General features: G+C 32.3%; 7 protein-coding genes and 1 long non-coding RNA gene across 17 annotated transcripts in view; 4 read left to right on the forward strand and 4 right to left on the reverse strand.

Annotated features, from left to right (window-relative positions):
• The first annotated feature begins 7,671 nt into the window (after positions 1 to 7,671).
• Positions 7,672 to 11,110, forward strand: LOC105137869 (AP2-like ethylene-responsive transcription factor PLT1). Its single transcript, XM_011043773.1, has 10 exons — positions 7,672 to 7,928; positions 8,048 to 8,260; positions 8,357 to 8,735; positions 8,850 to 8,932; positions 9,065 to 9,073; positions 9,168 to 9,256; positions 9,333 to 9,406; positions 9,586 to 9,636; positions 9,726 to 9,802; positions 9,970 to 11,110. Exons 2-10 carry the CDS (start codon positions 8,122 to 8,124, stop codon positions 10,710 to 10,712), a joined length of 1,644 nt encoding a protein of 547 aa, XP_011042075.1. The 5' UTR covers positions 7,672 to 7,928; positions 8,048 to 8,121; the 3' UTR covers positions 10,713 to 11,110.
• Positions 11,111 to 17,732: 6,622 nt separating this feature from the next.
• On the reverse strand, positions 17,733 to 21,324 carry LOC105137870 (zinc finger A20 and AN1 domain-containing stress-associated protein 8-like). 3 transcript variants are annotated; one of them, XM_011043775.1, is made up of 4 exons: positions 21,285 to 21,304; positions 21,207 to 21,245; positions 21,056 to 21,117; positions 17,733 to 18,644 (listed from the first exon to the last, which is right to left on the reverse strand). In XM_011043775.1, exon 4 carries the CDS (start codon positions 18,630 to 18,632, stop codon positions 18,114 to 18,116), a length of 519 nt encoding a protein of 172 aa, XP_011042077.1. In that variant the 5' UTR covers positions 18,633 to 18,644; positions 21,056 to 21,117; positions 21,207 to 21,245; positions 21,285 to 21,304; the 3' UTR covers positions 17,733 to 18,113. The 3 variants fall into 3 exon arrangements, with proteins under 3 accessions (XP_011042077.1, XP_011042078.1, XP_011042076.1); XM_011043776.1 differs by having other exon boundaries at positions 21,056 to 21,102; positions 21,207 to 21,324; XM_011043774.1 differs by having other exon boundaries at positions 21,207 to 21,324.
• A 4,501-nt stretch (positions 21,325 to 25,825) lies between these two features.
• On the forward strand, positions 25,826 to 30,697 carry LOC105137873 (serine/threonine-protein kinase Nek6-like). Its single transcript, XM_011043783.1, has 13 exons — positions 25,826 to 26,462; positions 27,614 to 27,680; positions 27,792 to 27,857; positions 27,997 to 28,043; positions 28,356 to 28,401; positions 28,509 to 28,589; positions 28,669 to 28,711; positions 28,797 to 28,846; positions 29,000 to 29,081; positions 29,168 to 29,217; positions 29,306 to 29,379; positions 29,464 to 29,515; positions 29,597 to 30,697. Exons 1-13 carry the CDS (start codon positions 26,335 to 26,337, stop codon positions 30,497 to 30,499), a joined length of 1,689 nt encoding a protein of 562 aa, XP_011042085.1. The 5' UTR covers positions 25,826 to 26,334; the 3' UTR covers positions 30,500 to 30,697.
• G1 (transmembrane protein G1P-related 1) lies at positions 29,607 to 34,320 on the reverse strand. 5 transcript variants are annotated; one of them, XM_011043777.1, is made up of 2 exons: positions 33,430 to 34,320; positions 29,607 to 29,695 (listed from the first exon to the last, which is right to left on the reverse strand). In XM_011043777.1, exon 1 carries the CDS (start codon positions 34,212 to 34,214, stop codon positions 33,438 to 33,440), a length of 777 nt encoding a protein of 258 aa, XP_011042079.1. In that variant the 5' UTR covers positions 34,215 to 34,320; the 3' UTR covers positions 29,607 to 29,695; positions 33,430 to 33,437. The 5 variants fall into 5 exon arrangements, with proteins under 5 accessions (XP_011042079.1, XP_011042081.1, XP_011042080.1 ...); XM_011043779.1 differs by lacking the exon at positions 29,607 to 29,695 and adding an exon at positions 30,819 to 30,836; XM_011043778.1 differs by lacking the exon at positions 29,607 to 29,695 and adding an exon at positions 32,133 to 32,477.
• Positions 34,321 to 36,720: 2,400 nt separating this feature from the next.
• Positions 36,721 to 42,254, forward strand: LOC105137875 (zinc transporter ZTP29-like). Of its 2 annotated transcripts, XM_011043784.1 has the most exons (12): positions 36,721 to 36,969; positions 38,029 to 38,087; positions 38,367 to 38,459; positions 38,557 to 38,646; positions 38,767 to 38,848; positions 39,061 to 39,116; positions 39,927 to 39,983; positions 40,561 to 40,601; positions 41,371 to 41,438; positions 41,530 to 41,586; positions 41,682 to 41,799; positions 41,905 to 42,254. In XM_011043784.1, the coding sequence occupies exons 1-12, from the start codon at positions 36,906 to 36,908 to the stop codon at positions 41,948 to 41,950; spliced, it is 831 nt and encodes a 276-aa protein (XP_011042086.1). In that variant the 5' UTR covers positions 36,721 to 36,905; the 3' UTR covers positions 41,951 to 42,254. The 2 variants fall into 2 exon arrangements, with proteins under 2 accessions (XP_011042086.1, XP_011042087.1); XM_011043785.1 differs by lacking the exon at positions 38,029 to 38,087 and having other exon boundaries at positions 36,886 to 36,969.
• On the forward strand, positions 40,609 to 41,221 carry LOC105137874 (uncharacterized). The gene is made up of 2 exons (XR_844660.1): positions 40,609 to 40,909; positions 41,074 to 41,221. It is a non-coding gene; the product is annotated as an uncharacterized LOC105137874 (long non-coding RNA).
• Positions 42,255 to 51,921: 9,667 nt separating the features above from the next.
• On the reverse strand, positions 51,922 to 54,724 carry LOC105137876 (zinc finger protein WIP2-like). The gene is made up of 2 exons (XM_011043786.1): positions 53,979 to 54,724; positions 51,922 to 52,741 (listed from the first exon to the last, which is right to left on the reverse strand). Exons 1-2 carry the CDS (start codon positions 54,543 to 54,545, stop codon positions 52,298 to 52,300), a joined length of 1,011 nt encoding a protein of 336 aa, XP_011042088.1. The 5' UTR covers positions 54,546 to 54,724; the 3' UTR covers positions 51,922 to 52,297.
• A 14,341-nt stretch (positions 54,725 to 69,065) lies between these two features.
• The window catches only part of OEP80 (outer envelope protein of 80 kDa), a 6,499-nt gene continuing 4,444 nt past the window's right edge, over positions 69,066 to 71,120 (reverse strand). For all 3 annotated transcript variants that reach the window (XM_011043787.1, XM_011043788.1, XM_011043789.1), the window contains exons 11-16: positions 71,030 to 71,100; positions 70,824 to 70,902; positions 70,556 to 70,671; positions 70,003 to 70,150; positions 69,763 to 69,832; positions 69,066 to 69,322 (exon numbers count right to left, since the gene is read on the reverse strand). In XM_011043787.1, coding sequence (XP_011042089.1) covers positions 69,168 to 69,322; positions 69,763 to 69,832; positions 70,003 to 70,150; positions 70,556 to 70,671; positions 70,824 to 70,902; positions 71,030 to 71,100 — 639 coding nt within the window. In that variant the 3' untranslated portion in view covers positions 69,066 to 69,167. The remainder of the gene's footprint in view (positions 69,323 to 69,762; positions 69,833 to 70,002; positions 70,151 to 70,555; positions 70,672 to 70,823; positions 70,903 to 71,029; positions 71,101 to 71,120) is intronic.

The raw sequence follows: 71,120 nt of genomic DNA on the forward strand, positions 1-71,120 counted from the left end.
GTGTGTGTGTGTTATACATGATGAGGTTGGCTATGTACGTACTTATTTCTTCATTTTAATCAACATTAAACATTGTCATTATAACATTTTAACAAATATTATTAATTGTGTTTTTTGTTTTTTTATTTTTCTTTTAAAAAAATCAATTAATACCAAGTTACAAGTAGAGAGTGACCGGGTTTTAAAAAATATCTCTAATAAAATAAAATAAAACCTGAATATTTATTAAATCATTCCTCATGCATGCCAATAAAAGAAGTTTGTGATCAAAGTAATATATAATTTATTTCGTAATATCTATTTTTTATGAAAATGTTGTCAGCAATATATTTCTAATAAAACATCTTTTATAGGCCCTCAAAGCAATCTAGGAAACAGTTTAATTTTTTCATGCTTGATCAGTCTTGATTTTGACCTTAATCTTCGTTTGAATATGGTTCCAGATGATGAATAATAAGCAAGAAGCTCGAATAATCAAGCATGAGTAATTAAGAGCATAATCAAGCAATATTATAACCCAAATAAAAGAGAACGAAATTTAATAAAAACATATTAAAAGAATATGGAAAACATACTCTTTAAGCCAGTCTTCAACGCAGATTTCTCCTCTTCAATCTGCTGAGTAATAACCCTTGATGATGGCAGTTTTCTCCTCTTCAATCTATTGATTATCTTTCAATTCTGGGTTAATACTTAATAATACGACACAATTTACCCTAATTAATACGCTAATTAACTAAAGGCCTGCATCTTCATAAGCCCCGAACCAGTCTTCCCAAATGTAGCCCAGCAAAGTCCTCTCCGCTGGGCCTATTTAACAAGGAAACTAGAAATGACAATCCCAATAAATTCTGGGCTAATGTCTGAACATCAGGAATTAACTGTAAATGGGTTTCACTAAAATCCCCAAGTTCAAGTACTAAACTTGATTTGGCCCGGTCCAGTTTAATAAGTTAACTAAAAACTTGATCTGGTTAACCTTCAAAAAATAATATTATCCATTCAACATAGTAGATCAACATTTAAATGGATTAAAATATACTTTGATTTTATTTAAAAATAATTTTTTTAAAAAATATTATTTTAATTTTAAACTGAGTGAAATAATGTTATTTTAATTTACCAGGATGAATTCAAATTAACCCACCCATGACCGGCCTAGGACAAGTTTATTAACTTTAGTTCAAATGGGCCCACTAATGGATCCATGTAGGTCCACTGATGATGCAGGACCTTCGGCATACCCATCACATACCCAGGAAGATTTTCTCTCCTCGAGTTAAGAGGCAGAGCCATGTACCAAATAACTAAGTAGAGGCTGATACAATAACCTTTAATCCGTTTAGTCTCCATGCTCGCACATATTTATATGCATAATTTATTTTATTTACATTTAGTGTCTTGCCATTTTTATTTTTTCATGAGTATATATTTGGTTTAATGAACATGGAATATAGATTTATTTTTTACACTACTTTGTAATCAATTCCATGCACCTAAAATTTTGTAATATTTGTTTTAAGCTATAACTTATGGGTGTTTCTTAAACAAAAAAAAAAGGTTAAATGTACCTCCATATATTGCCGTCTTTAAATATTTTGGTTTTCTTCTTTTGGTTTTATTAAGAAGAAAAGGAATTAAAAAAATTAGTGATATGCATTGATATAAATATAGTTAAACTTTTCCAGAAGGTGTAAATTATAAATAATATTATTACAGGTCTTATCAGGTATGGTGGCACCATAATTAAAGGTTGTTATATATCAACTATTTTTTAATTATATTTATCTATATGTTATAGTACTTTCTTTATGTTATGTTTTTAGGCTTAAGTTTAGCTAGATATTTGTTTGACTTAGAATAAGTCTATGTAGTTACACAATCCATTAGATAAAGAAAATTATGGTTGTTATGATTCCCTTTGTTTATGATAAAGATCTTGTAATCTTTGATTTTGGCCATAAATAAATTTAAGGGATGGTAGTAACCTTTAATTTCTTTCTCTTTTTCTACTTTTTTTTTTAAATTAAGTCAGGTTCTCTAAATATCATTTAACAATATTTGGTATCAGAACCCACCTTAATCTTTAAAGGGTTGTGAGTGAAACATGAAAAATTAATAAGGTTTGAAAATAAAATTTTTAAATTTTCTAGCAAAAATACTAATATTTACAAGGCAGAATTATTGTGGGAGATAATAGAGAGTGATAAGCAAACAACTCTACTAGGCATGAGACTAGTTAAAAGTTGAGTTTCATGGTGATGAGAAGTCTAGAAATATGCAAATTTTGAATCTTAAAAGACAATTTAAAGGTCTTAAGATTAAAGAAAATGAGACTTTTATTCTTAATAATAAAACTCAATTTTTAATCAACTTAATATTGAAAGATACAATTGAAAATAAAAATAAAAATAAAAACAAATGACCTGAGTCTATACGATTATCTCGAGCTAAAGTTAAAAGGGGCTTTGCTTTTCACTTTTTATTGCTACGGTGAATTATTTTCGTATTTCAAATTGTTTTTGCATTTCAAATTGTATTTAGTTATGTTTGAAAAAACATCAAATTGATTTTTTTTAGTGTTTTTGGATGATTTTGATTTTGATGATGTCAAAAAAAATTTTAAAATTATTTTTATATATTTTCAAATGAACAATATTTTAAAAAAACATCATATACCACAATATCAAATATACGATAACTAATGTTAATATTATGTAGTTTAATGGTACTTCCAATTGACACTAAATTTTTTGTATATCACGATGTGTTATATATACTTTACACATATATTTTCTTAATATTATATTTTTGTACCAATAAAAATATTAGTTTCTTCGAAACATATCAAATTGTGCATGTTCAAAGATTTAAATGACTTATTTCAAATTTTAAGGACAATATAGAAAGAGAAGGAATAATATAAAGTGGATAATTCAAACTATTAAAAAAAAACCCGTTTCTGACTTACCTTTTTTATTTTGTAAAATCATGGGCGAAATCACTTTAATTTTAATAACATTGTAACCTCTTGTACAAGGGAATAGCAAATGGAATTTAAATCAATCCAGTCAATGCTGGAGTAAATAATAATACACATAGAATATGTTTCTCTTCAGATATTGTTTCTGCGCAGATATCGTTCCTTAACTTGCGTCGCTGTTGATCTCTTTTTGGATCAAAATGAGAATGTCCAGAGAGTAAATATATGCACAAGTTATTGGGTAATGCTACCTACATTGGCCACTGAAATAGTTCTAACTTTTATGGAACGTAAATGATGCTGACATTACAACTTATAATTAGGGCTTAGTTTAGATTGCTTTCAAAAACATTAGAAGCCTAGATAATTGCAAAACATGCAACTATCCCCAAACTGTAATATTCTTATTGCATTGTGCTTTGATCACTCTGATGTATAGCTTGGAGTAACCTAGTGATTGATCTTGGTATACCAAATTCGGCAAACAAAAAGAGCTACCTAGCTAGACAATATGAGAGTACATTTAGGTTCAAATTTATAGAAATACTTTAAAACTCGTGTTTAGTTAGTGTTTTATGATAAAAAAGATAAAATATAAAAATAATATTTAATTGAAAAGATAAAGATACAAATAAATTTATCTTTGAGTTATTTTATCAGTGAATTTACACGTTTTCATAACAAGAAGTGTAGAAAAACATGTATTATTTATCTTTATTGTCTTTATTTTTTTTTCTTGTGCCAAAATAGTAACTAGACACTTTCTAAAATAAAATTCAATCAACTTTTTTTTTTTTTGAAAAGGAGAAAACTTTTAATTTTAACTTCTTATGATAAATTAACAGCAACACTCCTTATGGCAAGATCTATATGTGAATTAAGGTACACATCTATATATGGAAAAAGGTGAAGAACCATTAAATTTGGATGATATCTGGCCCCAAATTACTGATGAACTTTCCTTAATTCATTCCAGCATGTTTCCCCTAATTAATTACCATGCGTCCACCATTTACAGTTCATGTTTGGTTGTAAACTGCTATGTGTTAAAGCTTATATATGAATTTCATTTCTTCTTTGTCTTTTGCACTAATATTATAAGGCTGGCACTAGTTGTTACAAAACAGCCCTAACACTAGTCTAAACCCTAAACCCCATTAGGGTTTGTATGTAGGAAGAAAACAAGGGTTCCTAGAAATTCATTTGCCTTTCTAAGTTCGTCATTTCGAGGCGACACGAGCACTTTCCCGGCGTTTCCTCTCACGTCTTGGAAATTCTCAAAACTTTTCTCTTGATTCTCGTGAGCATCTTTGCCCCGAATTGCCCCTATTCCACCATTACATTTACATTGCATGCCCATTTAGGCCTCACCTTCGTCTCCTCCTCCTCCTCCTCCTCCTCCTCCTAGGCTAGTACATGTTCTTGTAACATCATTTATATGTCTACACGAATCAATGATGTAAGTATTGCTTGCACACCAATTGAAGCATAGATCTTATCACATCCATCAAACATGAGGAATTAGCTCTGCAAAATAAAATTTTAAAAGACATGTTGAATCACCCCTAAGACTTTCGGTCGACAAATCATGTACATCATGCATATAATTTAGAACCAGGACATTACATCCCACAAAAAAATCGTACATTGTAAAGGAAAAAATAAATGGGGATGAGTCACACAAGATTCCCTTTCTCCTCTTGTTTTTCTTTTATTTTATTTTTTTACTAATACTTTATCTAACAAATCACACCAATTCATGTTTGATACGAACTTTAACAAAATAATAATAAAAATAATCTTTAGCCAATGAGATATAGTTTAATTGACATTAACACATCTTTCCTTCTAAATATTTTTTAGCTCAAACATCTTCTTTGTGAAAAAAATATTTTTAAAATTCCATATTCTAACTCATCGATGATCAAATACAATATGCAATCAAGTTCTTATACTTATCTTTAAATTCATCCAATCAAAAACAACTTTTTTTCTTTTATTATAGAACTCAATCAAGAGCAATTAATTTAATGAACTCTTTGGTTTCCTATTTGAAACTTAGACAAGAGGCAGATTGAAGGGTAATATAGTAACAAACTTAAGTTATCCGGTCATAGAATGGTCAAAGTAGTGCTTCTATTTTGTGTTTTTTTGTGCAAAGCATGCAAACCGGATAATTGGCCCTCCTCCCTCCTCCTCCTATCTCTGCCAACTTTCAAAAGTCCAAGAAAACAACAACTAGCACGTGTCAGTCACATTCCTCTGCATTTGGCCGCAATATCTGAAACGACGTGAGCCCTCTCTTTGATTTAATGGCCGGTGCCTTCTCTCTTCACATTTTCCAAAACATAGAGAGATAGAGAAGAGAGAGAGAGATGAAGAGATTCTTGTTTGATTACAGGCTTTGAATGTAAGTAAATGTTTTTTCTTCTTTCTTTTTTTATTAAATTACCATTTGTGTGTGTGTATATATAATAAATAAATAAAATTTATTTATTTATTTTTGTGTATTTTAAAATGGTTGTTGGATGTATTTGGAGAGAAGGCTCCAAGGGTTAATTTTTTGTGTGTTTTTCTACAAGATTTGGGTGAAGGGTGCATGCAATCTGGTTCATATATTTTGTAGGGCTTTAGGGTTGAGAAAACTTGAAGAGATAAGAGAAGAAGAAAGAGAGAAAGCGAGAGACGTGGGTTCTGCTCCCTTATTGTGGTGCAATTCAGTCAACGTAGTCTTATATATTTATGCTCAAGAATTTGAGGGGAACTGTGTCATCAACAACGGCAGGTGATTTTGTTTTCTTTTTTGATGATCTCTGATCTTTACAGCTTGATGTTGTAGAACGTTGTCTTATTTATTATTACTTGGATGATAGGTTAATTTAGTTCATAGAAAGTAGTACTACAGTCTACTAGAATATTTTCATGATCCGAACCCTGAAACCATGAAAAGTTATAGTTTGTAAATGATGTATAAGGAATTTTCACACTTTTCTGGCCAAGAGTAAGCCTAACTTCATGTGCATATCTTGAAGCTTCAAAAAATAAAATAGAATTAGTTCTTACATTTTTTATTTTTTTTATAATAGTTCTTACATTTCTCAGTTTTAAATATTTTACAATACACACGTGATAGATGTAATTATAAAATATGCATGAATGATCTTTTGTATGTATTTATAAATGCATGTGAAAATAGATGAATGAAACCAAAGTTATTAAATCTAACCCTACTAGGCCCATGACCCAACTTCAAATCCGGATTATGAGTTGAACCGTTAAGTTGAATTTAAATGATTTAATTTTTATTTTTTTAAAAATCATCTTGAACTAGATTATTAGAAGTCAGGCATATCAGGTTTAATAACAATATATGAAACTCATGTAAATATGCTTGTTCATACATGCTAATCTTGCAACATGAACTTTACTTTTCTCTTATTCTTGCTTATAATTTTAAGTTTGAAACTACGATATGAATATATTTGTGATGGAGTCAACTATTGAATTTGTAGCTCAATTTATGTATTTTTTTCTAAAAACAAAAAAAATAAAAAGTTGGTTGTGATAGTGTAAAAATTGAAGTACCCATATATGAAAAACAAATTAATTGTAATCCAATTGTTTTTGTATAACTCCACATACAGGCCTTGAATTTTCATCCGCATAACGTATATATTGCCTAACTGACCATCAATAGTTCGATGGATATCATCATCAGTCATGGCTTCGGTAGATGCTAAACAAGGCACATAGACGAACAACTTTTGAGCACATACCATATAATACAAATTTTCTTAATGTGTAAAGGACATGAACAGGAACTTAATTTAACCTTTAAATTCTATCTTTTGACGGGGCACGAAGATCAATTCGGTGGTCAACAGATTTCTACTCGGGGAAACCAAAACGAAATCCTTCAAAAAAAGAAAAAAAGAATTCTTAATTTCATTTGAACCAAATTATTTTTTTAGTGGTCCAAATTTTGAACTAAGGGCAACCCTTACCCCTTTCTCAAGTACTTTTAATATTTAATATGTCGGATTTTAAACCTAAAATATTACATGTCCGTACACATACATCTTTAACACATGCAGGGACTCGGGGATCCACAAATTTGGTTTTTGGTGATACCCAATTGTGAGAGAGATGTAAGATCTTATATGGTTAATGGGTTTGATCATCCCATATATATAATCGTAGTTTCTTGAAGATGAGAGAGAGGGAAGTAACTTTGCGTAGAGTGGTCGATATTTAGAGTGAGAGATGATTTGCATAGTGTGGGAATGCTGGGCTATGGGGAGTCATACATTGCATTGAACGAGGAAGAGAGTTCCAATAAATTAACCAAGTGGGTGAGAGAGAGAATTTTTATAAAGAGCTGAGGGTGGTATTGATTGGATTTTTCCAGTTGGATTTGTGGGTTTGTCTCAATACAAAGACTGATCAAAGAAGCTCTAGCTACCTCAAATTTATATTTTAATATTTAGAACCAAGAAAATTAAAATAAAGAACTTATAGTGATAGTTTAATTTGGCACTCGTGTCCTATGTAGATTTTGTATTATTATAGTGTGATAATGACTTGGTTTTGAAGTGTTGGAAAATGGTGCTGAGAGTCTGACCGCTTAAAATGACCATTGCAAAAGGGGTGAGAAAGGAACTACTTGGTTGGTTTGTGCGTGTCTGAGATAGAGGGAGAGGGAGAGAGAGAGAGAGAGAGAGAGAGAGAGAGGGAAGGTGAGAAAGACTCTCGCACTTTAAGTACTTTGTATCATTCTCAAAATTCTTTCTTTTCAGCCTCTCCTCCTCCCTTCTCTTCTCTCATGTTCCCTAAAATACTTTCTTCTTTTAGGTCAAAAGCTTAAAAGAGAGAGAGAGAGCGAGAGAGAGAGAGAGTGAGTGAGTGTGAGAGAGAGCACAATTGCAAACCCTAGCTACTTATATAGGTAAACATAGATAGAGCTACATAGATTTAATGTCTTCTCTCACGCTGTCTTTATTTTGTTTTCTTCTCAAAAGTTTTGTTTTTGAAGCTTCTTTATGTTACATCATGTCTTACATGCAGGAGGTTTAACCTTTGATCTTTGAAGTGCAAGCAAGTTTAACCTTCGAGATTATTTTCAAAGAATTACGGGATCCATGAATTCTAACAACTGGCTTTCATTTCCTCTTTCTCCCACTCATCCTTCCTTGCCTGCTCATCTACATGCATCCCACCCTCATCAATTCTCTCTAGGGTTAGTCAATGATAATATGGAAAACCCATTTCAAACTCAAGGTACATCTCTTATAATTTCCTCCTTTTTTTTTTCTTCTGGGATAATTATAAATATAGAATTCCCTATTCACTTTTTTTCTGTTTGCTTCCTTTTAGAGTGGAGTCTTCTTAACGCTCATCAAGGCAACAATGAAGTGCCAAAGGTTGCAGACTTTCTTGGTGTGAGCAAATCTGAGAATCAATCAGATCTTGTAGCCTTCAATGAAATTCAAGCTAATGAATCTGACTATCTCTTTTCAAACAATAGTCTAGTACCAGTCCAAAATGCTGTTGTAGGCGCCAATAATACCTTTGAGTTTCAAGAAAATGCTAGCAATTTGCAGTCATTAACATTGTCTATGGGCAGCGCTAGTGGTAAAGGTTCTACATGTGAACCCAGTGGTGATAGTAGCACTAATACTGTTGAAGCTGCTGCACCAAGAAGAACTTTGGATACATTTGGGCAAAGAACATCCATATATCGTGGTGTAACAAGGTGGACATAATCATAGTCCTACAATGATTTTTCCTTCTTTGTTACTCTTTTCTTTCAATCCTGTGCTCATAGTTTTGGATTTTGAATTGGGTTGTTCTGCTCATATATATTTAGGCATCGATGGACAGGAAGGTATGAAGCTCATTTATGGGATAATAGTTGCAGAAGAGAAGGTCAATCTAGGAAAGGAAGACAGGGTACACAACATTCAATATCGACCTTCTAGCTAGGGTTTATAAATTTTTACTTGTATCCTAATTCCAAGGTTACTAACTTTCTTTCTTTCTTTATTTTCATGATGGCTGTCTTTGGTTCCATTCTTATTGCAGTCTATTTAGGTGAGTAAAGTTCACTTCTCTTTGATTATTTTTTGTTGAGAACTCTTACATATGTTCGTTAAGCCTATCTTCTGTTAATTATTGTCAATGGCAGGTGGCTATGACAAAGAAGAAAAGGCAGCTAGGGCTTATGATCTTGCTGCACTTAAGTACTGGGGAACATCCACCACTACCAATTTTCCAGTAAGTTTTTGATAGTTTGAAACCATGACAAGTTCATGAATGCATGCTAACTTGTTCCTTGATTTTCTTCTTGCAGATCAGCAACTACGAGAAAGAAATAGAGGAAATGAAGCACATGACCAGGCAAGAATTTGTGGCCTCCATTAGAAGGTAATTAGGATATAAATTAATAGTTATAATTTAGCTAATAGCCAAGGTACTAGCCACTGCAAATTTGCCCAGAATGATTACATTTACACCAAAAAATTGTTCTTATGCGTATGATTAAAAGTTTGGAACATCATTACTATACATAATTAATTGTTTACTTACTGATAAATTAATCACAGGAAGAGTAGTGGCTTCTCTAGGGGTGCATCCATGTATCGTGGAGTTACAAGGTACCGCATTTAACATCTCTCTCTCCCTTTCAGTACCCCCCTTCCCTCTTTCCGATCCTGATCTCTTTCATATGAATATCATTGATTAGGCATCACCAGCATGGTAGATGGCAAGCAAGGATCGGCAGAGTTGCAGGAAACAAAGATCTCTACTTGGGAACTTTTAGTAAGTTATTTTGCTCTCCATGCACAACATTCTATTACTTTCGACTTCTTAATTATGGTAAATTTACTATATTTTTTTAGTAACTTTTGAAATAAGAATTTTGTTGCATACATTTTTTTTACTAAATAAAGAAGCGAAACAAATCATGATTTTAATGTGATATGCAGGCACTGAGGAGGAGGCTGCAGAAGCTTATGACATAGCAGCAATAAAGTTTAGGGGGCTTAATGCAGTGACTAACTTTGACATGAATCGATATGATGTGAAGAGCATTCTTGAAAGCAATACTTTGCCAATTGGAGGAGGGGCAGCCAAACGGCTGAAGGAGGCTCAAGCAATTGAATCATCACGAAAAAGAGAAGAAATGATTGCTCTTGGCTCAAGTTTTCCATATGGATCAACTTCAAGCTCTAGCAGGCTACAAGCTTACCCGCTAATGCAGACACCATTTGAGCAACCTCAACCTTTACTTACTCTACAAAATCAAGACATTTCTCAGTACACTCAGGATTCCTCATTCCACCAAAATTTCCTTCAAACACAACTTCATTTGCACCAGCAATCTACAGCGTCTAATTTCCTGCATAACCAATCAAGCCAAAACCCTCAGTATTACAACAGTTATATCCAAAACAATCCAGCTTTACTTCATGGATTGTGGAACATGGGTTCTTCATCATCTGTAATGGAGAATAATGGCAATTCTAGTGGGAGCTATAGTGCTGGAGGTTATCTGGGAAATGGGCTGGGAATGGCTTCCAATTCAACAGGGTCTAATGCAGTAGGATCAGCTGAGGAACTTGCACTTGTCAAAGTTGATTATGATATGCCTTCTAGTGGCTATGGTAGCTGGTCTGGGGACTCAGTCCAGGGATCCAATCCAGGTGTTTTCACAATGTGGAATGAGTGATCAGATCTTGGAAATGGAACCAAAAATGTCTATGATCAAGAGATACATGGAGGTAAAAGGACCATGCATGCATGCATGATGGGGACTTCATATTTACTATGCTTTCTTTATGTTTCATAAAGCCCTAGGAGTTGATTTTTAAAGAAAAACCCTAAAGAGGCACGTAGCTAGCTAGCTAGGGCCTTCTTTGATAAGTTGAAAGCCTTCTTTTAATTTTGTTAATGGTATAACTGCTCTTTTTTAGGAAATGTAGCTACGGTTTTAACCGGAGATGATGAACTGACTTGACCCTAAATAAGATTTATAGGGTTTATACTTTCCATGTCAGTTGTTTATGGGTCTAATACATGTGACCCAAATTTTGTACTGTGCTAAATATCCACCTTAAATTCTTACCATATCTATGAGTCTTCCGGTTCAATGGTTGCTGTAGTTTGTTTATATATATCTTTAATTACCAACATTGTGGGATATTACTCCTTAGGTAACACAAAAATTCTTGTTTTTCCTTTTTCCTGTCTCAAAATCCATATATTTTCATTTTCAAAGTACAAGCCCAATGATGTTAGTTTCGCATTATTAGTGTGTGTGTGTGTTTGTGTAAATGTCTGAAATTTGACCTGTTTTTCTAACAAAAAATAAAATCTGTTAATGCGTTTGAATAGCCCAATATTCCTCCTTTTGTGAGACGCAAAAATTATATAACTCAAAGCATTTAGTGATTATTTATTAAAAGAAAAGACGATGATAATTAGAACAAAGAAGACATGTCAAGATATAAATTCGTTCTAAATAGATTTATTTTTATGTTTTTATATTTTTTTAATTAAACATTTTTTTCCTTATGTATATATCTCCTCCTTTTTTTTAATCTTCAAACGCTAACAAAACAGAAGATAGGTATTTGTGACTGCATTCTCTCTTCTAAGAGATAAATCGTAAGCCAACTTAAGAAGTCATTGCAATTCAAATATTCTTAAAAAAAAATTCTCGATTGAGATTTAAGATTTGATTCATTCATACTTCTATTACCAATTCTTATCAAGAATAAACAAAGAAAAAAAGTGGTGAGCGATATGTGCATTCGTACGTCAACTAGGATATGAAATGGGCATCATACATATCCACTGAGGTGGGAAAGATATATTTATATCATAGCAATATTGCTGTTTAATTTGCAGTTTTATTATAAAATCATATAATTTTATAAGTCAATATATATTAAATATATAAAATTAAAGTAAAAACTTAAAAATTAGTAAAATTATACTTGACTCATGTAAAATTAGTATATATCAAATATATAAAATCAAATTAAAAACTTGAAAATTAGTAAAATTATAACTGACCCGTGTAAAATCAGTTAAATCAGTAAACTCGGTCTGATTTTATGAGTTTACTAAATTTATAATATCGGTTTAAGATAATTTTTTGATATGGTATTAAGGATGACTAAACGGTCACGAATTTAAATCTTACTATTTACAGTTATTTGATAAAAATTAAATATAAGGTAATGTGAACCTGTATAAGTTTTAAGATCAAAAAGCTTTCATTAGAAGAAATATATTAAAAAATAATATAAATTATATTTTAAAACCTTAACTAATAATTTAAACTTTTAGATTGAATAATTATTTTTAACTTGGATTTCTTCTGACACATTAGACATTGTTTAAAGATTTATTTTATTAATGGATTTATATTAGTTAATTATTAATTTAAGTTTATTACCTTGCAACCCAAAGCAAATCCATTACAACTTGTTATGATTGAACAATCAAGTTTTTACCATGTTCTTATGTATTTATTGCCATTCGGTGATTCCCTTGTATATTGGAAAGTTTTGTTCAAAGACATGTTATTTATCAATGTCATTAATTTCTTAATTCATATTATTTATCTCTTTCATTTTATTTAGATCACTCATTAATTATAATGATATATGCTTTCTTTATCAATTTTTAAAATAATATAATTTCTTAACTAGAATTTTCAATATATAATTAACTAAAAAAATTACTTATAATTTTATGATTTTATAATTCAAGTTTATATTGTATTTTTCATATCATATCTGAAAAGTATTTTTAATAACCTTAATCATAGCTACAAAGTATCTAAATGAAGAAAGAGTTGATATAGATAGGGTGACATTTTTCAAGAAAAAAATCACATTTCTAGGTTGCATAAGTTAATTTTCCAATTAACTTTTTCTTCATTTAAACTATTTTTTTATCATTTTACTGTTAAATTTAATCAACTCATTGATACTTCTTTTTTTCATTTTTTTTCTATCATCATCAATATTATCTACAATATAATGGATGTTATGTTAACAAGAATATTTTATTCTCAAAATCTCAAAATAAAATAAAAAATCACTACAAGAATATTAAACATCATCAATATGATATTTATGGTTTTGTTTCATTTCATATAGTAATTGAAATGATTAGTTCTTGGATTTTCTTTGAGATGGATGCGATTTGAGGGGATAAAAGAAATAGCTTATTTTCCCTTTTTGTTTTGATGATTTGTTGTTATTTACATCCATGGCATGGTAGTACCCAGTAATCGTTTCAATCCCATAAGCTACTGCAAGTGCTTCGGACGAATTAATTATTGCGCTGGAAAGAACCATCACTGTTGCTTTCGTGGATTTCTTGTTTGTGTAAGCCAATATGATTAAACATCGTAAGCAGTGATTCACGTTTGTAAGCAATTCTTGTTGAAGAGATGTTCATCGTTCTACGATCTCCTTCATGGCGTTCTTTGATCTTTTGGTTAATCGTTATCCTGGTAAACAAGCTATATCTTAATTATGCTTTGTTCTTGATAAGCAAAGAGAAGTTAGGATTAAATTTTGCATTGATCTTGGAAATTTAGAACTCGAAGTCTAAGGTTGATTTTTAATTGAATTAAATAAGATATTAATTTAATAAAACATAATTGATTTAGATGAGTTTTTAATGATTTAGTTGACTAGATAAAAAATAAAAAATAAAGAAACAAAAATATAGCTTTTTAATAAAAATTATTGATTTGGGTTGGCCGGAAACAGGGTAGAAGAGCTGCTGGGAACAGGGCATTCAGAAGGTGCTGGTAAACAGGGCAACCAGAGGGCGTTTCCGGCTGAAATTGAACTGGAAGAAAGAAGAACAATCATACAAGTAGGAGGAGAAGAGAAACCCAGAAGTAAGAGGCATCCTAAGCGGAAGAAACAACCCTAAAATCTGCCACCCAGCCAGCCAGGCTTTAATTCCTGAGTTAGTCTACATGAAATAGTCAAAGGGGTATGAACACTAATTCTAAGTATCAAGTAAAGGAAAAAAAAAGAGAGAGCAAGAAATAAAATATTAAACATCTTTCAGAAACTTTTCTAAACCCATCTTTCTCGTGCTTTCATTGATAGAACCAAGCGTGGCATCCCATAAGAAGCGAATTCAAGCTCACATATAAACTCAGTTTGGATTTGCAAGTAGGTTTTCAAGAGAACAAAGAATGAATCGCATGAAGAAGATGCTTATGAAGCTTCTAAATCAGGATAACAAAAAGCTCTGATCCACTTCTTTAGTCAGCAGCGATTCTGTCTCAAAATCAGGATCGGTGGAAGAAGACAGACCCGAAAAGTGGTAAGAAAGATTATTCCACTATAATTTTGGAGCAAAAGAAGTCTCCCAATCATCTTGTTGTTGACAAGCCATCAAAGATGATAACTTTGTGGTAGCTATGCATCCTACTACCATGGAAAAGCTTTAGTTTTTTGGTGATGGCCCTGCGCTAATTAAGACAGACAAGAAGCCAGCCTGAAAAAAGCCAGCTAGTTCTATTCGAAATAGGGAGTGTTTGTTTTTATGATTGAACCGTTTTTTTTTAATTATTTTTTTTCCAGAAAATGCATCAATTAATGTCAAAAACTAAAAAAAATTATTTTCAATTGAAAACATCTTCCATCTCATTACCAAACACACAAACGACAAGGTCTTTCTTGGAAGACGAGACAGGTGGATTGCCTAGCGGTAATCATCTACAGATGAAAAGTGTGAGCATGTCTTTATGAATAGAGAGTTCACCCGCAAGAAACGTGTAGTGAAAGATACAGAATCCAAAAAGGCTGCTGAAAATTTTGTGCCCATGAAGTCTGATTCTACAAGCAAGAAAAAGCGTATTCCCATGCAAGAGGTAGTCCAGTCTGATCCGTTGCGTTTTTTTCAGAGGAGCCATCACGTCTTCCAGGCTTCTTAGTGCTATCAAAGAAGTGAACCCTTTAATTCCCGGGATGTTTAGGGGCAGTACTGCTACAGTTTTTGCTTATGGGGCTCATGGCAGTGAAAAGACCTACACTATGCTGGGGACCAACTGGCTGCCAAGGCTAATGCCACTGGCCTTGTCCACTATCCTATCTAAATGTCAGAGAACAGGAAGGAAGACATCAAAGCTAAAGATGGGTTGTTGTGTAATACTCATACAAAAAAGCAAAACCATGTCAGATCCTATCAAGGTGGATGGTTCAGCAATAGTCGTTGGCTGCCGGAAGGGTAGATCCAATTTGAGTATGATGGTCGCAACAGATGATTGCCAAGAATTGCTAGAAAGGCTTTCAGTTCGCATGGAAACCAAAAGAAAAACCTCTTCAGTTCAAGAAAAAAGTTCAACGTTGATGAATCTATACTTCTCAGAAGTCGACCATGGGGGCAAGGATCGTCTTGAAGGAGTAGGGTTTGATGATAACTAGGGATTTCCAGCTGACAGCAAGTCCAATTTAAAGTTAGAAACAGAAGTTGACAGGATCAGAATTCCTGACTTGAGTTCTGAGTTCTAATTTGTTACAATTTTTATTATTTATTTTTTAGCAAGTAGAAGAGGATATAAGACTACATAAATATTCAATCAAGAATTAAACAAGAAAATATCAAGCACTTTCCAGAATTTCTTAAACCTTTCTCTTTCTGAGTTTTCATCAGACCCAGAGAACAAGTATACTTAATCCCATATCCTTGATGTTGATACTTTAACAATTGCTTGTTGCAAAAAATAGCTGTTCCTCTTCATGTGTTCAACAACAAGATCTGTTTTTTCTTCATGTTGTGATTTGCATATTCTCTCCATATGTCCAATCTGACAACATTTTCAGCATTTGACATTTAGTCTCCACCAGCACTTTCTTTGCTGGTGATTTGTTTTTTAATAGTATGTACATGGTGGATATGAATCCACCTTGTTTTTGTTATTTTTAGTCTTTTTTTTCTTGTTGTTGAATCTCGTCTTTGTCTCCTCTTGAGTTTTGTGCCCTTGCTAGAAAAACCCCCAGAACAGATTCCTCTTGCTTCATCAATATTCTCTGCTCTTGCGCCTGTAATGCATTTACCAATTCTTCAGTGATATACTGGATAAATCTTTTGACTCTTCTGATGAAGAAATCTTAGACTTATATTTTTCAGGCACGGTTACCATTATTTTTTGCACAATTCGTTCATCAGGAAAATCCTTTCCAAGTAACATAACAGTCTTTGATGCATTTTATCTCCTTCATTTTCTGCATTTCACATTATCTGATTAAGTTGAGTACCTGTTTATTTTTTGTTCTATCATTTCCCTGGTATTCCTTCTTAAGATAGTCTCAAATACCCTTCGCAGACTTCAGATTCATGATTTGATTCTTGTAAATATTTTGCTTGATACAGCAGCATACAAGAAGGCTTTAGCTTTGGACTTCCTTGTCTTCTTTCCCTTGTGTGTTTTTAGTTGAGCTATCATTGGATTTGCAGGTGGTTCCGGGATGACATAGTTTTCTTCTACACCATCCCAAAGATCTAATGCTTCTTCAAGATGGACTGTCATTCTAATAGCCCAGGCTTCATAGTTATCACCATAAAAAATTGGTGGTGAAACATGTGAAATGATTGGTTCAGTTTCCATTGTTTTAATGTTTTTGGTTTTGTATTTGTGGGGTTTGTTTTGTGTCTTTAGACACTCTCAGCTCACAAGTCCCTCAAGAAAAGTTCGCTCTGATACCCAATTTGTTGATGACTATGAACAGATAGAGCTGAACAAACGGAAGGAAAAGAAAGACAAGTTGTGTGAAAGATAATTTTATTCATTGCGTAACTCTCTTAAATAGAGTTTGTCAACAATCAAATCTGCTGATGACATAGCAGACTTGTAATACAAAACCAAGAGAATAAAAATAGAATTTTATTCATAAAGAATTGGTCTTCAGGTAGAAATGTCCCAGCTGATCTTCTCCTGGCAACACTCCTGATCTTCTGCAGCTTTTAAGATCAATATCAATTAGGTTGGATTTAATAGAATATAGATTCTCTCTTCCACTGTGGAGTTGATTTAGCTAAATTATATCCAAAAGCTTCAAGTTCTTGTTCACTTCTGCAATCACGCTTTTGGTGGAAAAACAAAATGGCCTTGGCATGTCTTTGAGTTCATTTCCGTGCAAACCAGAGCATGCTATTCTTACTAAAGTATTAAACTCAATGCTTGAGCAACCTGCATCCTGCTGCTATAGAATCTTTCACCTCCATTCCTGGGACCTATGCAGAAGATGGTCCGCTTGATAACGAAGTAACATACAAATCTAGTAGGATAATGTTAATCTTTTCCAAATATTCTTCGTAAAAAAATGGGATCCACTCATTCAAAAATCCACCCCTCATTTTCTAAGTGGTTAAACTTGATGTCCAGAAGGTTAGCTCAAGAAATTTAGAACACAGATTTTGATCTAATTCGAGTTTCTAATTAAATTAAATAAAATACTGACCTATAAAACATAGTTAATCTAAACTAGTTTTATTTTCAACAAGTTCCAATTACTAGCAAGACCTGTCGAGTATTGAAGGAAACACAGCCCCCAATAAGAAATGCCGTTTTCATGGCTTGATAACCTTTCTCATATTGGCATATCATTGCCCATGAAGATAACCAGCCTCCAAAGAAGATGTAATAAAATTTAGGTACAGCATCTGCAAATCTGAAATTAGATACCAGTAGCAGCCACACCATAAATGGGATTCAGGAACGCTAGTAATGCCACGAAAGCCATAATTAAAATTTACAAAGGTACACACGAGCGTCCATGGATGTTTTATGATACTGCTAGAGAGAAATGCCATATGAAACAGGATGACACATTACAAACTTGACCATGACAAAGTCCTTCAAACCAGAGCATAGATTAAGACTTAAAACATTGGGGCCAACATACAAACTCTCGGCAATCATAAGATATGGAGTTTTCATACTGCAGAGATGTCCTAAACTGCCTTGCTTCTCCCCATAGACGACAATTAAAAAAGGGCACCTCATATGACACTCGGCCAACTCAGAAGCCCCAAAGATAAAATGTGCATCATATTTCAGAACATGAAACTTCATCCCATCAGATCTTCAGATTTTATCAAGCTTCTCTGCCTTGACAACAGGGTTGGCTTTTGCTATTGCTTCACGGGCAGCAGTACGGTAATCAAATGGGCAGTCATGTTTGTCTGAGTAGCGATGAGATGCACAAAAGAGGTCACCACATCGACACTTAAACCCTGTTAAACCAACTCTTTTCTTGCAAGAGGTGCACCGGCTTGGCCCCTCCTTCGGCTTTGCCTCAACTCTCTCCCCTGAAACTGAAGCACAGGATGGCTGCACAGTGATGGTCTTAGTCTCCACTGCATTGATTTGGACATTAATGGTGTCAGCAATAACAGGTTCATTCACATTGCTGCTTGACGATCCATTCACAATACTTCCAATTGATGATGCAGCAAGCTTAGTCTGCTCCTGTTTTAACAGCATATACTTGTGGCAATTTGAACACATATTCATAGTAGCTGCACTTCCAAAGAAGCCACAATTGTTAATGCACAAAATAGGACGTTCTGGAGGAGCTTGGCATCCTGTCTCATCACGGTCCATTTTTTGCTTCTCCTGAATCGCACCAGAATATCAATACAAGCAAGAGAAGGTGAATATTAGAAAGGATTTCAATTTATCATAACAGTGGTTAAGAATGCATATTCAAGCACCAGGTAAATGCAAAAGAAAAGTTATCCATACAACAATGTGCCCAGTCAAACGTATTATAACCTCACCAGAACAAAAGCTCTGACAGTAATTTCAAAAAAACAAAAAAGTTGTTTACCCAAAACAAAATTTCAAAAGAGTTCCAAAAAAAGAGTCAGCCAACTGGAAAGAGCACAAAATTTCAAAGATAGCCTTTGCTTTCACAATGGAACATACCAAAAACAAATCCTTCTTTAAAACTAGTTTTCAAACTAAGGATGGTCCCACATGCCTAAAGACCAATGGCCAAAGCCAAGTATGACAGTCTACTTCTATAATGCAAGACCATTCTCCAACTAAAACAACTATGATTCAAAACTAAAGATATTTAACCATCAAAATAAAATGAAAGTGAACAATTCAAAGTCAATATAAGATCCACCCTCATAAAAACTTCTCGACATACTGTAAAAAATATCAAAAAGTACTAAATGATAATTCATAATCTAATATTTTATTACCTTTAAGCTTTTGATGGATATTAAGCAGCATCAGCTAAGCAATACCAAATAGCATGCACATAGACAGGGGCAAATTTGACATTTCATAATTTGAATCATTCCTTCTCAGTATGCCTTTAGATTCCTTGAAAACAAGAGTTTCATGTATAACCACCCACCCACCTCAAAAAACCAGGATTCTTGAGAGCAAAATACAAGGAACCACGTGCCTTCTGTGAACCTTAGGCAGGTTTTAACTTGCACAGTTGTATATTAAGCTGCTTTGATGAAGTAATGAGGAAACACGCAAGATTTATATGATGAGGCTTGGAAGACAATAGGAGAGGAGAAAGAAAGAATAAGAAAGGAAAAGTTGAGGACATAAGAAAGGATCGGAAAATTTGAGGATACAAGCAGTATAGAAACATCAAGGGAACTAAGTCATTTAATATGATGGAAAAAGAATCTGGAAACAAGAAATTATGAAGCAAGTGCTAACCTTTGATGATCATTGTAATATCTACAAGGTCTCACAATTCATGTGGTATCGACATAGAGCTACATCTTTCAATTCAGAAAGATAGTCAAACAGGGAGAGCTATATACTTCAATGTTCAAAGAGCTAGATAAAAAGAAGGGAACATTCCAGAGGATATTAAGACCTTATAAGCTGAGATAAAAGTCAATTTTGGTTTATCTAGAATGAAGATCAGAACATCTTGTCATGGCAGACAAGATCAGGTAATGGTGGAGAAGGCAGTTTAGCAAGGAGTTTACTGAAGACATCTTGTAATCTAACCGGCCCATGAGAGGAGACAAAAATGTCAGCTATACAAGTGGGATTTGGACAGCATATATAAAGATATTTCTAAAGAAGACCACAGGATGTGAAATACAAATAAAAGTTTGAGTATTTGGGGGAGGTGGAATTGTAATTGGTGTTGTTGAACAAACCATTCTAGAAGATACTAAAGAAGAAAAAGATGCCCGATGATCAGAGTACCATGTATAAGGATAGTGGAATTGAAGAAAGAGAAGAGGGATCTATGTTTCTATCCCAATTAAGAATGAATCTTATTGAGGTAAATCAAGCTCATAGATATAGCTTCATGGTGATTCTATGTTTAGCCTGATTTCACAAATCACAATCATTATAAGGAAGTAAACTCGTTCTTTCATGTTTACCTCTATATGCACACAAAAAAATAATTTATTTTGTCTCACACTCATGCCTGAAAGTATCTTTTTAGAGATAGATTATACCACTCTTCTTCACATTCTTTCATGTTTACCTCTATATGCACACAAAACCAGTTGATGGTTGAACTGAAGACAACTCAACCAACTGGAAATGAATCTCAAAAAATTTCATTACATAAGTAGACATAGTAAAATTGAATAACAAAAACCATCAAAAGTCAACAAGATACATATCACAAGCGACCAAACAGCAACCAAGACCTTAACATTCATGTTCTTTAAACAAATCCTCAACCACACCAATAGTAACAACCATAACTAAAAACAAAAAACCAGATCAAAATAGCAAAACTAGAAACCAAAAGCACAATCCCAGACCCCCTCCCCCCAATAACATCTCTTTGTTTTCCCTTTTGAACATTAAAACCTGACAAAGACCTTAAATTTTTTATCTTTTTCCTTCATCATGCCAAAACCAAACCAGAACCCATAAAAACACTCATGTCCATAATCCTACAATTGTAAAATAAATAAATAAATAAATAAATCAAAAGCTACCAGCAACAAATATGTGCATATACATGCTCATAAACACCTCACGTGCATGATGTCTGCATATCAGGTATAGAGACTAACCTGGTTAAACAATAAATGGTTCCTTTTGAGCCGATCTTAGCTCAAAACTGCATAAAAAATCCCTGCTTTTATCAAATGAAACCAAACAAACAAATAAATAAAAAGGCAAGAAATCCATTAAAACACTAAAAACAGAGAAAAAAATCATAACCTTGTAAGAAATGGACCAGATCACCCAGACGAGAGAGAGAGAGGGGATGGGGGGGTAGCCAAGCCAGTCAGAGAAGAGGGGGAGAGAGACAGACAGAGAGAGTTTTTTGATTGAGTTTTCTCTTCCTCTTTTGAGATTTTCTTTTTATTTTTATAATTTTGATGGTCTCCTACTCAATAATTTCTCTTTGATTTTGAAAGGGTAAAACTATATTTCAGTCCCTAAAGAATCATTTAATTATTTCAATTTGATTTATATAATTTGAGATTGTTTTATTTTCGATCCCATATTCTGAGTAATTACTATATTTTAAAGAAAGAAATCATATGAAGTAAAATTTATTGGAAATGGAAATAAAGAAGAAAAACATAAAAGGAAACTAAGTTAATGACATTGTCTCATATTATATCTTAGTAAATCTCTTTGGATTCCACACTAATTAAAATAACTATATTTATCTCAACAAATATTTAATTTATATAACATTTATATCAATTCATTCATGAAATATATTATGACTCTCACATTAAATGTTTTCAAAAATTCAGCATGGTCTTGCATTAAATAGCAAATAGCATTTAATTATGAAGAGATTTTTGGAGTTTTTGGATTTTTTTAAAATAAATAATCATTTTACATTAAAATAATATCAAAGACCCCATTAATTTTAAAAAATATAATCTCATGTGGTGTGTAAAAATATATTTTTCTATTAAATTCCTAATAATTATTGGTAGTTACAAGTAATATAAATTTTTCTGAATATTAAAAAAGATATGAAAGTTATCTAATAAATAAATAAATAAGAGATAAAGAAGGTTTGAAATAAGGAGACTTAAATAATTTTCTTTTTGAGACATCTATGATGCCGGATTAGTAGAAACTTTATTTAAAAAAGAAAAATTATAAACTATATAGATTGACATGAAATAATTATAAATATATAAGGACTAAAATGTAATTTACTCTTTAAAATACCAAAAACAAATAAATAAATAAAAAGATTTCTCTTTCTGCCAGCCAGCCGGGCCATCTTTATTGATGGGGGTATACGTGTCGGCATTCTACTGGATGAGCGTGTACCTTTTTATATTTCCTTTCTTGTCCTCGTGATGCTAGCTAGTTAACGGCTTTTGCCATCTTAGAAACGAGACATGTTAAGTTCACCTGCCTGTTGCTTTACAGGGCAGGAATGTGCTGACGTGCCACCTTGGATGCTCAGACGACATGACATGCTTGAAAATGACATGTCGTTGCTGTGGTGTCACCTAATCCATCCATAATGTGACATTCCATATTCCCATGGTAAAAAAATCACCAGCTTTGCCATTTTCTGAAGATACTTTTTATGCCATTCCTAAACTCATATTCATATTGGGAGTGGTGCATTAACGATAAAAATATTCAATTAAAATCTAAAATAATTAATTCATACTATTATTATCAATTTATTTATCTGAAATTAGGTTTCAAGATTTATGTATTTACTGTTATTAATCGATAATGTTTTCATATATGTTATATACTATAAATTAATACTACTAAACTTGATCAGTTTAAAAAATTAATCTATGGTTTAATTAATTCAAGATTTTGTTGCAGTTAAATTTTAAATAATTAAATAAAAGTTAATTCAATCAAATTTGAGTGATTTAATAGATAAATCCTTAATTTATTAACCCCATCAAAATCTAAATTATTTTTTTGAAAAATAATTTTTTCAAAACAACAATATTTTAACTCAAAAAAATTAAGAAAATTAAAATAACAGAGTAACATGAGTCAATTCATGCAATGATTATCCAAGTCATGTATTAAGTTATGTATTAGGTCTGGTTTAATAATTTTATAACGGAAAATTAGGTGAGTGTTTATGCAATATTAATTGATAGTTGGTAAAAGTAGGATTTGTTTTTCTTTATTAAGCAATGGGCATGAAAGGGTGAATGGGTCAGTAACAACATGTGCGCAACCATAACAAGTTAGCTTGATATATTCATTGACCTTATGTTTATTATTATTATTATTATTATCATTATTATTTGAGAAAATAAATATTGCATAACTTATTGAAATTTGACTAAATTAACCCTTACATGCGTCTAAAGCGGAAAAGCTTCCTTTACTTTCAACCTTCCACATTTGGGTTGAAGACAATATTTCAAGGCTATCAGTCTAATGCGAAAGCTTTATCCAATTTTTTAATTTATGCAATTTTTTTAATCTTTTTTTATTTATTTTTGGGGATAGATACTGAAAGCGGAAGGATAAACACAAGCAAAGGTGGCCCAGCAACACTTTACCAGCAGGCTACACAAGCAAAGCTGATTTTCGAAGGCATGAGGGTTTTCCTAATCATGAGTGCTTTTTGCTGGTGGCTTCCAAAGGAGCGCACGGCGGCGGATGTTTGAGATGCACGCGGACCTCTTGTCATGGCCGCAATCATGCTTCATCAAAGAGTAAACCAGGCTGCTTCTTAACTCCGTTGCCGACAATGCTTGGATTTACCATAGTTCTTTTATTTAATATTACAGAAAAAGCTCTTGATTAGTTAAATAATTTCTATTTTTATACTACACACACACACACAATTGTATTTTAAAATTTTGGATTTGCAGAGGTTAAATAATTTATTTCTTAATCATGAAAACTTGTTTTTTTTTAATCCTACCTATAAAAATCTAGCTAATAATAATTGTAACCAATACATATGTTTTTTTTTAAATCATGATTAAAATTATTTAAAAATAAATAAATTTTAACTGCAGTCATAAAATCTATCATGATCCTAAATAAACACTCTTGCTCTTCTTCAATGGGGGCAATGGGTGTTAGGTGCGCGTGTGAGAGATCCTGAGGTATTTCCTTTCCCTGGTTTTTCATGCTTCTCTTCCTTTCATGATCCCAATGGAGTTTTTAATGGAAGTAGATTAAACATTCATCAACTAAAACTTAATTGATCCCAATAAATTTTTAATGACTTGGATGAATTAAGTTAGATTAACATGAAAAATATTAAAAGATAATATAATGTTATTGTTAAAAATATTAAAAGATAATATAATGTTATTTTTAGTAAAATATAATAATTGAGATAACTCCACGGGTTAATTTAATTACCTCACTAATTTTCTAAGTCAATCACGTGTTACTCAATTACTATTTTTTTATTAATATAAATATTTAAATTGATTTATATGTATTTTAATTAATTATATAAATTTTAAAATTAGAAATTATGTAAATCTTAAATGAATATGAGATTTATAAAAATTTTAAGAAGTAGTTCAATAATACTTGTTTTATTGCTATTGTTTTTTAAGAAGTTTAATTATCTATACCAGTTCAATAATACTTGTTTTATTGCTATTGAAATCTTACTTATGAAACCAATCGTGGATTTTGAACTTAAATTAAGTTAAATTTTATAAAAAAAATATAAAAATTTAAGATGTAATTCTATTTTTTTAATTTTCTCTAAAAATTTAATTACGAGTTTACCCGCGCTCCCTATAAACCAAACTTTATAGTGATGGTTACCGAATCAGATTAAATGAAGAATGATGAAAATGAAATTACACTGATAGCATACACCAAGAAATTATTATAAAAACTCAAAACACAAAGTCCATTTTTTTATATATTTCAGCAGATTGATTGGCCATTAATTCATATCCTTTTTAACGGGAAGAAATCCTGGAGGTGTGGCGTGCCAATCCAAGCATGGGTACAGAGAGCTATGGCCCTACCACATGGATGAAGAATTAACAACTTTGAATTGATATCAAAATGCATGGGTACAAGAGAGATTTTTCAGCCCATTAAGAGCTCCAAAACAGTGTAGATAATGCAGCCATGGAGGGACGAAAAAACAACAGCCAAGGCATCCTGCTGTAGCCCAGATAAGAAGAACAAACTTGGACAAACCAAAAAAATGCCCCCTAAATTTTGGATCAGTAACAATTTTATCCTCCAACAATTTTTTGTGTCCATCTTGATTCCTCAATTAGAACTTCCGGTAGAGTACTTATGATAACATTTCTCACAAAACAAACTTCTTTTTCAAGAGAAAAAAGTAAGATTTAAAAGGCAGCCATAATCAAATGCTTATGAAAAGGGTTAGTTGAAAATATATTAAGATATAAAATTATAGTAATTAAACTTGGAGTTATAAATTAGATAAATTAACTCGAGTGAATCAAGACAATTTTATTTTAATTTTTTAAAGTTAAAATGATATCATTGTTTTAAAAAATTTATAAAAAAATCTAATTTTTTATTAGATTTTAATCACGTCAAATATTATATTTGACTCGTTAGGTTAACTAGATTAGCTCTAAGTTGATTTTTCTTGAAGAACTAACCTTGATGAAAGTGTGATCAGTCAAGTCCCAAGCTAACCTGATAAGCATAGCTAGAGTGGACGAGTTGAGTTTAATAATTATGTGTGAAAGTGATATAGAAATCTGTTGAGGCTATCTATGTACTCAAGACACATTTTTAAGTTTGTCAAAAGATGTTTGATTTATAGAATAAACCTTTAGTTAGAGGATAGTGACCCCCCAACCACTCATGGCAGTAATGATATGCTGGGAGTCCCAAAATGCAAGTAAGGCTATGCTGCTATGCTTTCTTTTCTATTTCAAAACTGTGGTTGGCATACCTTGTCACGGGAGGAAACTAAACTTTTGCCTCAAATTTGGTCCTACTTTTGAATTTAAAATGAACATTCAACGTGTTCAGTTTCTTTCCTTACACATTTTTCTTGAGCTCAGATGGCAAGTCAGGATTCTGTTTTGAAGGGTTTTCTTTTTTTTATTTTTACTCTTTATGGGGTAATTCTTGAGCAGTTCTGTGTGGTGTAAATGCAGAATTTATAGCACTCTGTCTTCATGGTTGTGGCATGATTCCTGTTTGTGATCTCTGAACCACACAGCTTATACCGTGACATTGTCCTCTGCAAACAGTTAATGTTTCTGTTGTGGTCTTGAATTCAGTTTAATGGTGCTTGTAGCCATTTAATGTTCTGGCTTGCTTGACATGTAGCAGTCAATGAGGAGCACAGGCTGGAGAGGCTAGTGAATAAGTGGTTATATAGCTTAAGGTTGTGTTACTTTGCTCAGCATTGATGTTAGTCATGGAGACTAAGAACAAAGAAATGGTATCAAAGATGGATGATTATGGTGTTATAGAGCAAATTGGAAGAGGAATTTTTGGAGCTGCATTTCTTGTTCTTCATAAATTTGAGAATAAAAGGTATGGAGTTTCTCTGCCAAATCTTCCTTGCAGTTAAATTTCCTCAGGTATGATTGTTTCTGTTCGCGCTTCAAAAAGAGGGGTCAGTAGAAGAGAACTGCCCCTGCAAGTTAAGGAAAGGGGTAGCCTGATAGGCTCAATTTGAATCCTGTCTTGCTCCACAAAGAAACAGAAATAAAAAGGAGAGAAGAAGAAGATACTTGGGAAGGATACAAGGGACTAAAATTGATCATTGTTTACTTAATATTATGCAACTTTTCTGTGAAAACTGAAGAGCTGGATGTTACTGTGGATGCCTTGCGAGGGTTAGTTAATGCCAAATGAAGTTCTTAGCTCTGCCCTTTGAGAGATAATTGAAAGGATCAGTCACTTGTTTATTAAGTGTGATTAGGCCCACATATTTCATGTATTTCCTCCTGCTCTAATTGTTACAGAATAAATATGCTTTTCCGTACAAAGCTGTTTTCAGAAATCTGACATGACATATGATCCAGCTTAGCCAAGTTATCTTGGAAGATTTACTGTCGGAAAATTATTGTCGGAAAAACTAATATGTGGATCAAAATCTATTTTCATATGAAATGTCTCATGCATCTTCAATCATTAGTCTAAGCATGAACACATATTATCTAAACATGAATCATAATCAATATTCACATACTGAATGTATCTGAATTGCAGCGTCCGACACTTCTCAGAGCATGGAGAAGGTTTTGGTTTTCCTTCTTGAATGCCAAATTCCTTAGAAAAGTTTACAAACACTTTTATTCTCTCTTCTTCTCAAGTTATCGAATTCTCGGAATCCTTTGAATTATGTAAATAGTATTTGGTTACTATCTCGAAAAAAAGAAAAGAAGACAGAGATAGTGGGGACAAAGAGACATAATTTATTTTATCTATCTATCTCTGTCCCTCCGATTACATATATTTTTATCCCTTTTGTATATGTGTTTTCTATATTGGAACACTAACCAAATGTAACTCTAATGTTCAGTTTGTGTTCAAGATAACCTCCCTCCCCACTTTTCCATTACATGGGATCATGATCCATGTTGACCCATCATGGGTGACATGGATCCATAATCCATTTCCTTCATTAACTATGTTTGGTTACAGTACACTGTTAAATAAAATCTACCTGTATTTTGTAGGTATGTATTGAAGAAGATTCGTTTGGCTAAACAAACAGAAAAATTCAAGCAAACAGCATATCAAGAGGTTATCATCAGCCTCCAGAAAACTGCTCAATTCAGCATTTATTCAACTCTGCTATCTTCTCATGCATTGCACTGAGGAATATAACTTAGATAATGATGGTATATGATGCAGATGAATTTGATATCGAAGCTGAATAATCCCTATATTGTGGAGTACAAAGATTCATGGGTGGAAAAGGTACCCATTTAGCAATCTGCTATTGTTGACACTGGTTTTACCTCACAATTGAGGGGGAAACAGAAGGAAAATTTATTGAGCAAATCATCTCTCCCAAGTACCAAAAACAGTATCATCACTCCCTGCCTATGTTTTACAGGAATCCTATGTATGCATCGTGACAGGTTACTGTGCGGGAGGAGACATGTAAGTTACTTCAGTATAAAAATTTGAGTTCAATCTTCAAATGGCATGTAAGATCCTAGATATTTCATAGCACGTACTAAAACAAACACTGCCAATAGGGTTTTGCTAGATGGGGTTGCGACTGCGTGGTTGCACAGATCCCCACCATCTGCGCACAGTGTGGACGACAGAGATCCATGCAGTAGTAGCTACTGCCTTGCAATGCATGTTGATTTTTATTCAACGCTTGAAAAAGACTCAATTTTGTGAATTTCCGACTCATGGAAACCTATATCCTTACCTTCTATGCTTAACCTGATACTGTTGCTACAGGGCTCAGATGATAAAGAAAGCTAGAGGGACGTATCTCCCTGAAGAGGTAAAGAACATGTGGAATATCTACAAGAAACTAAAGTCCTTGGTGACAATTTTCTTTCTCATGTTAGTTTTGCATCTAATGCAAATTATTTTCCAACTCCACTCCAGAAACTCTGCAAATGGCTGACACAGTTGTTGCTTGCTGTGGACTACCTCCACTCCAATCGTGTCCTTCACAGAGATTTAAAAGTATGTTTCGGTAGCAATTTTCATTTGAAAAAACTTGTTCATAACATCATTCTGATATGAATCCACTCTCCAATGCCAGTGCTCTAACATATTCCTTACGAAAGATGGCAACATCCAGCTAGGTCAGGATGCAAATACACAGAACTCTATAACATTTTATTTGTTTCAATTGCACAGAAACTGTATTATCTCACAGTACATGTCCAGGTGACTTTGGACTTGCAAAATTGTTGAACAAGGAGGATCTTGCATCCACGGTAATGGTTCAATTATCGATCTGCTCCGATTGTGCCAAGCTCCTATGTATTGCTAATTCTGCCATTGGTGGCATAACCAAGGGGATCATTTGTTTATCTGAACTTTCCTAGGAAATGCTGACAGCTTACTAATACAGCTTGTTATTTCTGTAGATTGTAGGCACTCCCAACTATATGTGTCCTGAGCTTCTTGCAGACATACCTTATGGCTACAAATCAGACATTTGGTCTCTAGGTAATGAAAGTCCTGCTGACACATTTGTTAAATTTTCCAACCTGGTAGCATAATCTCTCGAAATCACATTTTCTATGATTTTACAGGTTGCTGTATGTTTGAGATAGCTGCACATCAACCTGCATTTAGAGCTCATGTATGCGGCACATGACCTTGTTCGGACAAACATTAGATTTACTTTTTTCTGACACGTGGTCGTTAACTTTTACCATGTTTATGCACAGGATATGGCTGGACTGATTAATAAGATAAATCGTTCTTCTATTTCTCCACTCCCAGCTGCCTATTCCTCCACATTGTAAGTCATACTCTCTGTAACCTCTTAATGCGTATGCACTATATCAAGGAAAATACAACTAAGGGGTTAGCTTCTTATCTGCAGAAAACAGTTAATCAAAAGCATGCTGAGGAAGAGCCCAGAGCATAGACCAACAGTGAGTCTGAGATGCCCTTGCTGCTTCTCTTATCTTATTACAAAAGGTTGTTCTCATTAATATTTGCGTTGTCCTAATTAGGCTGCAGAGCTGTTGAGGCACCCCCATCTACAGCCATATCTTGCTAAATGCCAAAATCTATCTCTCGTGTTCCTCCCTGTAAAGTCCGAATACAGCTTCCTGGATAAACCAAAAGGAACCCGGCTACCTAACAAGTCTAGTGTTCACAAGAATAACATAGGTTTGAAAGCAAGTCCATCAAAGGGGTGCAGATGTTTTAAGCAGGATGCTTTTGACCAAAAAGTAGCAGCCAGTGATTTGTACAACAGTGCAGAACAAACCGAAAGTGCCAACTCTGAAACCTCTTCAGCAAGTATTGCAAGGACTCACCCTGAAGATGAGAAACCAGAAATTGCTTCTAAGAAGTCACAAATAGTCCAAGAGAAGCTCTGTGGAGTCGGACAAGCTAGCATGGAATTCAAAAATGCTAGTCTTGGGATTTGCAAAAGAAAGGAAAAGCTGTCTGAAGATTCAACCGGCTATGTTGGCCTTTCTGGTTACAAAAAGGCATCAGCATCCCCGATGGGTGACAAAACTGGACATGATATGGAATTGGAACCCAAATTCTGCAAACTCCCAGCAGTAACAGAAATGAAATCAACACCATCAAAACTGCCTTGCGGAAATGATGTTGGACAAAAGGAAATGAACAGAACCCCTAGTGATATCTCATTGATCAGTTCATTGACTTCCCTACATGGTGATGAAATAAAGATTGAATGGAATCCTCAGAGCCTGCAAAGGGCAGATGCTCTGGAATCACTGCTAGAGATTTGTGCAAATTTGCTAAGACAGGAAAGGTTTGAGGAGCTATCAGGAGTACTAGGACCCTTCAGCGAAGAAGCTGTGTCATCAAGAGAAACAGCCATTTGGTTGACAAAGAGCCTCATGAAACTCAACAAAAATGGCAATGGAGCAGATTAGCAACACAAGATTCTGATGACTCAATTGACTAATTTAACTTGATCTGACACGGAGAGTGTATACAGTAGATTGTCAATTGTCAAATTTCTGTCTTTTTTTGGTGGATGCTGACAATGTTCATTAAGGAGTTCTTCAAAAATCAGAAAGGAGCAGCTTAGCAAAATTTGCTTGTTTCTTATAATCATGATTCGATCTTAATCCCTGACTTCGTTTCAGCTCAAAATTATGGAAGAACCAAATTAAAAGACATACTATACAGGCAAGATCCTTTTCATTAATGTTGAAGATTGAATCTACCACTGCTAAGGTATCTCGTATCAAATGAAATCATGATTACCTGCAGAACAAGTTAGAATTTCGAATCATAAAAATGTCTTAGAATTTTTTATCCAAACCGGACCATTTGAATCAAAGATTTTTTGTCCAAACCAGACCATTTGAATCAATGCCAACCCCAAACAGACATTGCACTTAGATTGCTTGGTTATGACATTGAGCTTGTTTATTATAATTAGATATTGCTTAGAAAAATAAAATAAAATAAAATGTCTTAAATCTCATGTCTCAAAAATTTTATCCCAATATAGCCTATCTAGCTCCCATTTCTTGTACCGTAACTGATAGCAACAACGTGGATTTCCCTTAACTATGTACATCTGATAATCCAATGTCCATAATCACAAGCATATAAATCTGGAAAAACCAGCTATTCAATATTGCAAACCTAAAATAAACACCAACTCCTTCACTTGAAACATGGAGTACGTTAGCAGTTCCCAGGCTGCATTCTTTGTCGTTTAAGATATGGCACCTTCATCAGCATTTTCTAATCATGCATCACTGTGGGACATATGGTGGGTGACCCTGTCACAGGGCGATGGTTGCTGGGGCTGGATTTGTACAGGTGAGGAATGAATTCATCTGGTGTCTGTCTTTGCTATTTATATACGCTACTTAACTGCTTATTTGTACTTACCCTCATATAGTATGTCTTTGCTCTTTATATTTCTTTCTTCTTAAAATATTTTGTACGTGTAATGGTTATAAGACCTATGATTATAAGACCTGACCCAGAATCGATCTGGCTCAGGACCTGGAACACGGATTACAAGGCTAGAAAAAAGCTTGAAGCGATATCATTTTGGTTAGAAAAATGGATTTTTTTCACCAACTACACCCAATTGAAACGTTGAAGTTCTGCCACTTGTAATGATACAATGACCATTCCTTGAATGATGTTTACCCATCACTCTGTTAGTGTACATGAGGAAAGAATACAGATAATCCAGAGAAAACTGCATGCCAAACTTCCTCCACAACACACAAGGGCAACACGGATTCCCTCACCTGAATATCCATCAATTTAGTTTCCAACTACCCACTGTTAACCTAATGCTCATGTACCAAATGGTAGCATTTGGTTACTGTATCAAAATAGAAGAGATGGACACAAATGAGGATAGACAGGACATGTCCCCTTGTCCTTACTGTTCTAAAAGAGTATAAATTCACTCCAAAAACTATCCTAGAAACAGATTTAATTTATGTCATTGTCTTCAAACCAAACACGTTTTTGTCCCTTCTATTTTTGGATACTAAACAAACACAACCTATAGATGAGGAGCAAGCTGGCGAGAAAGAAAAGCAAATAAAGCCATGCTCATTAATCAAACTACACCATTTTTTTCAAAATTCAAAGTAAACTACTTACGCGCCACCTCTATACAAAGTCATTGTCCACTAAATATCTGAACTTTCAAGCAATGCCCGTCAATGAACAATCAATGATTTTCTCCTTCGTAGACTCAGCCAGCCTAGTCTCAATAGCAGCCATAACCTCATTAAGCATAACCTCAATAGTTGCCATAACCTCATCATTAAGCATTATACTTCTCACCATTCTTAGCCAAAGCTGACCAAAGAGTGATATTCCCCACAACTTGCCAGCAATACCACCATTTATGTCATTGTTCTGAGCCTAGGTATAAAGAGCCAAATATACCAGTTTCAAATTGTGTTTCCTGGTATGAGCATGTATATGATCCACAAACCCAAATTAATGACTGAACTCAAAACCTACTGATTAAACTATCTGAAATTCAGGTTTCTGGACAAAAACGGACAACATCATCTCTATGAGAAACTCAACAGCATCCACTGCAGTATTATGTTTCTAAACCAAATACAGGAAACCATATCTATGAATGTCCTGAACTTTCAGTAAGGCAGAAGCAACACTATAATGGCATGATTTAACTAAGATTTTATATATATATATATATATATATATATATAATGACTTGCAAAAACAATTTGGGAATGCAAAAAGGAAGTTTCAATAACAATCATCGTAGTCGAGTTATTTGGTCATTGTTTGTATGATGAGCTCTGAAACCTATTCATTTCCCCTAATTTTCAGCAGAAAAACTATGATTCCACTCTAAAATCAGGAGGGAGTTCCATCCTAGATGGACTGGAATCATGGGCTCAACTTTTATCAACCATACATGCCACAGAAAAATCAAATATCGAAACATTGGGAAAAAAATCCATAACAGAAACATTAGCATAATTATTGAAAACTAATTCACACTCATCAATCCACAAGAACATTCATTCATTGATGGAGTTTATTCATAATTTCATTAAAGTGAAAGATTATTCATAAATTAATATGCAATTACAAAAGTTGCAGCTTCAATTGATCAAATTCCCTGTCCCTCAAAATCCAATAACTATCTATCCTCTCACCTCAAAACAAAGCATAGATAGATCCGAGCAATGTATAGATAGCTCCCAATTAAATCCCTCCTATTTCATATATATTCTTATCACTAAATATCAGATAACATCCGATCAAATACACTACATTACCAAAAAAACAAGTAAATCATAGAATTGATCAAAAAATAAAAAATTTTGAATCATACCCATGATTTCACTTCTTCTTCTCAGCTCCACCTTCCCCAACTTCACCAGCCTCGATCAACTTCTTATTCCTCTCAATCGCGGCCGCAACTTCTTGAGGCATATACTTCTCATCATGCTTAGCCAAGACCTCAAACGCCTTAAAATAGCACTCTCCACTCCTCGCCTTCCCAGAAACATTCTTCAACCCAACTTCCTTCCTCACCTTATCATCCAATTCCTTCATAAACCCTTCAACAACAACAGAATGTCCTTCTCGAAACAAATCAGGCAAGGACCCTTCGTACTTAACTAAAATATCTGTAATCAAATCAGTGACAACGAATTCCATTTCAGGACTTGATAACGGATGAACTACGCTGCCTTCAAGGACTAAACCACCTAATCGGAACTTGTTCTTCGATGGGTTGTTCTTGAATTTCTCAACCGCATCACTTGGTGTTATGTAAAAGACTAATTGATCTTGAAAGTTGTTAAGCACTATAACGATGAAACCTGCAATGCAGCTGAAGGTTAAGGCGTAGGTCCAGAGACGACGGTTTTGGAGTTGGCGGGCTCGAGCTCCGATGTCAACTGGTTTGGGACGGGTGGGGATGTGGCGGCGGGAGGCGGAGAAGAAGCGGTGAGTGGAAAGAGAATGGAGATCCGAGAGGGAGGTAAGGATTATGGGTTTTGATTTGGTGGAACTGTGGAAGAGAGCGGTGGCTGTTGTAGTGGTTGTGGTGGCGGGGATGCGGTGGAGGAGGTGGGAGCGGAGGCGGAGTATGGAGGAGAGGCGAGAGGACATTTTTTTTGGAAGGGACTAGGTGTTTGTTTCTCGGGAAAGTGAGAGAGAAAGTGGGGAATTGGTTGCGTTTTCTACTGAGCGGGTTTTCAAAAGGGTTTATGGAAGGGAAAAATCAAATGAAGCCAAGTCAACCACGTCGTCTTAGTGTTGAACCCTCCAGTTAATCATATTATAATTATTTTTATTTAAAAAAATGTTAATTTTTTTTTACTTGTTTATTAGATATAAAATATTCTTAGCATAAAAGTTTGATTTTTTTTTATTGTAATAATCACTAATTTTGCTTTCTGATTGAAATAATAATTATTAATGAATCCTTACAATTCATGAAATATAAATAAACATCAATATAAATTCTACTTCTACGTGTGTGGAACACCCGCATAATTTATATGATTGTGTTTAATAAAAAAAATAGATATAAAAATATATTTAATTAAAAAGATAACAATATTAAATAAACTTATATTTGTAATAGATTTGAAGTAAATTTATATTTTTTTAAAACAAGACATGCATTTTTTAATTTCAAAACAATAATCAAAAGTTATTACTTAATAACCATATAGTAAAATTGTTATAATAACTATATAGTAAAATAATATATCAAAATTACCTACTAATATTTTCATAAATGAAAATATACCTTAGGTAATTCCTCTTATTGCATGTCTCAAAGTCTAGAAACCACGTCAAAAGGCACAAAACTCGAAAGCCCGAGCCATAAGCTTAAGACAAAGCTGAAGGCGAACTTGTCCGAATGTTGAAAAGGCTTGAGAAGGGAAAAGAAAAAATGACAAGGTTTTACATGTAATTTCAACTTAACATTGATGGGACGACATTTTCTAATTTTAATTCAATTTTGTATATCTTATAATGTCATTTATTTTGTTTCTTGATAAACGGTTTCGAATAAATATTTTGCAAGTCAAGACTTAAATAATTAGGCTCATTTTTAAATTTTTTTTTTTTGTATTTTATTAATTTTTTAAACCTAATTTTCTAATTTAATTATTAAAGTCAGCCTAACTTAATAGGTTAATTGATAAATTTATAACTCAAAATCTGATGCAAATTAAATTTTAATCTGAAGCATTTTTTATATTAACAAAACTAAATTAAATTAAATTTGATAATTTGGTGAGTTGATTTTCAATTCAATTAATCTAACCAAGCTCAATTCAAAAATATAATTAGATTAAAATAAGAATTTTTTTAAATAAAACATTATCAGCTTAGATTAAAAAAATAATAAATATAGATTTACTTAGACTCAACCACAATAATTTTTGGTATGTACTTCTTATTTTATTTAGAGGTTGTGTAATATTTTTTTGAAGATGTATCAAAATATTTTTATATTTTTTTAAAAAATTATTTTTTATATTAACATATTAAAATGATAAAAAAATAAAAAAATTACTTTAAAACAATTTTTTTATGTAAAATTTAGGACAATGCAATTTAAAACGCAACTCCAAATAAGTTTTAAATTTTATTTAAATCTCTAATCTTTTAAATTTTCATTTGAGTATCTAACTATAGCTATCACAAATTAAATTATATTAAATTAATATTAGATGCAACAAAACATTAGGCTAATGTATTATATTGCCCTCCAAACCTTGGCCTTACTCACAATAATGTTTAGAAGAATGTTTGGGTTGCTTTTCAAAGTTTGAGACATGATATAAAGTGTAAACTGCTAATTATTTATTAGAATTTTAATTTTTTTATTTGTCTAAGATTTTTCTCGAATGTGGTCTCAAATTCTTAAATCATATATGAAAATTAAATATTTTTTAAATTAAATTTTAAATAAATAATTTACAATTGAATAATGTATAATTGTGTATATGATAAATATTTTTATCCAACTCCTCTTAATTTAAAATCCAAAATAATAGATTGAAAATAATTTTATTAACCATCAAAATATAAAAAGATGTTTCCGTTCTTCCAAAAACTTTCAGAATAAAATAGTTATAAAACTAGACATATGACTCCAAATTATAGGTTATAAAAATGAATTTGATTATTTTTTTAAAAATTAAAATAATATTTTTTTAAAAAATATATTTTAACTTGACTTAAATCAATCATCGTGGTAGCTTGAGTTTTTAATTAAGTCAATCGATTTTTTTTTAATTTAAACTAACTCAAACCCTAAATTAATTATTTCTAGATAAACTCACTAGCCTGTTCACGTTTTGTAATTATGTTAAAGAGTATTAACTATTATTTATTAGTAACATTTAATTTAATGTAATTTAATTATATTTTTATTTTAAAATATGGTAATAAGTTAGTTAAAGTAAATGTTTATGAATGTAGTGAAAATTATTTTTTATTTAAAAATATATTAAAATAATAATTTTTTAAAAAAATTATTTTAAATCCGTACATTATAACCATTTAAAAATATTGTAAAAAATAATTTTAAAGCATGAAAAAAATTTAAAAGTTATAAAAATCAAAGTTTTACCGCAGGGCAAACGGATAGACGGTTGAGTAAGGAAACAACACTTCCTTGAACATTTCTTGTTCCTTTCTCTCAAACCATCCCTTTCTTTCTCCTTTTTATGTTCTTTTCCTCCAACAACAATCATTCCTTCAGGGGAGTGGTTATATAAACGATCTCTAAACAGTACTTGGGTCATTGTCATATACAGAAAAGAAGCATTTCTTTCAATGGATTCTCAGGTCATGGTAGCTTTGGCGCTGTCTCTTGTGGGTGGATTAAGCACTTCTATAGGTAAGTTATATATAAAGCTTGCAACTTTTTATGTTTTTCTATGATGGGCTGGTTTCAAAATTCTTGTTTTATTTGAAAATTTTAAGATACCATGATTAAGGATTTTTCTTTTTGTGCTGATATGGTTGCGTACGTAGTCTTTTTGAGGTTCTTGATGTTTTCACGTTGTGGACTTTGTTTTACTATCATTTTTTTTAATGGAAATATGATGTGGGGTTTAGTTGGTTCATGGTTTTTCATGCATTTTTACTATAATGTGGAAGACTCTGTTGTGTTAGTTTAAATTGCTGTTTTTGTTATATTATAGTCGGATTAAATTTGGTCCTGATTGTTCTTGCTTGTGGACTGGTTTCTTGAATCTAAATTGTAACAAGAAGAAGATTAAAATTTAGGGATGTTAATTTAGAAGTTGATTCAGCGTTTCTGCTATGTATAATGAAGACTAGTGATTGAAATGATGAATAGAGGAATCCTTTTTTCGGTAAGATGATTGTTGAGGAAAAGACAACGATTTTTTTTTTAAATTTCAAGGAAAAGAAGTAAATCCATTAACCTTAATTCTTAACAATGTCTGTTGAAGATTAGAAAGTTGCCTAATTTACTTGGTCTAGTGTTAGAAGCTCATGTGAAGAGGCCTATAAAATTTACTTGCCTAAAGTTGCCTGGAATCCATAATTTTCCAAACACAAAAGGCCCTATAAAATTTGTCAAATCCTCAGCACCCACTACACCCCCTACGTCCTAGCACTCATATTTTTCTATATTGTTAACGTTTTGGTCTGAGTGAGAGCATCTCCACGGACACTTTCATGATTATTGTGCCTGGCGTCTCTGTTCTGGGTGGTTCGAGTACTTCACTAGGTTAGCAACGAAAGACTTGTCTACATGAATATGGCATGAAATTCAAAAATTACTATTTACTCTTCTAGTTTTGATGTCCTGTTTACTTACTGAGGTGTGTTTTTTGATGCTCACTGACTTTGTGTATGGACACCAGTTTTTCTTGTTTACTATGCTTAACACATTTAACCTATCTATAACTCTTGGACTACGAAACAGGTGCGCTCTTTGTAATTCTCTGTCAGACTCCCAATTTGAAGATGCTTGGGTTATTACAGGTGGTTTTCAGAAGTTGAAGTCTCCATATTCAAAAAGCTGTTTTGTTTTGCCCTTCTTTATTGCTTCTTCTTCTCACAAGAAAAGAACTCCACCTTTTAGTGTTTTATCTACCTATGAAAGGATAGTGGCTAATTAATTTCCTGTGTCTGCTTAATTCTGGTATTAGTACATGCTTATGAGAGAATGCTGCGGCCTGGAGTTACCATAAATGATCCTAATGTTGTATTAAACTCCAGGGGAAGGTATTTGCATTAACACTTTCTAAGCTTCCTGTGCAGGGTTTTGCTGCAGGCCTGATGCTCTGCATATCATTCCTTGATCTTGCTCATAATGCTATCAATTCAATTGGATTCTTAAAAGGCAATCTCTGGGTTAGCTATATCTTTCCTTCATCAAATTCAAATTTTATTGCTTACTAGACATTATTTATTCATTTATACCTGTCAATTTTTTTCCTTGACGGTGCAGTTTTTTGGAGGTGTTGTATTCTTTGGTATCATCGCCAATTTTATCCCAGAGCCAACACTTACCTCAAGCATAGATATTAAAAGTAAAAAGGTTCTGGATGATACATTTTCCTAATACTTAATTGTTTTGTCACTTCAACAATGGCTGCTTTTCTATGTTGCTAGAATATTAGAAGGTAACGTGACAGTTTGGAACTTCGTTTGGTAACAGAAAAATGGTGACCAAGGGGGAAAGGACATTATGAAAAAGCATCGTCGCCAAGTTTTGTTCAGTGGAATTATCACTGCAATAGGTATGACTGACCTTCTCTGGTCCTATTCTATCACTCTCTAACTTCGATTTTGCTTGCTTGTGCTCCTTTTTTTTTTTCCCTCCTTTTCTTTAACTAAACTGGTAAAGATATCAGGGCCCTAAGAGTTGGAAACAGTAAATTTAGTACCTTTTAGTTGGAAAAGTTCATAAACTAGTCTGTTCTGATTGAATCTCGTCTTTCATGGACTGCAGGAATAAGCTTGCATAACTTCCCAGAGGGAATGGCAGTGTTCCTTGGATCAATTAAGGTAGCATTAGCCTTATTTATATTTCCGCTGTAGTGTTGGTATTATGTTCGGCTAAAAAATATATGCATACACAGATTGAAGTCTAGTACTTGTGTCACTCTTAAAATACACCAGTCTTGAATGAAACTCACCCATCAAAGCTTCATCCTAACAGAAACACGAAGGGTTTTTCTTAAAGTCATAATATATGATTGTTTAACAAATTGGAGCTTGTTCATTTCAGCACCATGTTTACGGTTTAATTTCTTGAAGAAAAAGACTTGTCTCTTTAGTGATATTTTTACCTTCTTTAGTATCGTGGGTTGCATTTGCATGCCATTTTACTTGTGCTTCCTGTGCTAAGAAGATTGTTTATTTGACTTTGGTATGATGAAGACGAGAAAAGTGAACCATTCAGTCGCACTATTACTCAATGGCACCAAAATAAGGAGTTTAGTTCCATTTTTTAGAATCTTTTTATGAAAAAAATTATAGTCCACATCTGAAAGAATCAAATTTGTTGCTTCTCAGTATGCTATTATGAATTGCCGAATCACAATATCCAAGGATCTTTGGTTAAGATGTTGCAGTCTTTTTTCATACAATGTTGCCTTCAGTCACAACCCACTTCAATCCTTGTTGATTCCTGGATGCGACCAATTTGGTACCACATGGATTTAGAAATTAATCTTAGTATGCATGTTATTTCCATTAAATACAATTGTCAACTGGAAGCTAACAATGATTGTTTTAATCTCTTGAGATCCAGAAGCTATTTTCTTATTCTTTGGTAAGTCAATTCTGTAATCTTCTTTTATAATTCTATTTTAGGGCTTTCGTGTTGGTATTAATTTGGCTCTGGCAATTGCTTTGCACAACATTCCAGAGGTATGCCTACATATGCTATCAGTTCTTCAAAGAGGTTGCTTTCTTCCTGAATGAGAGTTGATTCCTTTAAACTTTGAGCATTTTAAGTGCCAATTATTTATGGATTTTAATACAAAAAAATTGAGAGGATGTGTTCTTTTGCCAGCATTAATGGGAATTAATTGTGTATTTCTTGCCTATAGACATAATATGCAATTTATCTTATGATAAGATGTGTCTAGGCGCAGTGGATATGTTTGGTTTTCATTTTGAAAGTTCCATAATGTTGTGCTTGAGAAGGATATTTTCTGCGGCTGGACTGTTGTGCCAATTAATATCCAAAACCTTGTTTATCAAATTTTCCTGTATTTTGTTAATGCTTTTTCCCATCTACAAATATAAAATATGATGTTGTGGTTGGTCAACATGGCTTTGTTACTATGTTAAAAAACCAGTTAAATCTAAAAGCTTAAGTTGTTGAAGATATAATTTATATTATCCTCCGACAATCCTAACTTCTTTATGTTTCATTTCCACAGGGTGTTGCTGTTGCACTGCCTATTTATTTGTCCTAACTTTTTCATGTCTATTTCCACAGGGTGTTGCTGTTGCACTTCCTATTTATTTTGCAACACAGAGGTAAAAATTTCCCAAGGCACTGCTCTATTCAGCTTTCTAAAGCATCAGTAAAATCCCCTTTAGAAAGAAATGGTCCGGAGCATGTTTTCTGTGGAAGTAGCCTGAAATGGTACTTTACTGGAAATAAGAATCAACAAATAGGGAGGCGATTACTGGTGATAGTGGTGGCGATAATTGCCCTGTTGACAGTCTAGAATCTAGAGATAGAACTGTAGAGTGGCAGAGTAATGAATATAGAGGTCAGGAAGCTGTGCTGGAGTTTGATTAAAAAAATTTGGATATCCCAGGCACTGCTGAAGATGGTCAAGGTAGCAATTTTATTCTTCTACGTTATGTCCTTGTGTTGTAGCAAAATATTAAAGGGAGTCAGAAGTGCTGCTTTTTTATTGGGGTAGCATTAGTGCCCACCATAGTAGCCTGATCTATTCACTAACGCTCTTGTTTGGCCTCAATGATCTTTCATTTCCCGAAGAAAGCAGGGATCTCAAATAAAGGAAAACAAAAAGGAAACCATAACCTGATTTTTGCACATATCATTTAAGAGTATGATATAGTGCAGATACACTCAACAATTTTTGGCTCCAGACTACTGGCTCCTGCCTAAGGGGTCGGAGTGGCTAGATATATAATAGCTACCCTTATTTATGTGACCACAGTGTTCTTCTGATACCTATGGCTATATTGTTTTTGCTGCTATGTCAACAGAGTAGAATTTATTGTGTTATACCCATAATATAAATTAACTAGGTAGTTTCTGTCCGCATTTCAGCAAGTGGCAGGCATTCAAATTAGCTACACTTTCTGGTTTGGCTGAGCCTCTTGGTGTGGTGCTTGTTGGTATGTCAACTTCTTTTTATTGCTTATGTTTCTAAAGCATGGGAAGTCATTTAATTTCGACCAATAAGAATGTCCTTTTCCTTGACTGTAGCTTATCTATTCCCAAGCAGCTTGAATCCTGAAATTCTTGAGGGGTTGCTGGGATCAGGTATGCAGTACCATTTATTTCTCAGTTTCTCCAGATGTTTGGAGAAAGTCAATGTGCTACTTCAATCTCACCATAAATTTTTGTTGCATTTGCAGTTGGTGGAGTGATGGCTTTCCTTACCTTGCATGAAATGCTGCCACTGGCATTTGATTATGCTGGTCAGAAACAAGCTGTTAAGGCCGTATTCTTTGGTATGGCTTTCATGTCTGCAAGGTAATAGAACTCAAACTATACATGATTCTGTTTCAAGATCTGAATTATTATTATTTTTTTTTTTGTTAAATTATTTTTCTCACATGTATTGCTGCTGGTCTTCAGCCTGTATTTTATTGAAATCAGCCTACCTGATGAGATGAGCTTGTAGCTATGGATCAGCCAAATCAACCTACATAACAATTTGTACATTCCCAAACTAGAGCACTAGGCCATCTTGCTTGGTGCCCGCTTAATCTCGCCTTGACATCCTATAATTCGACCTCATCAGCAGGCCAAACAGGCAGCATTATACTTACAGGAGATTACAGCAGTTTCCATCCTTAACCAATAACTCAAAATTGTACTAACCTTCTTACTTTAGTTAATGTGAAAATGTAAGTGGGCAAGAAGAGTTGACAAGTGGGGAAATTATGGATTGCATAATCTTCAATGAAGTTCATTTCATTATCTCAGTGTTGCTACTCAGTGAGCTCCTATGTATTCCGCGTGATGCTTGCATGGAAAATAAGTGGTTTCTCTGCTGATTACTTGCTGTAATTCTACAAACTGATCTAAAAGAAGAACCCTTTTTATTTATTTATCACAAACTGATATCAACCCTTCTTTTTCCCAACATTTCCTAAGAAAATCTAGAACATGGTTATTAAATCTAGTTTAACGAGTTGACTTGTCTCCGTCTCTTGGTGCTGGAAATCTTGTATAAAAAAAGAAAGTCAATCATGTGACATTTTGTGATTTAGTTAAAATTTAGTTTGATATTTTATGGATTTTCTTTTATCAAAACTTGTTTTATCTTAAAAAAATTAAAACAATATAGGTTTGATTAAGAGATAAACTTGAATTAACTTCTCTAACCCATAATTTAAGCATTGATCCGGGGCATAGGATGGGCTGGATTTCATTTCCATGATTTAGACTCATCTTGGAACATAGCGGCATAAATAATGGGAAAACAAGAACAAGAAAAGAAAAAGGAAGCAACCATGGATTTGGCGGGCAGGGTCCCTAGTATTTGAGAAGAAGATTATGGTTTGTAGGAAATGTAAATCTTCAAACAAGCAATCATACAAACAAAGATCTCATCAAGAGATTCATGGGATTAGAGCTGTCTATTCCTGTCTCTCATTACAAGATAAAAAGGTTGGCTTTTGACTGAATTGGCAAATTGAAAGAGGGGGGAATAGTACAAGGGCAGATAAAGAGACACGCACTTTACAGAAAAAGAGAGAAAAAGTGTATCATCAACTAAAGGAGAAACAAAAGAAAAGATCAAGTTTCATTTATGGGGAAGAGGAACAGCATATCTAATAGAAATTTGATTGAATGTATTCACTAAAAAGTATACTATAAACTATATCATCCAGAAAAAAGGAGTCAGCATAAGGATTCATATTCATGATTTAGTGTCAATAATGATGAAACTGAACAAATGGACCCTTTGTTGTTGCACGGTAAAGCAGGATTCCCATCTCAACTCAAATTATTTGAAAAATGTAGTGGTATATTGCCATGGCCATTTCTACTTGTTTAATTGAGATTAATCTTGAGTTGGGGATGCATGCAAATTATTTCAAAGCGTGTGGAAAGCAAATAAGCTTATGGAACTTCAAAAGACGTTATACTAACTTTTTTTTTTTAAATCAAGGATACAATATATTAAATAACCACTTAACCTTAAAAATAATTGAATCTTAAAAGTAAAAGTATCATTGAAATAGTTTCCTTTCATCAAGAGTAAGTTTCTTTTTATATAGATATAATCAGATTAATAAAGTCAGCTTTCATTGTCATGACTTGAACTCTAATCCTGTAACCAGCAACACAAGAGCATATCACAAAACAAATATATATAAATCAAGGTTGATTTTTAATTTTTTCAAAGCAAAATCATTTCAACTTTTTTAAATAAAATCAAAACAATATCATTTTAAATTAATCTAAATTGACCTATCAACCCACGATCTAGGCATTAAAGCATGTGTGTGTGTATGTAACGCAACATTTTATAATCTTTCAAATATTTCTCAAAACTAATAAAACAACTTATAATTTAATATATTTATTACATTAAATAAAATTCAATCTTTGAAAAAAAAATCTAAATTTTATTGAAAATATCATAATAACGGTGTGTCTAAAACATTGAATTATAAAAAAATAAAAAAACTCCTGGAAGCAAGTAAGATATACCAACAAACAAAGTAGTAAGAACTCTCAATTAAAGGTTAACCTCTTAATGGAAGTTAAGAGCTTAAAATAATATTAAAATGGGAGGTGAGTTTAAGTAGCTCAATAAAAAAATAATATTTAATATATATTTTAACTATTTATAAGTATAAGGATTGAAACAAATATATATACGTATATTAAGCATGATGACATAAAGTAATGGAATACATGTCAGAGATTAGACGAAATTATTGGCTCAGATAATAGATAAAACCTTAAGGTTTTGTTAACAAAAGAGGTTAGTGGCCCCGATTACTATGAGATGATCAATCGTCATAGGTTGATGTCTCTCTTATCAACTAGATATATATAATATTATGTGCACATAAACTAACTATTCTCTGTTAGCATGAAGTTACTGACTAATATACCAACATTAAGATATAATAGATATTCATATAATTATCAATGCAAATAAATGTCATATCAAATAGAATTTAATTCAACAGATTACGAATATGATTTTAAGAATAAATGACTACTCGAAAAATAAAGTAATAGTATATATAATTATTCAACAAAAAATCAATTGCACTCATCATCTAATTAGCACACATAACTATTTATATTACATGCATATTAAAAACTATCTCACCCACTCAAAAAAGAAGAAACAAAAGATATAAGTAGAACCAAAGACCAGTTGGAATCGCTAATAGGAACCTATTATGGATACTGAAAAGCACTAAAAAATGACATAAAAAATATAACATAAGAGATTGAAACTCTAGGTTCAAAGACCAAAACATAATTATAAAACCGAACTAACTCAACTGATTGATCTCAATCATACCCTAAATTTAATCAAACCTAACAGACCTAATTAATGCCTACTGCTGGGTCAACTGAAATGATCAACTGATCGACCACCACCATAAGCCAATCAATCATTTAATTTAGACGAACTAGTCGACCAGAAACAACGAGTCAATATCAAGCAATTTAACCGATTGTTTTGGATTTCTAAAATTCTGATCTATCAATTTTTAAATTTACAGATCCTAAAAGTGATTAATTTGTTCTTCAAGACCCATAATTTTAGTCATCTAATCAATTTATTTTAAACCAACCAACATCCTAAAACATTAATTAAATCTCTTAAATCATTCAATTATTAAATCATAATAAAAACTCTAAACTTTTCTTTAATCCTTTAACCATAAATTTTCTAATAAAAAACAATAAAAAAAATCATTTATTTGCTTCTTCAACCATTTTCAAAACCTAAAAGCTTAATTTTACAACTGAAATCCTTGCATCTCTAAAAAAAAAGTCATGGTAAAGGAAATAAAAAAAAAAAGAAAAACAAATTATTTGGTAACTTGATCTTTAAATACCTATGTTAGTTTAGCCTGTAGTTTAGACTAGGGTTTAATAGGCCAAGAATATGGGTCTTGGGTCTTACATGGTTGACTTATTTTTCATCATAAAAAGTATCAAATTGATATTTTTTTAGAAGTTTTTTAATAAATTGATGTTAAAAATAAAAATATTAAAAAAATTATTTTAATGAATTTTAAATTAAAAAATACTTTTTACAAAAACATCTTATATCATTAATTCAACATGTATTCAATTTGATATAAAACCTAACTTGGAGCAGCTACTAGCTCATCAAGTTAATCTACCATATCATATCAAATTTAATAACACTGTTAATATCAATACTAAGAAGAAGGGACACATTTGCTTTACCAATCCTACCAAGAATATTCAATCTAGAAATCTAAATTATTAGCGGAAACTTCTAAAACTAATTTTATAATCTTGTATTATATTCTATGCACAAGTGATCATGTCATTGCAGTTAACATATATTGGTTCTAAGATAAAGTAAATCAATAATCAATTTTAATGAATCCAAATCAAGAAACTACATCTCGATCCAATCCAAAAAAGTAACAAATTTTGCTAGGCATTTACTCTCAAATTACTTGGCAACAATCATGATGTCAGGGCAGGCATTTCACTCCTGCAACCTAATAAAGCACATGTATGATTGCTTGTCCAGTAGGCAACTAAGATTGCCCTTCAAGAATTTTCCCGTCTTGTTTCTAACTGAAAAACAAGGAAGATGGAATTCTCTCGCACTTAGGGTTCATAAAAATGGTGAAACAAACTTTTCTTTCAAGCTTTTTTCTAGATTCTCCAACACTGAGACCCAGTTGGAGAATCTCCGTAAACATCAAAGGAAACACAACGATTGCTAAAGGACATTGCTAAAGGCAAGCATATGGCATGTGTGATCATGACATTGAGAGAGAAGAGAGAGAAACAGTCCAAAAGAAGGGTTTTTTTAAAAAAAAAATTGAAAAATACTATATTAGTTATTAGTTTCATGTTCTTTGACCATGCTTTATTTTTTACTCTCATAATGTAGTTTTTCCCAAGAAAGAAACTTATTTTTCTCTAAATCTGATATTAGATATAAATGAATTTGAATCACATAGTTTCTAAAAGGATAAAAAAAAAAACACAGCCAAATCTTGTAAGGTATAGTAAGCTTGGATTATGTTCATTAATTTCCCAATTTGTTTGATTTCCTCAAATGAAAACTGTTTTTTATTTTCTTTGTTGTATTTATTTTTATTTTATTTACTGGTTTTCACGCATTAGATGACCAGCATAATTAAAATTCTCATCTTTCATTAAAAAAAAAGTTTAGCAAGCTTAACGACATGAGTCATAGAACATGAAATTTAATCTTATTGCATTTGAATCACATTTTTTCTTAATATTAAACATATTCAAAGCTTCTTTTTTTTTTAAAAAAAAAGACACAATATTATATTAATTGAAGTTGCAATTCACTTCATAAAAGATCAAAATTATCATGAGTGCAAACATTATAATTAACAATTTAATATAACTTTTGATGGTATTTGATTTAAAAATTTCCTGAAATAAATGTTATGACAGATATACATTATTATATAACTTTAATAACATTTTTCTAAATTTTAGCATCAATTATGGTGTGTGTGTCTCATTTGTTTCAAATACCTTTACATTTAATTACATCTGAAACAATTTTTTTAGATCTAATATCGATAAAGTTCTATCATAACTGTTATTAAAATTGCTATAACTATATTTAAAGTTGATAAATATCACTAAATATGTATAGAAATAGATTTTGTTTGAAATGCCATTATAACATGTATATATTTATAATGGTATTTTACTCATGATATTGGTATACATAGAACATAATATATATATATATATATATATATGTATATATATGTATATATATATATATAAACTCACTTAAAAAACAATTATTATAGTGGGATCGACATTTATTATTTTCTTTACATACATCCATACACATATATTAAACTCAACAATGTCCCACATGAATTAGTTTTGTAAACTTTTTTTAATCACCAACTATCATATGATTGACAATTGAGTATTCTTATACAAAAATGTTACTCAATCAGGTCCATGTCCAGGAAACAAAGTATCCAATTGACCATATTATTAAAATTTAAAACAAAACTGATGTCTATGAAAAAAAAACATTCATTATGATTTTAAATTTTTAAAAAATAATAAGTGAAGGGTCGTGTCTAATAAATGTGGTACTCAATTGGAATTTATTTGTTAGAAGACCCAGGATAGTGAGAAGTATTTTTTATCTTTTTAAAAGTATAATTATGGTTATTTTTTAAAGTGTTTTTTATATGAAAATATATTAAAATAACATATTGTTTTATTTTTTTAAAATTATTTTTAATATCAGAACATCAAAATGATCTGAAAACACCAAAAAAAACTAATTTGAAGAAAAAAAATTCAATTGTTTTGAAAAACACTTTTAAAACACAAAAATAAACAGGGTCTAAAATGTTAGCCTTGATTGAAATTCGCCCCTTGAAAGAATTATACAAATATTGATTTTGTTTAGTATTTTTTAAAAATAAAAGAAAAATACTTATTCATACACCTATAGAATACTTTATCCATGATATTACTCTATAATTATTGGAAATTAAATACCTGTAAAAATTAATTTTAACTAATTAAGAAAGTATAAAAAAATTATGCTTAAAATCATAGTTCTACTCTTATTTTTTTCTTATAAAAAATATTCTCAAACCAATTTATACATTAATTGAAAACTTTTTTCTAAGAATCATACAAATTCATTTATCATATTTATCTAGCACAATAAAAAAATTAATAAGATTTTCTTAACACTATTTCAAAATTTAAATTTAGAAAATTAAAAAAGAAAACAGGCCTCTTTGACACTAAACCAACATTTGAAGTTTAGTTCTCCTCTTATTAATTATACATGAAAGAAAAATCAATTTGACAAACTTTTATATTTTTTATATTTCTTCCCGTAAGATAATGATTTCTTTGAAGTAAATTTTTAGCCATTTCCATCATCAAGAAGTTAGGTGAAAAAAAAAAACTTAAGAGTGTTAACTTAACTGAAAAATCATCAGTTCAACTCTCATAATTATTAAAATTATTAAAAATTTATATAATTATTAACTTTAAAACTTATAAAATTAATTAAAATATATAGAAACTTGCTTTAACAAAGAAAAACTTTGTATAACCGCACATAGCCTTACTCATATGAATTATTTGAGTACATTTTTGTTCAAGATTTTTTCAATTAGGTGCTGTTGTAATATATCTTCACTCTCATCCTCTTTGGTACGTCCTTGCAAATCAAACTCCTTTATCTTTCAATCATAGAAATACTTTTATCAAAGCCAGCCTTTAGCTTTAATCTCTACCATCACTCCATGCCACGCAAAAGGACTTTGGTTGGTGAAATAGTACAAAATATTGGACCGGTATGCATAATGAATTCGTAGGTGAAGTTTTGAAGGGAATAGTTACTTCCTACTAGAGCGGGCTCAAAGGGGAATGAAAGTTTCGGGGCGAATTATAAATGAGATATTTAAAAATATTTAAGAAATATTTTTTATATGTGTTAGACAAGTGTGATTCTAATTAGTTTTTATTTTGTATTTGGAGTGTTTTTTTATTAAGTATAGTGGCAATCTTTATTTTATAAACTATAATAATAAATATATTTTACTTATTCTCAAGGCTTTTTGATAAGTGGAGGTTTTAGGTTGCCGTCCAAGTAGCCCTTAACTCTGGCCAGCTCTACTTCCTACCACCAACTATGATAGGATTGTCTTCAAAATTTCCAGATCATTTTTCCACAGATAGACTAATTTCTTACATTATACAAAATCCTATCCACCTCACTGGATCATAACTAGCCTTGTCTAGCCAAAATCATGAGTTTTATAAAAGTTATTAAACTTAACCCATAACTTGGTTAAAAATCCGAATCCTGGATAAAATGAGTTAGTATATGTTTGTTATTGTATCTTCAATTATGTTTGAATATGTTTTAAAAGCATGTTTGATTTGAAAACATATCAAATTGAAATTTTTAATGTATCTAATTATTTTAATGTGTTAATAATAAAAATATAAAAAAATTATCTTTATATTTTTAAATGAAAAGTATTTTTGAAAAGGATTTGGCACCTCAATGCTCAAAACACACTTAATTTAGGTCAATTAAAATAAAATTAGTTGATTTTTATATATAAAAAGTACCAGCTACGACGATAATTGTTTTATCAAGTTATTTGGATTTGACTATATTAATTCCCATTTAATTTTTTTAAATCCATTCCGAGTTAAATTTTGAATTAACTCACCAATAACACAAAATTTTACTTTAACCTCAACTCACTACAGAAATTACCTATAAATAAATCCCCGAAAGGATAATTGCCTCTTATTGCAGACATTGGTTGGCTACCTTACAAATAAATAGCCAAAAGTGTTCAAGTTACGTTCCTCTAGGATAATTGCCTCTTATTGCATGTATTGGTCAGAGAAGATAAAAAGAGAAGGAAAAAAATGGGGCAGGCCTTGTTTACATAGAACTATGAAAGGATCCATCATTTGTCCATGGCTAGATGACAGCTTGGTGACTTCATTAGCATAAAAATGATGGCTTGCTATGACAAGTCACTGAATAACAAAGAAAACAAGAAAAGAATCGCAATTTTGTTATTGGATTCATCACCACCTTTTCTTTTCTTCTCCTCCTCCTCTTTTCTCTTCACTCTCACCTGTAGAATCTCATAATGTTAGAGTGTAAAACCTATAACTACTTCAGCTCTGCCATTACTCTGAGAGAGAGAGAGAGAGATGGGAAATTTTTGGAGCGAAGGTATTAGAGACAAGTACTGAAGAAACCCAACAGACATGGACTCTGACTAATAATGTAGCATGACAAGACATGTCAAAGAGCCCTTTGACTGCTCGCACACTATGTATCTTTCTCTCAAGTCACGACAATTGTTAACAAAGCTGCCAACAAGATCCATTTCCTTCTATTTATCATGCATCCAATCCATCCTTTGTAGCTTCATCAGTCTCTCTGGTATGATCTATCAACAAAAAAAACTGTACTATGTTGTATATATCACACTCCCTTTCCTTTGCTAATCATTTGATTTGGTTTTTTATATGTTCTGTCTACCAGTGGGAACTCACCTTCTACCACTAAACAATGGTGTTATACGGTTTACACTGCAGCAGTGACTGTTTTTAAAATGTTTTTTTTCAATACATTAGAATAATATTTTATTATTTTTAAAATATCTTTCACATCATTTATCAAAATAATCTAAAAGTATAAAAAAAATATATTAAAAAAACACGCAGAGAAAACAAACTAGGAAGGTGGTCCAAGTATTTAGATTTTTTTACAGGTTTGAAAGGCCTTTCTCACTGCATTTGCCCCATGCACCATGTACTTGTTCCCCCCCTTTTTTCATCTCTCCCGGGTTTCCTATCACCTAAACCTTCAATGTCCATTTGTTAATTCATTGGAACACAAGACACTTACAAAAGGAATTATCGAGGACAAGAAATTGACAATACCACATGGATACAATAAATGGAGGAAATCATGTGTTGTCTGTAAATATTATTAAAATTGGGATTCGTGAATGTACAAAGAAATAAATATAAAAGATAAAAATGTGTTGGGTTGGAGAAATAAAGACAAAAATATTAAATAAATTTTTATATAAGATGATTTTGAAGCGTTAAATGTATATCTTTCAAATCAAGAAGTATAAGAAGACATGTCTGCTCTGTCATGATTGTTTTTATATTTTTTAAGCTTGATACATGATCCAAAGGTATTATTCATATACTTTTCTTTTCTGTTTTCATTGTGACTAATAAAGTTCTTGAATGTTTTTATGGTGATATTGAATACATATATATTTTTTTAATTGAAGATGACTTTAATTTCTTCGGTTATAAAGCATTTTGTTAAATAAATTTAATTCAAATAAAATTAAATGATGATTTATTAACTTCTACTTCATTTTTAATTATATGCTTGGTATTGCTGTGTAAATTGATTTTCAAAAGTATTTTTCCCATAAAAATACATAAAAATAATTATATATATATATATATGTATATATATATCACTATATTGAAACTATCAATTTATTTTAAAAAAAACGTTAATTTGATTTTTTTTTTCTTATGAAACGAACATAAAAGACAAAAACTACCACTATTCTAAACATCTACTAATTATTCAGGAATGAACTAAACATGGCCAAGCATCATATGTTATATATGGGGTGTAGGGTTTTTATTCATATCAAAATATGACTTTCACCATTGATTTTTTCCCTAAAATCTTGAATATTTGGCATGCACTATGTACCAAAAAAAGCTAAAAAATGCGTGATGCATTATCATCTATGTTTTGAAATGGGGATCTAGAACCATCCTCTAGCTGCTAACACAAGCAAAAAAAATAAACTTGGTGATGCATATCATATATACACACACATCAATGGAACCAAGGAATGGCCTTTTTCCTTCTCTAATATAAAGTTCTACATAAATTATATTCAACCTAGTCCGTGTACCTGTAGTGACATAGGCTTCATACGCTTAAAATTCTTGCACACACACACACACAGAGATGAAGATGCAGAAATTTAGTCTAACATTGATCACTAAGGAGTCTGCTAAACTAAGCAGCTACTAAAGTGAGAAAGGGAGTAGCAGAAACACATAAAAGGAAAGAGAAAAAAAAAAGAGCATGGGGTTTAAAGTAACTCTAATGCTTAAATAGGCTTCTTGCTGATCTAAAAAGCAATGATTTTGTGTGAAAACACAAGAGGTATCAACTGAGAATTAACATGATCTTGTTGCCAGCAGCTATTAGCCTTTAGTTTCGCTGAGTGGAATCATTGTCTTGCTCAATTTCAGAGGCTGGCTCATCATCTTCTTCGAAGAAATCAATGCCATTTGCTGAATGGCCATGCCCAAATGACTTGATGTGATCTTTGAGGGACCTTTTGTGCTTGAAATCAGATCCACAAGTGCAATACCAAAGCTTGCCACAATTCTTCTCATGAGTTCTCCAATCACCTCTCACAGCAAATGCCTTGCCACATTTTCTGCACATGAAAGGCTTGATTCCATGCTTTCTCTTGTAATGAGTTTGAAGCGTTCTAAAATCCTTGAGCGGCTTTGCTCTTGGATGATCAATGTTGTTTCTGCACCCCGGTGCACAGCAATAACAAGGGAGCCTAAGCATTGCAGTTGGCTGTGTACCTCTTAGAGATTCTGGCCCTTTCCTATACTGAGATCCATGCCCCCACATATGCATCTACACATTCAAGGTATACTTACATATGAAAAAACAACATAAAAAAAGAAGAAAAAAACTTAAACTTAAAATTTAAAAGAAATACTAAATCTCTAACACACTTGGCAGCTTGACCATTTGAAAGTACAGACAGATAAAAAGGAGAATCCAAATTTGAACAGACTAGGAAAGATGCTACAAGCTTTTGACATATTTGCACTGAGTCAAAGTTAAAGTTATATACTATTCACTAGTATTCATCAAAAGATCACTCCATAATTATCATTACAAAAATTTAATTAAGTGTTCTAACCTGATCATTGTTAGATTATCATAACCTAACATGGGCTTATCCTTAATTATATTTACTAGGGAAAGTTTTTGCATGTATTATGCATGAAAGTTTTGTTCAAAGTCCAAAATCAATTTATTGCTTTAAAATTTTCCCACGCCAAGAACTGATGTTATTAGACTAGTGTTCGAAAGGGAAGAAAAGGGAATTCTTTGAGAGAAGGCAACGCATTCCTTGACCCTAATCTTGCCTAATTTAACTGAAGTTTCGTTTTGCGTGTTAGAAGCAAAGAAAGAAGAAAGGGTGCTTGAAAATAAATAAAATCTCAATTTATTGAAGAATTGAACCAAAACCATGTTTTCGGCTTTTCATGTGCAAGCAGTAGTTTGGTCGTGAGGGGTGAGAGTACAGGTTGAGAAAATTTTCCGCTAGCTTAGCTAGGGCATTCATGAAGTTTTTACACACCTGTCAATGTGTGAAACACAAACTCCAAGGAACAAAAAGCATAATGCCTGAGTGGTTCAATCACATAAAGAACGCTACTGATCTTATTCGCAGTTGGACCAGGTTGATTTATTCTTATTTTTAAAATCCCAAAGCAACAAATCATGCAAAAATGGAGAAGGAAAGTGGGGAAGGAGAGAGAGGAGAGGTGTTGATGAATAATTAAAGACTGAGAAACATAAATTAAAGAGTATAAAAGAGGAAAGATGTGTGTTAAAGTGGAGAAAAAAGATAAAGGAAAACCCTAATAAGGTCCCATTTACTCTTCTCTTCTCAAGAGTCTAAATTATAATAAAAGTGAATTGTTGAATCAAGCAAGAAAAAGAAGTGTGCTATCAAAGGATAAGAATTGGCTCTCTCTCTTTTCCTCCAAAATCAAAAGGAGAAACATAGAAAGGGATAGGAGAGGAAGGGAAAGGTAAGCTTTTTGAAATTATCACGGGTTCATTTGATGAAACATACCTGCATGTTGTTGTATCTGTTGAAGGTCTTGAAGCATAGTGGGCATGAAAACTGAGTAGGACCAATCAGAATCTGAGAAGGTGTGGGGATCCAATACTGACCCTTGTTAAGAGTACTGCTTGTTTGATAACCAGAAGCAACAGTTACGTCTTCTTTGTCTGATGAAATCTCAGAGGAAGACAGCCTTGAGACCAGATCAGCAGAACAAGGACTCGGTAGCCCTAAATGTAGAGCTACAGTCACAGTTTCACCATCACATAGGCTTTCTTCTCTTTCCTTGTTCCTATCCACTTCCATGGCACTGCATGAGGACTCCTGTTGATGTTCATGCCTCGTTGGACTTAAACTAAGAAGTGGAAGAGCTTCTCTGAGAGGAGGAGAGGGAGGTGATGAGGACTGGCAGAACTGAATGAAAGAGCTGTTGTGGATGGTATTATTATCTGAGTACGTATTGCATCCATAGGATGCATATAGTGATGGATTGGAAGAAGACGCCGAGGCTGATAAATTGTGGTGGAGCTTGAAGTTATACCACCCATTGAAGTAATTGGAATAGGGATCAGCCATGATTGAAAAAGTGGGAGGAGAGAACAGTTACTTGGTAGATGGATAGGCTGTTAGAGAGAGAGAGAGAGAGAGCAAAACAAGGACTAAAGATGGCTAAAAGTTCTTATAAGGTGGAGCCTGAACAAGATCACCAAATTAAAAGAAGTGTATGAGGGAAGGGTTCAAAGAGAAATGAACAATATCAGAGTTGATAAAGCAAACCCAATATTTGAGTAAAAAAGGAGAGACAAGATATCACTTGTGAGGTGTGACTAAACAATAGAGAAATATGCTAAAGCAAAGAGAGAGACTGGCTGAGTGATCACTCAGTGTTTGTTTGGGATATAACTTGTTTTTTTATAAAAAAAAATATTTTTTTATTTTAAATTAGTTTTTTAGTGTTTTGGTGTGTTAATATAGAAAATAAATTTTTTTAAAAATGATTTTATCTATAAAAAAAATAAATAAGATGGGGGTAAGAAAGTGAAGGAAAAGAGGGTAATAGTATTAGATAATCTTGGACTTGAAATAGCAAGCTGCTTATTGAATAGTGTGTGAAAAGATAGTGAGAACAAATTAATGGCCAAGATGACGGTATTCGATAAAACGGTACATAATGTTTTTATTAAAAATAGTTTTTAATTAAAAATATATTAATATAATATTTTTCTTAATTTTTTATTTTTAATATTAATTCATCAAAATAAAAAAAACACTTAAAAAACATAAATTAATTTAATGTTCTTTAAGAAAAATAACAGATAACTGAAACAAGCATTAAGATCCTAATTATTAAAATAAAATTTAATCACCAACCGATCAAGATCATTAAAAAAATATTGAAGCAATTGGAGTGTAAATGGACTAAAGACAAAGCTAGAAATTAGGGTTCGAGGCTTGTCTCCTTCATCATCCCAATCCTAGCTAGAATTAATTATAAATGAATATTTGCTTGGTAGTACAGTCCCTTTTGTTTTATCTTCTTGCATTCTTGATTTTTTTTTCTCTTTCTTGGGAAACAAACAGTTTCAAACCAGCCCAGCACTTGCTTTGGTGGGCGCGCCAATGTCGGCTTGGCTCAGTACCAGCTGAGAACCTGTCCCAACCAACCTTACTGTTCAGTGTTTAAGCTCTTACATGCACTCCACAAGAAGTGGCTCTCTCTCTCTGTCTCTCTCTCTCTCTCTCTCTCTCTCTATATATATATATATATATGTATGTATGTATATATATGTATGTATGTATGTATGTATGCTAGCTCATCATATATATAAGAAAATAACCTCACCTTGCTGTTCAGGTCATTCTGTTGCAAATACTACTGCATCAAGCTACAAGTCTCCATTGACCTAGCTAAGAGGCTATGAGTATGAATCACCTCTATATATATATGATACAGTATATTACTAGCCAGTTGAAGAAAATATGAGGAGAGATCCCCCATTTTTATATCTTTTTGAAGTAGAAATATTCATGATATTGCTTGATGGTAGATCCCCTTTTTTTATATCTTTTTGATGTAGAAATATTCATGATATTGCTTGATGGTGTTTTTCATGTTAAAAATATTTTAGAAAAAAGAAAACAATATTATTTATCACGTACTTTTCAAGAAAAATTCAAATGATTTGATCGTCTTTGATGTATGCATTGTGAAAGAACAAGAGATAGGAGCATGGATTTTTGCTATAAGTACTCCCTCTACCATCCTTTTCCTTGCAGGCAAGTGGAAGTGATATGGCAAACATACAGTCTTGTCTTAATTATTAATCGGATCACTAATGTTTCAGTCTATTCCCAGTTGAGTCCCCAATCCATACACTGGATTTTGTTCAAAATCCTCCTTTTTTTTATATATAAGAAAATGGTTTTTGAAACTTAAAAGAAAAAAAGTCGTTTTGAATTCCTCCCATGAATCCCAATCCTCCACTCCTCTAACATATAACCCCAATTACCATCTATCAGAATAGTGATCCTCTTTGATTCGACCTCCATCTATTCGGGGGAAGTAAAAAAAAAAAAAAAATTCTTTGAGGACTCAATTAAGATTTGGATCCTTTTCTGGGATTTAATTGAGATCAGGATTGTTATAACTGAGGTTCAGAGTTCATTTGGGACCTCGTTTTTCAGGGGAAAAGGAAAGATCCATATTTTGATGATTTGAGCTGCTTGCAGGAAATGTTAGGGCACGGCAAACAGGGAGACAAATTGGAGAATTGGCAATCTTTTATGACATATGGTACCAAAAGAGCATTTTACGTACCACCTAATTAGGCTTTAGGACTCAGCTTTATAAAGTCGATCACCTGCAATGCTAGAAAAATGTTGAATGAAGCTTCACAGAAAATAAACCTTCCATGTAGGCCCCAATTTGGACTGTATAACAGTACTATCATATACTCTTACATTTTCTTCTTAAAAGAGCTGTAGCTAGAACGTTAAGAAGCAGCCATCATTTGATTTTTTTTCTTTTCTTTTTTCTTATTTAAACGATCAAGATAATTTGGTTTTTTTCATTGATTCTTCACACTTGTTTTACAAAGGAAAGAGCTCATGTCAAAGAGACATGTCTTTTATCTTTTCTTTTCTTTTCCTGTTCTTTTAGAAAAATCTTAAATATCAATTCGACAAATTAATTAATCGGCTCATCATAAAAAAAAAAATCATCAAATCACCATTTATTCACCACATTCGGTCAATTCAATTCAAGTGACCTAGTTGTAAACAAATCGTGAGAATTTAAATGAGTTGAGTTACAAAATGTGACATATAGAGATGAATTTTGATCGGAATACGAGTTTTAATTTAAATTTTAACCTGAAATAGATTCAAGAGATCAGGGAGCCCTCCAAGTTAATCCACAAGACAAGATTATGTTCGATAACAATGACTATCTATTATCTTCATAGTGTACGTGCGGGTCTGCGTGGAAACATCTCCTAGTCAAATCCCAGCAGCCACAAAATGCCTCTGAATTGATTATCTTGAAACCCTAAGAGAATCCGTGACTAGGGACAAAGCTATAGAGGAAAGTTACATCCACATTGACCTTATCGTCTAAGCATTTACTAGCTATATACAATGAATATATACTGGACAAACTCATAAGTTTCTCAAGCTCAAACTTCACTGCAACCATTTTGTTTGAATTCTAGGTAGACAGGAAAAAGTAAAAGAAAAAGTTTGGCTCCACTAGCTTTGCAAAAGTTACACATTTTTCTGTGAGAAAGATCGAGAATTGATTAGTGTTTATTTCATACATGTCAAATTTTATAATGACCTAATTGATTGGTTGATTAATTAATTATTCAAGTTTAAGTTGAGGGGTTTTTTTTCCTGAAATATATATCTGAAAGAACAAAGTCATTTTTTTTCATGAAATATATATCTGAAAGAACAAAGTCATTTTTTTTCATGAAATATATATCTGAAAGAACAAAGTCATTTTTTTTCATGAAATATATATCTGAAAGAACAAAGTGCTTGAAAGAGTAACATCGAGGTCAAACAAAATAAAATTATTGGAATAATGGAGCATTCTAGGATTGCTCATGTGGTGGCTAGGTTGGGCTGAGTTGGGGAAGAACTTAACTTTGTTGGTTGTTGTAAATCTAAAATGGATTTAATTAGGGGATGGATGAATTGAATACTGATGAAATGAGAGAATTAGGGTTTGGAAATTTCAAATCTTAATTTGTGGACCTATCAAGCTATTACACCGACCAAATTAAAGAAAAAAAAATAAAAAAGCAGCATCTTGGTCCACAAATCCCACCCCTGATCTAATTCACCCAATTACCCTCTCCAGCAACCCATTTGCCCCCTGCATCAGCTGAAAACATTTATGCAGTGTTATGTGATAAACTACGAAGAGCTTTCTTAGCATTTCCTTGATCTTCTTGCATAAAAATATCCCACGTTACAACATTTCCTTGCTAACATGATTTTATTTTTAGTTACAAGGAAAGGCTCCGTTTCAAACCTACTTTTAAAAATAAGGCACTAATAGCAGTTAAACTATAATTTATTTATTTATGTATTTGTTAAAATTCAAGCTCAAAGATTATAAGAATGTGTTTGATATTATAGTAGCTTATATGATATATTGGTCAATATTAATTGGTTATGATAAATAATTGTCTTTCCCTATATTTAATTTAATGTACTTTGGGTTGAATAGGATAATTTGTTTTATTTTATGTTTACTAGACATTTGACTAGATTCGACCAACTCATGTTCTAGATCTTTTCAAGTTTTTTTTTTAAAAAAAAGGATAAAGAAATGATTGATATGACCTAACCCGGTCAAAAATTCAAGTTAACTTGCGATCTGGTTGACTCAAGATAAAACACGAGTAAAATAATCCATCGACTTTTTTAATATTTTTTTATCAAAGCAAGGTTGTTTTGATTTTTTTTTTATTTAGGTCAAGTTGGATTGACCCTTGCAAGTAGTGACTCGGGCCTTACTCCAGGACACCCTCCAAGTCAGATTTTAAAACTATAAATAATCACTTTTATTTTTATATATGTTGCTTTGGGTCAATTTATATTGACTATCCCGACCCATGACCTTGACCCTACTTTAAGTCAACCTCTTAGTTGAGTTTTAAAAACTATAATAATAATTATTTTTATTCTTACGGTGACTCAAGTCAGTGGTCAACCTGGCCCATGAGTCAAGTTTGGACTTGGGACAACCCTTGGATAGGATTTTAAAACTATAATAATAACTATTTTTATCATTATGTTAACTCGGGTCAATAGCCAACTTCACCCATGGCCCGAACCTAACCTTAAATCAACCATAGAGTTGAATTTTAAAATTATGATAATAATTTTTTTATTATATGCTGACCCGAGTCAATGGTTAGCCTGATATGTGACCCAAACCTAGCCTCGAGTTGACCCCCTGAGTTGAGTTTTAAAATTATAATAATAATAATAATTATTATGTTTACATTGACTCATGTCAATGATCAACCCAACTTATGACCTAGATCTTGCCCTGGGTCGACACTTAAGTTGAATTTTAAAACTATAATAATAACTATTTTTATCTTTATGTTGACTCGAGTCAATGATCAACCCGACCCATGACTCGATCCTAGATCTCGGTCGACTCTAGAATCAAGTTTTAAAACTAATAATGACCATTTTTATCCTAATATTGACTTGGGTCAATGATTAACCCGACTCGCAACCCGAGCCAGGCCTAGGGTTGACTCATGAGTCAAATTTTAAAACCATAATAACAAATACTTTTATCCTTATATTGACTAGGGTTAATGGTCACCTTGACCCGTGAATTGGGCATGACTTTGACTCGACTCTCAAATCGAGTTTTAAAACTACGATAATAACTATTTTTATCGTTATGTTGACATGAGTCAGTGGTCTCAAGTCTGACCCCTAATCAACCCTTGAGTTAATATTTAAAATTATAATAATAATTATTTTTATTATTATATTGACTTGAGTCAATGGTTAACCCGATTTGTAACCTGAGTCTGGCCCCAATTATCCTTCGAAGTAATGTTTAAAAATTATGATAATATTTTTTTTATCTTTACATTGATTCGGGTCAATGATCAACCCGACATGTGACTTAAATCTTGTCCCGGATTGACCCTTAGTCAAGTTTTAAAATAAGAATAACAACTATTTTTATCTTTATATTCACTCGGATTAACTATATTAATTAACCCTTATGTAGTGAATTTGACAAATTGGTCCTACCCTTTTTATTGAGACAAAAATTTCTCTATTAGAACAATATTGAACAAGACCAAAAAATAATTTTTATATCATCCAAATGTGTACCAAACAATTTCACAAAAAATTATCATGTCTAATCCATCATTATGGGTACACCAAATACTATTTTATAGTTATAGTTTGAAAAGATAGGTTTAAGAGAAATTATAAATTATTATTTTTTCTTAACTAAGATTTTAAGAGAATTTTTAGTGGAATCTATATAAAATTATAATGTACATTTATTAACCAAACATTTTAAAATCTATGATTATGACCAAATACAGACTACATCATATCTTACCATAAAAACTACCAAAGCATAAACAGGAAGAATCAACATCTTAATCACTTCATCAAGCAATTAATTTGTTAGCATGATATATGATATCATGTTTAAATTTATATGAATTATCAATATTAATATTTAATTAATTTAGGTTATCATCTTAGATAGATCAATGCAACACTATATTTGAAAAAAACCAAAAAGTTAATCATGTTCATATACAATTTAATCATGGGGATGGGAGCAAGGCAGGTATGGAAACTACCAAAATCTTGCATAGTTTGGATGAATGCATGGAGAATATTAGTAGGAGACATTAAGTGCACCAATTGTTGGATGAATGCATGGAGAATATTAGTAGGAGACATTAAGTGCACCAATTGTTGTAACATGTACATGTGGGTAAAATTGTGTGCCCTAAAGCTTAAACTAAACTATAATAACTTTTATAGCTGAATATTATAAGTGTAATCTCTTATCTTAATGCTAAGAATATTATTAGAATATTGGAGATGTAACAAAGTAATTAATTAACAGAGAGTCTCTCCTCTCTGACCACATTTTGGGCACCAATCCCTCGATGTTTTCCAAGACAACACGAGGGGATATTGTACGAGTTCCTTGAACATTCCTGTCTATGTCTTGTTATGACATTTTCAAGCATCTGCCTCTGTCTCCACAACGCTACCATAACTTTGTCTACGTATAATGTCAATTACATTTTCTTGGGTTCTCATAATTTCAAGACATTGAATATATAATACATGACGGTGCTTTGCATGGATTTCTCCATTCCAAGAAATAAAAGCTCTAGTTCATTTGCATTAGGAGATTGTATAACGAGTTGTGTTGTTAAATCGAGTCTTACTAAATTGAGTCTGAGTTAATAGATTAATTTAGTGATTTATTGATATAAAATCTGGTATAAATAGAGTTCAAAATTAAATCAAGTCAACTCAATCGATTTTGTCAAATTTTAGTTTGATATTTTTATTAAAAAAAATGTAAATAATATTTATTTGAAATATTTTTGTAAAAAATATATGTTTAAGGTGTGAACTTAAACTTGGCTTAGACTAAGTTTAATAACTTTGATGGCAAGAGAAAGAAAATAAGGGTAAATAGAAATCTATATCGGTCCCTATATATTCCTAAATGTTCCATTTTGGTGCTTTTATAGTTTAAATTTTTCCAATTTCAACCTCAACAGTTTTTAAAAAGTTCCATTACAACCCTTTCCATTAAACGACCAACGGCAATGACGAGATCATTTCTGGCATTCTTTCATTGGATTCCATGAAAGTTTTGTGAAAAATGGGAAAGATGAGTATATATTGCTTTAGTCCCTGACAGCTATTTAACAATTAGGGACTAGCTAGTGAAATTTATGAAATATTGTAAGAAAATTCTTGAAGAAAAAATAATCTACAAGTATCAATAGATTGGAAGTGATCTTTCAAGATGCATGTTGGCTTGAAAATTAATACATCGATTTGATGTTTTTTTTTTGTTATTTTTTATGATTTTAATACATAATTAAGAAAACATAATAACCATGCATATATATCTTCAAACATGCTATCAGAATAGTGTTATCAAAATCAGATCCAACCGGTCTCTTTAGTCGGAAAACTGATCACTAACCCTTTTAACATTGAGAATATCAAAATCGGAAGATATTTGGAAAGAAAAGATCATAATAGTTTACTCTCCGGCAAAGATCAGTAACGTGTTTTCAGGAGCAATCATTGATTAATAGCTTACTATTCAGCCATAGCCATGACGTGAGCTTTTAATACTTCCTACTTCTGCTCTGTACAACCCAATGGATCCCTGCCATCTCTTTCACTCTTTATCTTTATTAATGGGCTGGCTTCCTTTGTCTCCATGCATCTTCTTCAATGGCAACAAGTTAACTGGAAAAGGACTCTGTTACCTTCACATGGAGGACATACCCTTTAGATGTGCATCCATATTCTCTTTATTTAAACGCATGCAATCGGCATTCGGCAATGGGGACAACTAATCCGGTGTGGACAATGATTATGGTATGTAATAGTTTACAAAATTATTGAAAATTATATATAAAACACCAATAATTTAGTGCTTCTTAAGGGTTAGCCCAGCGACTCAATCCAATGAGCTACTGATCTGGGATATAATCTAAGTAGATTATGTATTAAAAAAACAGTAAATTCATCTAGATTAACTCATATAACCATGGTTTTGAACCGGTACAAATTTAATAATTTTGAGTTAAAAACATTTTTACAAATTCGGACGTTTAAACCAGTAGAACAATTCTTTTTATTATTATTTTTTTTTCTGTCAAATTGAAATGACAATTTAACTGAGCTATCTGGCTAGGCTTAGATCACAGGAATGGCTACTTGGAACGTATGGTAAAGGGCCACATCACAAGTACTCAGATCATAAATTAGACAAGTACGATTTTTAACCTAAGCCTTTCTTTCTTACTGGTGCATGTCATCTTCTTGGGAATGCTTTGTACAGTTTCGCATGAAAAATCAAAACTACCCTATTCATTGGTTTTCTTCCTATTTTACAGAAGACCTTTTTCTTGTTTCATTTTATTTTTACATGTATAATAGGAAGTGTTGATTTATAGGGTGTATAGTATTATAGCAATTATGTTTTACCTGTGGAGGTTGTATCTTGTATTGTAATCTTTACAACATGTGCGCATATATATATATATATATATATATATAGAGAGAGAGAGAGAGAGGAATACCTAACTAATAAATCAAGTCTCCTATTATTCTCAACTTGACATAGAGCTCTACATACATTAAAACTTTTTGTTCTTTTCCTATGGGTTCAATCAACATGGACCTCTTTATTGCTACTATAAATCCGGCTACTACAAATCTGGTTGTTAATCTGACTACTATCCCTTTTCAATCCATAGCTTCTGTATTGATGTTATCTTTCTTCTAATCTTTTTTATAATTGGTGATTCATTATTATTGTTATTGTTATTAATCATTGTCTTCTAATTGTTACACATCTCTCCAACACTTAGTAAGTCATCTCTCCGAAATTCACAAACACCTATTATCTTTATTGGAGAAGGCAAGTGAAAGGCAAATCTTAATACCTAATTCTGAGGATAAAATGAGAGATCAACAACTAAGTCTAACCCAATTAGAGAATCATATATAGAGGCTAACAGGGCAGCAACAGAACTAGGTGGTACAGCAACGTCAAAACTTGAAAATTGCCCCTGTATGAGTAGAACTCATACTTGGAGAATGGACTAGATAAAAAGGCAAGTGGGGACATATATGCAGGACTGGTAAGAGAGGTGAGTTGCAGGTGATGTAAGCAACACACGTATGGGTTGAGTTGTAAGCACAGGAGATGTAAATGAAGAAGAAGTAAGTTGGCCAAGCTATTAGTGACACTATGATGAGGGTGTTAAAACTACAACACCAGTTATGCAAAATAATTGACCAAGTCAGCTCTATTTACCGATTCTTCTACAGTTTGTTTAGTTTCAATATTGCTTTCCTGTTCTTAGAAGTCTGTTTAGGATTTTATGGCTAGAATAATGAATATAGCTGTTAATTTCTATTTTTATATAACTGACTTACCTATATATAGCAACTCAGTTCTGCAAAATAATATATCTTGTTCTCTGTTTTCCTACTTCTCTCATTTTACTCAACAGGGGAGAGGATAGGGAAAACGTAGGCATCTGTTCAGACTTATCAAAAAAATACACATGTTCATGAAATTGAACATGACAAAAGATGTAAATACATTGAGATGACATGTTTAGCCAACGTTAATCTAAATGAGTGGAGCTATAGCCTAAAAAGACAAATAGAGAGGAATAAAAATCTAATTTATGAGCATTATATGGAAGAAGAAACGAAAAGCATAGACACTCAAACATATGTAAAAAGTCATAAATAGGAGTACAATTAAAAAGACACTTAAAGAGATTTATTTTGTAATTGAAAAGTAAACGTATGATTGTGAGATACATAAAATTCTAAAACATATAATTCAAAAAATGCAAGGGTGTGTTACATTAACCTTGAAGAGTGAGACCAGTTTCAACAATATATCAATAACGACATTCAACAATGTCATTTTACATGAACATTGGCATTCAACAAGAGATTGAAAATGATGAAAAATAAAAAACATATCAGATTTCACAATAAGAGGATAAAACCATAAATAATTAATATGAGCATCCAAAAATGACAAAATAGCAAAAACAATCAGAGAAAAATATAAGAGTGAGGCCTCCAACATCATTAAAAATTAAATCAAGAGGAGCAGAAGTATTTTGACTTGTGGGTTCTAATGACAGACGCGATAACTTTTTTAATGGACATGTTTGATATTGAAAATTGAAAGGTCTAGAATTATACGCAGGTTTATTATTTGACACTAATAAATTTAAAATATAAGAAGTACGATGATCCAATCAACAATGTTAGATGTTAGTAGAGGCACAAACACAAGCAAACCAATAAATTTGAGGAATTGACGTGGCTGAAGACTCAAAAATAACATAAAAGCTATCTTTACTATGACCAAAAAGAAGTATTGTTTTGGTGATAAAACCCTTAACATAAGAAATAAAAGAGTGAAATTTAAAAAATATTTTATTGTCAATATAATTTTTTTGAATAAATAGTAATGGTTTGAATAAATAGTAACGGTTTGGTAGTACGAGATATATAAAAAACATTAGATAAAGTAGAAGTTTCATTAGGTATACATAATTTTATATGGTCAATATAGGATATGAAGAGATCCTTATTATTGCCAATATGTAAATCATCATTATTAAGATATGATTTTGAACTCATTAAATTTATAATATTATGAGTAATATGTTGATTCGCATGAGTGTTTTCATAAAACCAATCACAGAGAAAATGCATAAAAGAAATAAAAAATTCCTTCTATTAAAAATTTCTTAACCCCACCCTATCTAATCTAAAGGTGAATTAACCTCCAATTTGAATCATGTTGAGGTTAAGTTTAATTAATTCCTCTTAATAATTCTCCCTCTCCCCTTTTTGCACCAAACTACCTTAATAGTAACTCTTATAGTATAATATTTATCCCCCTAGCAATTCATGGTTTTTTTCTCTTTATATGAATATCCTCTGTTGATACGTATATGATGTTATTAAAAAAATGCCCCTAAAATCCACTACCAAACTTAAATCAATTGTCCTTAATTACTGAATAAATAAAACAATTAATATTGTACATGCCTCACTTAACTACTCTTGCTTTCCTCTTCAATTATTATTCCTTCGTGCAATAGCATTTATTTCTTCATGAAGCACTATTTCAGTACTGCCTACATTAAATACACACCGTTTTTTCTGCTTTAACTAGTAGAGGAACTATGCATAATTTATTTTCTTTTATAGGAAATGGTACGACGATAATTAAATATTAATTGAAGTGGGATATGGACGTGGTAGGGAACCAAAATTTGTAATTTTAAATGGAATTATAAATGAAAAAATAAAAAATAAAAGACAATTTCTATGCTTTATATATTTTCCTTGTGGGGAATGTGAGAGACAAGGACAAATCAAGTTGGTTTCAGTCTATGGCACCGTCCTCCTCATCCTCGTTATTATTGATTATGCATGTGTATGTGTGGTGGAAAAATTTATTAGGCAAAATTTCATGGCAACCAGATGGGTAATGCCTTTCATCCTCTAATATTCCTCCTTAGTAAATATAAATAACGGTAGGATGTATTTTCGGATTAATTTATAAATTTATCCAAACTAATTTTTTTATCTGAATGATGATCAACAACGTATTCATATATTGGTTTGGTTTGGTATACTTGTATAAATTTAATTAAAAAACTTATTATATGATCATTTAATTTATACTTTCGGTACCTTAAAACAAATAAATAACGGTAAGATGTGTTCTTATATCAATTATTATATATATATATTTATCTAAATGATCTTAGCAATGTATTTATATATTGGTTTGATAATTCATAGAAATCTAATTTTTTTTATATCAAAAAAAAAACTTGGGCAAAGAAATTGAATTTTCTGTTCGTGAAAACAAGGTCGAAAATCATGGTGCCTTGAAATCATAGTAAGCCTACGAGCCTATTAATTTTAACGTTTGAAAAATATTTTTAAAAAATTAATTTTTTTTATTTTTTTAGTATTTTTAGATAGTTTTAATGTATAAATATTAAAAATAAATTAGAAAAAAAAAACTAGTTTAATATATTTCTAAATAAAAATATTTAAAAAAATCATAAAACAAAACAATCTTTAAATAATGAAGGGTCAAATATCTCTTCCACGGGGGGCTTTTTACCCCAGGAGGTCTTGATTGCTTGAGGAGAGAAGCCTCCTGGAGAGTCAAAGGCCAATAGAAAGATGTCTCTGACAGAGCTAGAAGAGAGTGAAGTTGCCCCCTTCTATTTGAGACCTGACGGGTTTAAGAAGACGACAATGGCAGGGGCTCGAGCCTCAAGACTGCACAGTGAGTGACCCTCAGATGGCTTAGCAATTGAGAAAATTGTGAGCACTAACACTACAAACTTATTTCTGGATTGGAGACATTGAAACTCGAACCTTACTATTCAATAGTTATCAGACACGCAATCACAAAAAAATTTAAACTGCCTTGGTCTCATATTAAATGTTTTTTTTTTTAGTAATATCAATTTAGATTCTAAACATCCTACTATAATTTTCACCCATTTTCACTTCTTTTCTTAATAACTCTTTAACAAGCATTCAAGTACTTTATTATAAAATTAGCCAGTTAGAGTTTTAAAAGAAATCAATATAAAGTTAACGTATTTAAACATAATTAAATCAACAGATCAATCTCATGATACAATTAAAACTCAATTTAATTTAAAAAATTAAAATAATATTATTTTTATTAAACTTCGTTAACCCGTCTAAGCCTTGAAATTTATTCGTTTTGTGTAAAATATTCTTTAATGTTTGGCTTAAAAAATCGTTTTGTATAAATATTTTTTGATGGTGGTGAGAACATGATAATAATAAAAGAGATGATTGTGGTAATAGTTATGGTGATGACATATCAATGATGATGGAGGAGATAATGGTGATGTGCTTATGGTGATAATGATATGATGGTGGCAGTCGTCGCAATGATGGGGAAATAGTGATGGAAAAATTGATAAAGCTAAGATTGTTGTTATGGTAACAAAGAATGAGGTGATAAGACGATAGTGAAATGGCAATGGTGATAGTGGTAAAGTAGCAATGATAGTGCTAGAGGTGGTAAAGGAGGAGTGATGACATAAAGAAGGAGATGGTTATGAAAAAATCATGATAGTAGTAAAATAATAAAGGTGATGATAGTAGTGGTGAAAGAAGAAGATAATAATTGAAATAGTTAGATGATATTATAAATAAATTATTATTTATAAAATTTCATGAGTTAAAAATAATTTTTAACAAATAAATTAAGTTTGAAGGTTGATTATAAAATATTTTATATTGAACAATTTTCCTATAAAATATTGTATAAAAAAACACAAATTATTTTTTAAAAAATAAACATAAAAAAATCTTAAAAATATTTGATTATTAAATATTTTGCATAAAACAAACAAAATTTTAATCAAGTTATAAATTAGGCGAGGTATAATAACTTTGATGCGCCGCAGGTTAGCCTGATCAAGCAGCCAGGTATAATAACTTTGATAAATATAGTTACGAATAAAATATAGTAATTTTTTTAAAACAAAAATCATTAATGAATTTTGTTATCCCAAAAAATTTGTGCAAGCATAATTAGAGGAGATCTATCATGAAAAGTTCACCCAGCACAGCACGTTCATACATTGATTAGGTCTTAATCCTAAATTTATTGTTCAGGAAAATATGATAAGAAATTTTATATTATCTGAAGAATAACTACCAAGAGACGGGCACAAGGCCAAAAAAAATGCATATAGAGTTCTTTTTCTTCTTTTTTTGCTTAGCTTTCTTCAATTACAGAAAAAGTTCCCGTTGCGCTTTGGTGTCTGTTATCTATCCATTGAAAAAGGGGAAACAGAACCATATGCTCAGACCATAGAATTCAAGCAAAAGACGATGAACATTGAAAGGAAAACACAAGTAGCTCATCTCTTCAATGAAAACCATGTTCCATTGTGGATGTGAAGGTGACCTATGATAAAGAATGCACAGATCAAAAATCAATCCTGATTGTTTGCTAAAGCAAGATTGATGAAGGTGATTAAGTGAATGATTGTAAATGTAGTTATATAATTGTGATTATTTTCTAAAATACTCCTATAAAATACAACTAAATAAAAAAATTATTTTTCAATCAATCCGAAACATATAAAAAATTAAAAATTTTAACCCAAAAAATAAAGTTTTTATGGAATACAATTTGCACCACTTCAAACCTAAAAGTGCCTTTAAAGGTCAGCACACCGCACAGGGCCTCAAGGACATTGATGATAGAATTAGAGATGCATAGACATAGAAACAGAAATAATGAGCCTCTACAACAAAGCAATAGAGTTGATTCAAAAAAACGTGCTAGGAAGCAAGCAGCCCTTAATTTCGGTGACCTACTCCAAAATGGAATCTCTTTGTGTGCCTGTCATTAAATGCATATTCAAGCCGAAGAGGGCCCAATGGTGAGTCCACACGGATGCCGAAGCCATACCCATATCCACTTCCAGGCTTCAGCCTTGCTCCAGCAGGATCACCTGCAAAGAATGACCAAAAACAGAGGTATAGGTGAAATGTGCATCATTTTAGTAAAACTCATCCCCCCGGCAATGACAAAAAGGGGATACATCCTTGCACACGCAGCATATTTGAAGAACGAAAAGTAATCAGTTCAGCAATCAAGCTTGATATGAATCAGCCGGGAAGTTACTCTATCAAAATAGATCATGTTGAGGTTAGAGTCGCGCCCTACATAACAAGCAGTCATTAGCCTGCCCCGTATCTTTGGACGGGGTTGCCAATCCCATCCCAGTCCAGTAGTGATAGTTGCATCAAGGGCCACCAGCTTTTAATAGAAGGAGAGAACAAATGACTCGTGCCTATTTTTCAATCCCTTTTTGCACAAATAACATAATCTATACAGACAGAACCAACATCCTAAGTAGTGAATCAAGAAATCACACACAAAAAAACATACCAGGCACTGTGGGTCCAGATCCAAGGTCTGTTCCATAGTCAGCAAAAAAAACTCCTTCCACTGGTCCCAACTGCCAAGAACAGACAAATAACTAAATCTTTTCCTTGACGTTTGGATTGTGATGAAATTATTGTCAAACATGCACAGCATTCACAAAAGTCAAAAAACAAGGCCAGTACCGTAATGCCAGTGGTACAACATTCATAAAGACCAAAACAAAAGTTGCCAGCAGTGACCTACCACAGGGAAAGAAATTTCACCCGAGCCAACTGCATAAGATCGACCAGAGCCCACAGCCCCTTCTTCATATCCTCTCACACTGTTTGTTCCCCCAATGGCAAATGCTTCATGAGGAGAGAAATTACCCATCACATGACCACCAGACAAACTGGAAATGAGAAGCGAAGGAAACTCAACCAGCAGTACCAGATTATTGCTTGAACTTCGATATAAATAAGAGTACATGCAGGAGCCAATAAAAAAGATGGATCCTATTGGCTATAATACAGAAGCATAGTGGACTTTACCATTCTGAATAGTACACTGTAATTTACTATAGAACTTTAAATAATTTTGTAATTCTCCCCAACATATAAACGCATTTTTTTTCCAGACAGTAAATAATTTGGTAATTTCAATAGTCAAGAACTTCATTCAAACCTGCTCAACGCTTTGCAACAACTGTTTATCATCTGAAACTTTCCTCATATATACCACAGAAAGGCTATTTAAGCCACTTTACAGACTTGCTCACAGGTAAAAAGGTACAAAAAGAAAGAAATAAATACCAAACCTCAAAAGACAAAGAGCAGGACCAATTTCCACGCCCTTTCTAGCACGAGTATTAACTCTGTTGAAAAACAGCCACTCGGGCCAAAGAGGTAGTCCTTGTTCCATGTTAAACACAAACTGCAAAGACACAAAAAAAAAAAAAATGCCAATCCATAAAACAGTAAAAACCAAAACTGCAGACCTTTTCGTTCTTTATTTTTCTTTTCATTTTTTAACAAGTATATTATAATAAAATGCCAGGATAAGAAATTCCTGCTTAAATGACTAACCATTGAAGAGCCATGGTCACCAGAACCTGTATATACACTTTCAAATTTAGCAAGCAACATATCATCATGATTCTTGCCACTGCATGATACAAATGTTAACAGAAAAGGTAAATCACAAGGCAAGTATATTCGCAATTAACAACCAATGAAACATTGGGAGTTAAAAATCAAAAGGCTTGATGGCATTTTCCACCAGAGATGTGTACCTTGCAGTGAGGGGGCTGCTGTAATGGTCTTTGATCATAGGTTCTCCTTTTTCATTACGAGCACCAGCATGCTGAGATAGTGGGAATCAAT

This window comes from Populus euphratica, unplaced genomic scaffold (assembly GCF_000495115.2).
Source record: "Populus euphratica unplaced genomic scaffold, PopEup_1.0 scaffold70.1, whole genome shotgun sequence".
Taxonomy (NCBI): Eukaryota; Viridiplantae; Streptophyta; class Magnoliopsida; order Malpighiales; family Salicaceae; genus Populus; species Populus euphratica.

Excerpts from the sequence above, each read along its gene's own strand:
- LOC105137869 (XM_011043773.1), top strand. The coding sequence starts at position 8,122 with ATGAATTCTAACAACTGGCTTTCATTTCCTCTTTCTCCCACTCATCCT. Across the intron at positions 8,736-8,849 it reads ATATATCGTGGTGTAACAAG|GCATCGATGGACAGGAAGGT; the intron begins GTGGACATAATC and ends ATATATATTTAG. Across the intron at positions 9,803-9,969 it reads TCTCTACTTGGGAACTTTTA|GCACTGAGGAGGAGGCTGCA; the intron begins GTAAGTTATTTT and ends TGTGATATGCAG.
- LOC105137870 (XM_011043776.1), bottom strand. The coding sequence starts at position 18,632 with ATGGACCGTGATGAGACAGGATGCCAAGCTCCTCCAGAACGTCCTATT.
- LOC105137873 (XM_011043783.1), top strand. The coding sequence starts at position 26,335 with ATGTTAGTCATGGAGACTAAGAACAAAGAAATGGTATCAAAGATGGAT. Across the intron at positions 28,044-28,355 it reads TACTGTGCGGGAGGAGACAT|GGCTCAGATGATAAAGAAAG; the intron begins GTAAGTTACTTC and ends CTGTTGCTACAG. Across the intron at positions 28,712-28,796 it reads AGATGGCAACATCCAGCTAG|GTGACTTTGGACTTGCAAAA; the intron begins GTCAGGATGCAA and ends GTACATGTCCAG.
- G1 (XM_011043777.1), bottom strand. The coding sequence starts at position 34,214 with ATGTCCTCTCGCCTCTCCTCCATACTCCGCCTCCGCTCCCACCTCCTC.
- LOC105137875 (XM_011043784.1), top strand. The coding sequence starts at position 36,906 with ATGGATTCTCAGGTCATGGTAGCTTTGGCGCTGTCTCTTGTGGGTGGA. Across the intron at positions 38,088-38,366 it reads AGATGCTTGGGTTATTACAG|GGTTTTGCTGCAGGCCTGAT; the intron begins GTGGTTTTCAGA and ends CTTCCTGTGCAG. Across the intron at positions 41,800-41,904 it reads ATGGCTTTCATGTCTGCAAG|CCTGTATTTTATTGAAATCA; the intron begins GTAATAGAACTC and ends GCTGGTCTTCAG.
- LOC105137876 (XM_011043786.1), bottom strand. The coding sequence starts at position 54,545 with ATGGCTGATCCCTATTCCAATTACTTCAATGGGTGGTATAACTTCAAG. Across the intron at positions 52,742-53,978 it reads ACAGATACAACAACATGCAG|ATGCATATGTGGGGGCATGG; the intron begins GTATGTTTCATC and ends TTGAATGTGTAG.